The sequence below is a fragment of the Lathyrus oleraceus genome, chromosome 7, assembly GCF_024323335.1.
Source record: "Lathyrus oleraceus cultivar Zhongwan6 chromosome 7, CAAS_Psat_ZW6_1.0, whole genome shotgun sequence".
In the NCBI taxonomy this organism is placed as follows: domain Eukaryota; kingdom Viridiplantae; phylum Streptophyta; class Magnoliopsida; order Fabales; family Fabaceae; genus Lathyrus; species Lathyrus oleraceus.
The window spans coordinates 146,010,022-146,082,110 of NC_066585.1; the positions used below are offsets into that span (position 1 = coordinate 146,010,022).

The 72,089-nt window shown below is 38.1% G+C and overlaps 1 protein-coding gene across 5 annotated transcripts; it reads left to right on the forward strand.

Annotated features, from left to right (window-relative positions):
- The first annotated feature begins 19,154 nt into the window (after positions 1-19,154).
- Positions 19,155-37,731, forward strand: LOC127106925 (pentatricopeptide repeat-containing protein At4g33170). Of its 5 annotated transcripts, none has more exons than XM_051044217.1 (4): positions 19,155-21,122; positions 21,325-21,415; positions 23,308-24,146; positions 37,431-37,731. In XM_051044217.1, exon 1 carries the CDS (start codon positions 19,292-19,294, stop codon positions 21,023-21,025), a length of 1,734 nt encoding a protein of 577 aa, XP_050900174.1. In that variant the 5' UTR covers positions 19,155-19,291; the 3' UTR covers positions 21,026-21,122; positions 21,325-21,415; positions 23,308-24,146; positions 37,431-37,731. The 5 variants fall into 5 exon arrangements, with proteins under 5 accessions (XP_050900174.1, XP_050900173.1, XP_050900176.1 ...); XM_051044216.1 differs by lacking the exon at positions 37,431-37,731 and adding an exon at positions 34,034-34,423; XM_051044219.1 differs by lacking the exon at positions 37,431-37,731 and adding an exon at positions 30,279-30,450.
- Positions 37,732-72,089: the final 34,358 nt, after the last annotated feature.

The window sequence follows — 72,089 nt, forward strand, 5'->3', positions numbered from 1 at the left end:
CTAGGGAGGCCTACATTGAGGTCATTCTTGACTAAAACACATTTCATGACGTTAGTGATATTATCCTATACCTCATACATTATCTTGTCGAGCTTGTCTTAGGGCTTGGTCAGCATATTGGTTATGTTGAACCAGGACCATGTCAAGGCCTTTTGGCCCTTGATTGTTTTCGACAACTCTATTTTCTAGAGGTTAGTCTCTAAAGGAATGTTAGGAACTATAGTCGGTGGCACTGGTGGTGCACCGAAAAAGTAAGCAATCCTACCCATTTGGTGGTTTAATTGTCGATAACTCTTATTCGTGTTTTCTATAAATGGGCTAAACACGTTACCTATATGCTGCGTAATTTTGTGAACCATATCATGGTTGCTTTCATCCATTAATTGTCTCATGACTTGAAGAGAGTTATTAGTCAAATACAACACACCCTGGGGAGGAAAATACCCCATACCTTTTGGTGGTTATCCTAGTTGGCCAAAGTTTCCCATAGTGGGCGATGAAGCCAAATACAGATTAAAGGGCAATGATGTTACCATCGCCTTTTTAAAGTACATTGACGTACTAGGGTGCATGCTTGCCATCATTGCATTTGGCATGCCATACGATTGTTCCTTTTGAGGTAACAAGAAACCTAAATAAGGAGCCCTCTGGTCTCTTAAATTCCGTAATTCCCTAGAAAAGGTTGGTGCAGTTGAATCTTGTGGCGATGAAACTCCTATATCTGGAGGAATGAAATACACCACTACTTGGCTTATAGCAGTGGGCATTTCCTAGACGGAGGTTGGAGCTACAAAACTACCGACACTAGTAACTGTCGGTTGTCCTCTTGGGTTTGGAGTATTATCTTGGGAAGGGGTTTGGTTTTTTCGAGACATTTCGTAAAGTCGCTTACCACTCCTCAAGTGCATACAACACAAAAACCTTACAAATGGAAGACACTACAAAAAAAATGTAAGACGCCTCTTTTCTACAAAGATATTCACACAAAAGGGTCCCACTAGGCGTGCCAATTGATTTACCAATGTTTTGGGTAAACTATTGGTGTAACCCCTAGAGGTCAATACTTTTGGTACTTGTATCGAATTATTTATTAATAATAAAAGGCTTTTTCGTTATTATGTTTGTTTAATAAAGTCCCTAGAATAGCTAGTCCGTTTAATGTATCAAGTGTGACTTGATCATGAGATCACATTAAACATAAGGACACTATTCTTAAAGTATCTGTAGTCGAGCTTTATTGTGAAGTGGGATAACACTAAAGCATTAAGACTATTATGAATATAGACTGATGATCACATCTCATGGATCATGGATAAGGAGTTATCAAGTCTTAAACATAGGTATGAATATTAAGAGTAATATTTATACCGGATTGACCCGCTATGAGAATACTATATAGAATGTTATGCAAAGTGTCATAAATTATTCTCATGGTGATAATGGTGTATACCACTCTTTGACCTGAAAACACTATGGACCCTGGATGTAGAGTCGAGTGCTTTATTGTTGATCAAACATTGTCCGTAACTGGATAACCATAAAGACAGATGATGGGTACTCCACGAAGCATGCTGAGGGACATGAGTGACCTAGATGGAATTTGCTCATCCTGCGTAATAGGATAAATGTCTATGGGCCCAATATTGAACTGGACAAGGATGACACGGTCTATGCCTTGTGTTCAATATAGACATAAGGGCAAAAGGGTAATTATACATATAAGTATTATCATAGAAGGATTTGTCAGATCACATGACATTTTCGTGTCTTGGGTAGCAGTGATGTGTTGCTAGATACCGCTCACTGTTTATTATGTTAAATACATGATTTAATATAATTGTCAATGCCGCGAAAACCTACAAGGTCACACACAAAGGACGGATTGATGAGAGATAGAGTAACTAAGGAACACCGTAAGGTACGGTGCACTTAAGTGAGTTGTAGAACATCGTAAGGTACGGTGTACTTAAGTAGAATATGAAATATGGTAAGGTACCATGGGCTTAAGCGATTTTGGGCATATTATAAGATATGGGCAAAAATACACTTAAGTGGGCTTTTTAGCTTGAAGCCCACACAAGTGGTTCTATAAATAGAACCCTTGTGCAGAAGCATTCATTGCGGTTGCATTATTTTCGTTTTCTCTCTCTCTCTCTCTCTCTCACTCAAAGCCTTCATTCGTACCAACTAGCACTGAGATTGAAGGAATCCGTTCGTGTGAACTGAGTAGAGACGTTGTCATCGTTCAATGTTCGTGATCGCTCCGTGGATCTGCATCAAAGGTTTTGATCGTCACAAGAGATCTGCACCAAAGGTTTCAATCGTCACAAGAGGTAAATATTCTATCATTGATCATGACCATTCGTAAGGATCTCTAAAGGAGAAAATTTTAATTTCCGCTGCGTTTTGGATCGCAATTCTCCTTCAGTGGTATCAGAGCCACTTACGAAACCATGAATCGGATAGCTGTTTATTTTTTGTATTAATATGATTAAAAGACAGAATGAATCAATTAATTAAACGGGTAATTAAATTTGGCATCATGAGTGTACGAGTTGGATGATTGATGTTGACTATGCTTCAGAACCAACATTAGTATGGTGAAGCAGCGATACATCGATCGTCCATAGGTTACGCAATTGAGACCGATCAACTTATATATGATGTAAGTAATCCTAATGCAAAGTACGATATATATGATATACTGTTTTTGTTTCGTTCATTCAAACACTAAATGGTTGTTTTCCTTTGAGCGATCAATGGTCATTTGCTTCGGAATCCGGCATTAGTATGGTGAAGCAATGACCTGTTGATCAATCATACTGAATCAACAACCGAGGTGTGTTTGACGGTCTGAAATTGGTGCATTAGGGTTAGTGACGGCGCAAGGGTTGTGCCGTCAAGAAGTTGTGAATTAAGGGCTTGTTGGAACACATCTGTTGACTGTTTCAAAGCGCTGGTTTTTGGCCGCGTGACGATCGTCATGGACTTGTGACGATCGTAACAAGCTGGACGTGACGGTCGTCACGTGCTTTGTGACGGTCGTCACATTCACAGATCCAGAATTCTAGGCGTTTCTGTTTTTGGCCGCGTGACGTTCGTCATGGGCCTGTGACGGTCGTAACATGCTTGTGACGGTCGTCACACTCACAGAGTCAGAATTCTCGGGGTTCTGTTTTGTGACTGCGCAAGAGTTGTGTCGATGCAAAACGACGCCGATTTCAAATGAATTGTTCATTAAAATTTTCGGCCAGGGCGCTGCCCCTTCAACCCCGCAAGGGGCGCTGCCCCCTTGACCTTCGTCCGCTGAACGGGTCCGCTGACCGGGCAGCGAACCCCCGGCTAACTCTGCGTAGTGTGATCGGTCGCCGAAACTTAATTTGGTTTTAAGTAATTAAAGGAATTAAAATTAATAATAATAATGTGTTTATTATTATTGCCTTGTGGTGATCAGTTATGGCCTTAGTTATCCTTTATCTTGTTTTGGGTTTTAAAATACGACCTGCGTGTCGTGCCTCTCCTTTTAATCTCTTAATGTAACTTCTTTTCTCATCTCAATCCCTCGTATGTAAAACGAGTTTCTTCTGTAATGTAATGTTATGAAGAAAGAGAAGAATTCAATATCAAAGGAGGACAATGTTATAAAGAAAGAGAAGAATTCAATATCAAAGGAGGATAACCTTGAAGATCTTGCTTGGAGAAGCTTAGATCGTTATTAGGTTAGCTTAGGTTCTCTCATTGGCTTGGGAGAACAATTGCGCTAGGGGCCATAACTGTTTCATTATGTATGTTGATGCATGTGTATGTATGTTGATGCATGTGTATGTATGTTGATGCATGTGAATGTATGTTGATGCATGTGAGAGACGATTTATATGATAAATAAGCCGGTGAGATCAGAATAATTGCAATTCCCTCAAATTAAAATATTAAGTTTATGCTTTCCAAGTTTTAGCGCTCATCTAGACTAGTATCAGTTAATGTAGGTTTCGCCTACGCGAGGTGCATGTTCTATATTAGTAAGGTGCAATGGGATAATTGTAATATCCAACTGCTAAAACAATGGGTCAAACTTAACTAAACAAATTATAATAAGATTATATACGTTTAGAAGCAAGAGTTGGAAATGATCCATATGATGGATTGGAATAAGGAGTTATTCACCCAACTGATATTTTCGAGAGTTGTATTAGATACAATTGGAAGGAATTCCTACCTAAATAACCTAGTTTTGTGTAATCCGCCTACGCGGACTTAGAACAAAGTGAAATGTGGATCTCGACCCACTAGAAACTTTTCCAACGGGATTTTCCGAATCAAATGATGAGGGTCATTTGTTTTGAGTAAAATAGTGGGAGCATATTTAATTAAAGGCCTAATTAAATATGTTATTGATACTTATATTTTCATTAATTCTTATGTAGATTACCATGACAACAAACACCTCTAACAACATCTTGCGATCAATCCTTGACAAGGAAAAATTGTCTGGGACAAATTTTCTGGATTGGCACCGAAACCTGAGGATTGTCCTCAAACATGATAAAAAGTTGTATGTCTTGGAGAAACCTGTTCCTGAATAGGAACCTCCTAGTTCTGCACCTAAGGCAGAAAGAGATGCTTATAAGAAACATGTCGATGATGCCAATGAAACTGCTTGTCTCATGCTAGCTACCATGAACTCAGAATTGCAAAAGCAACATGAGAACATGGCAGCATTCAATATGATCGAACACCTGAAGATGCTCTATCAAGAGCAAGCAAGGCATGAAAGGTTTGAAGTTTCAAAAGCCCTTTTTCAAAGCAAGTTAGTTGAGGGAGCCCCTGTAAGTCCCCATGTGCTCAAGATGATTGGGTATGTGGAAAACCTTGAAAGGTTGGGTTTTGCCCTCGGAAAGGAACTTGCGACTGATTTGATCTTGCAATCGTTGCCAGATAGATTCAGTCAATTTGTCCTAAATTTCAATATGAATTACATGGACAAATCGCTTCCTGAACTGCTAGGCATATTAAGAACTGCTGAGTAGAACCTGAAGTCAAAAGGGAAGTCCATTCTGATGATCGGAAATGGAAAGAGACAGAGCAAAAGGCCCATCAAGCAGGGTGATAAAGAGAAAGGCAAGGAAGTTGCCAAACCCAGACCCATTGTTGCTGCTTTGAAGCCTAGTGGAGGCATAGCAAAGGCAGACACCTCCTTCCATTGCGGTAAGATCGGACACTGGAAGAGAAACTGCCCAAAGTACCTGGAAGATACGAAGAATGGAGTAGAGACTTCAACTTCAGGTATTTTTGTTATTGAAATAAATTTGTCTACTTCTGCATCATGGGTATTAGATACTGGATGTGGTTCTCACATTTGTACAAATGTGCAGGGGCTAAAAAGAAGTAGAGATTTGGCAAAAGGTGAAGTTGACCTACAAGTTGGCAATGAAGCAAAGGTTGCTGCTTTAGCCATAGGAACTTATGTATTGACTTTACCTAGTGGTTTAATAATTCAGTTAGAGAACTGTTATTATGTACCTGCAATTAGCAGGAATGTTATTTCCATTTCTTGTTTGGACAAGTTTGGTTTTTCATTTATAATAAAGAACAATTGTTGCTCAATTCATTTGAATGATATATTCTATGATAATGCACAAATGAGCAATGGACTATATGTCCTTGATCTCGAAATGCCTATTTATAACATTAATACTAAAAGGATGAAACCTAACGAGTTAAATCCAACTTACCTTTGCCATTGTCGATTAGGCCACATAAATGAGAAACGCATTTCCAAACTCCACAAAGATGGACTCTTGGACTCTTTTGATTATGAATCCTATGAGACATGCAGATCTTGTTTAATTGGAAAGATGACAAAGTCTCCATTCACAGGAAAAGGTGAAAGAGCTAATGATCTTTTGGCCCTCATACATACTAATGTATGTGGACCACTGAACATACTAGCCAGAGGAGGTTTTCAGTACTTCATCACATTTACTGATGATTTCAGTAGATATAGTTATGTGTATTTAATGAAACACAAATCAAAGTCCTTTGAAAAGTTCAAGGAATTCAAGAATGAAGTACAAAACCAACTAGGTAAGAATATTAAAACTCTTCGATCAGATCGAGGTGGTGAATATTTAAGCCTAGAGTTTGATGACCATCTAAAAGAGTGTGGGATCCTATCCCAACTTACTCCTCCTGGAACACCCCAATGGAATGGTGTATCTGAGAGAAGAAATTGAACCCTGTTAGACATGGTCCGATCCATGATGAGTCACGTCGATCTTCCAAACTCCTTTTGGGGACATGCACTATTGACAACAGCTTACACACTTAACCGTGTTCCATCCAAAAAGGTTGAGAAGACACCATATGAGATATGGAGTGGTAAGAAACCACATATGTCTTACATGAAGATTTAGGGTTGCGAAGTTTATGTGAAACGACAAATTTCAACTAAGCTTGAGCCCAAATCTGACAAATGCTTATTTGTAGGGTATCCTAAAGAAATAAGAGGGTATTATTTCTACAATCCTTTTGAGGGAAAAGTGTTTGTCGCTCGAACTGGAGTTTTCCTAGAAAAAGATTTTATTTCCAAAGGAACCAGTGGGAGGAAAGTAGAGCTTGAAGAAATTCAAGAATCACAAAGCATAAATACACCTATGGAGGAATTAGAGCAGGAAACACAAGTAGTTGCGGAAGAGCAACCTGCTCAAGTAGAACAAGACCAGCGTAGGTGAAGCAGGATACGTCAACTACCTGAGAGATATGGATATCTCATAACTGATCAAGGTGATGTGTTACTCATGGATCAAGATAAGCCTGTGACCTACCAAGAGGCCATAACTGGTCCCGAGTCTGAGAAGTGGCTAGAAGCCATGAAATCTGAAATGGATTCCATGTACACAAACCAGGTTTGGACCTTGGTAGAGCCTCCTGTAGGAGTTAACCCTATAGGATACAAGTGGGTCTTCAAAAAGAAGACTGACATGGAGGGTAAGGTACATACCTATAAGGCAAGACTGGTTGCAAAAGTATATAAACAAATTCATGGGATTGACTATGATGAAACCTTTTCACCAGTTGCAATGCTTAAATCTGTTCGAATTTTACTTGCCATCGCTGCATATCATGATTATGAAATATGGCAGATGGATGTCAAAACTGCTTTCCTTAATGGAAATCTTCTTGAGGATGTGTACATGACACAGCCTGAAGGATTTGACATACCAGAGGAAGCCCAAAAGATATGTAAGTTACAAAGATCAATCTATGGATTGAAGCAAGCTTCCAGAAGCTGGAATCTTCGTTTTGATGAAACAGTAAAACAATATGGATTCATCAAGAACGAAGATGAGCCTCGTGTCTACAAGAAGGTTAGTGGGAGCATGATCGTTTCCTGGTATTATATGTAGATGACATATTACTCATTGGAAATGATATCCCTACCCTACAACAAGTGAATTCTTGGTTGGGGAAATGCTTTTCTATGAAGGACCTAGGTGAAGCAGCCTATATATTAGGAATCAGAATCTATAGAGATAGATCACAAAAACTGCTTGGCCTAAGTCAGAGTACGTACATAGACAAAGTGTTGAGACACTTTAATATGCATGATTCCAAGAAAGGATTCATACCTTTGCAACATGGCATGTGTCTATCAAAAACACAATCCCCTTCAACTAAGGAAGAAAGGGATCACATGAATAAGATTCCATATGCATCTGCAATAGGATCTATCATGTATGCCATGTTATGTACTCGACTAGATGTCTCGTATGCTTTAAGTGCAACGAGTAGGTACCAATCTGACCCTGGTGATGCTCGCTGGATATATGTCAAGAATATCCTTAAGTATTTGAGAAGGACTAAGGACTCATTCTTGATATATGGAGGTCAGGAAGAGTTGGTTGTAATTGGATACACCGATGCTAGCTTCCAGACAGATAAGGATGACTTTAGATCGCAATCTGGTTATGTGTTTTGCTTAAACGGTGGCGCTGTGAGCTGGAAAAGTTCAAAGCAAGATACAGTTGCTGATTCTACAACCGAGGCCGAGTATATTTCTGCCTCAAGTGTAGCAAAGGAAGATGTTTGGATCAAAAAGTTCATTACTGAACTTGGCATAGTTCCTAGCATTGTGGATCCCATTGGTCTCTACTGTGATAACAATGGTGCAATCGCACAAGCCAAGGAGCCTAGATCTCACCAACGATCCAAACACATACTTAGGAGTTATCATCTCATTCGAGAGATAATAGATAGAGGAGATGTGAAAATATGCAGAGTACCTACACTTGACAATATTGCTGACCCACTGACAAAGCCTCTTGCGCAGCAGAAGCATGATGGCCATACTAGATCTATGGGTATTAAGGGTATGCCTGATTGGATCTAGTGCTAGTGGAAAATTGTTGGTGTAAGCCCTAGAGGCCAATACTTTTGGTACTTGTATCGAATTATTTATTAATAATAAAAGGCTTTTTCTTTATTATGTTTGTTTAATAAAGTCCCTAGAATAACTAGTCAGTTTAATGTATCAAGTGTGACTTGATCATGAGATCACATTAAACATAAGGATATTATTCTTAAAGTATCCGTAGTCGAGCTTTATTGTGAAATGTGATAACACTAAAGCATTAAGACTATTATGAATATAGACTGATGATCACATCTCATGGATCATGGATAAGGAGTTATCAAGTCTTAAACATAGGTATGAATATTAAGAGTAATATTTATACCGGATTGACCCGCTATGAGAATACTATATAGAATGTTATGCAAAGTGTCATAAGTTATTCTCATGGTGATAATGGTGTATACCACTCTTCGACCTGAAACCACTATGGACCCTGGATGTAGAGTCGAGTTCTTTATTGCTGATCAAACATTGTCCGTAACTGGATAACCATAAAGACATTTGATGGGTACTCCACGAAGCATGATGAGGGACATGAGTGACCTTGATGGAATTTTCCCATCCTGCGTAACAGGATAAATGTCTATGGGCCCAATATTGAACTGGACAAGGATGACACGGTCTATGCCTTGTGTTCAATATAGACATAAGGGCAAAAGGGTAATTATACACATAAGTATTATCACAGAAGGATTTGTCAGATCACATGACATTTTCGTGTCTTGGGTAGAAGTGATGTGTTGCTAGATACCTCTCACTGTTTATTATGTTAAATACATGATTTAATATAATTTCCAATGCCGCGAAAACCTACAGGGTCACACACAAAGGACGGATTGATGAGAGATAGAATAACTAAGGAACACCGTAAGGTACGATGCACTTAAGTGAGTTGTAGAACATCGTAAGGTACGGTGTACTTAAGTAGAATACGAAATATGGTAAGGTACCATGGGCTTAAGTGATTTTGGGCATATTATAAGATATGGGCCAAAATACACTTAAGTGGGCTTTTTAGCTTGAAGCCCACACAAGTGGTTCTATAAATAGAACCCTTGTGCAGAAGCATTCATTGTGGTTGCATTATTTTCGTTTTCTCTCTCTCTCTCTCTCTCTCTCTCTCTCTCTCACTCAAAGCCTTCATTCGTACCAGCTAGCACTGAGATTGAAGGAATCTGTTCGTGTGGACTGAGTAGAGACGTTGTCATCGTTCAACGTTCGTGATCGCTCCGTGGATCTGCATCAAAGGTTTTGATCGTCACAAGAGATTTGCACCAAAGGTTTCAATCGTCACAAGAGGTAAATATTCTATCACTGATCATGACCATTCGTAAGGATCTCTAAAGGAGAAAATATTAATTTCCGCTGCGTTTTGGATCGCAATTCTCCTTCATAAACAATCACAAATTTGAAAGTATGTGAGATTAACTCGAAAAATATCCAAAGCAAATTGTGCAAATGATTTGTGTGGACACACAAATGTGTGAATTGAATGCAGTCGTCACATGAACGATAACGATGTAGAAAAAGACTTTAAATGAAGTCAGATTGTGATAAATGATAAGGTAAAATTCAATAAATTATATTAAACAAATTAAATGTAAAAGTATATGTTCCGCTTAAGGAAGCAAAAATACTGGACGCGGACATATACATGTTTCTCGCTCAACCGTTTCGCTCTTTGACTCGAGTACTCTAGTGTTATGGAGAGTATGTATGAAATTTTACGACCCTTAATCTCATGTATGAGTTTTCTTTTTATTCTATTTACAAAATAACCGTCAACGACGGTTATGACCACTAATGGAATACTCTATTCACTTCACATCTAACCTTCAAGTTCCCACTAGTGTGTTTACGTGTCATCCATGGCACTCTCTGTTCACAACCCACATTTGAGTTGTAATTGCTTCCCACTTCCTCACGAACCCTCTATGGTAATTGCTCCAACGTGCTGTCGACATCGCCTACCAAGGACTCAAGACTTGTAAGTTTACTAAGTCTTTTATCTTACGTGGTTTAGCCGATTGGTCCTCTTGATGGAATAAAGGTTTTTGTCGACTGTCCTTTTCGAGACTCTGAACATATTTCCCACCGGCCCAGGTCTTGGGGATTTATCCTCGAGAGTCCTCAAAACCACATATCCCAATGCCGACGACCCGGTCGACCCCTCGTCATTGGCTTGTCGGCGCTTTTCTTTCTCACAGTAAATGTCTTTCGATTGACATTCTTTGTTGACTTTATACCACCTGAAAAATCCAAGTGTAACAAGTTGTCAATAGACAACCGAAGAATAATACTACATGAAGATTGTTACAAAACATAATATACACTCAACTAACACAGACCCCCAATAACTCACAGCCTCCAAAACAAATATTTAACTATATTTTACAACACTCTAATACAAGATTATAAGAGAACAAAGAAAGTCAAATAGAAGCTTAAAGTATTTTTGACTGGTGCATCTTTAAATGAAGAACTTGAATCCTATATATAACCTTGAACTTCCTCTTCCTTCATAAAACTAAGAGATGTGAGACTTCTAAGAACTTGTATCCTATATATAGTCTTGGACTCTCTCTTCATTCACAAAACTAAGCGATGTGATACTTCTTCAACATGTATATTTTCAACCAAGCCCAACAATATCCACCTTGATTGAAAATAATACATAAGATTTCATTGTCTTCATCGACAATCATACTCCATCATAAAGAGTATCAATATGTATATTTTCAACCAATATCAATAATCTCCACCTTGATTGAAAATAATATATCAACTTTCATTGTCTTCATCGACAATTATACTCCAGCATAAAAAGTATAGTCAATTGGAGCTACATCACTCCAAGAATATTCACATTGTCTTCACCGACAATCATAGTTTTAAAAACCATCATACTCTCTCATGAAGAATATATTTCACTTGAAGATAAACCACTTCAAGAATTTCACGTTGTCATCACCGAAAATCATACACTTTATCATGAAGAATAAATTTCGCTCAAAGCTAAACCACTCCAAGAATTTCACATGTCAAAACTAAGTTGAAACTTATGGTGTAACTTCCTTGTTGGCAGGAAGCTCTTCAACCATCAACATAATCTTGCACCTTGTGTAATCTCGATTGTATCAATACATCTTTAACTTTAATTTTTCACAAGTCAAAAAAATTTATTCCATCAATTTTCTATAGCCCAAACTGCACAACGGAATTTGTGACTGCAACTCAATAACTCTTTCACAACATCACCCTTCTTTTCTGATGTGGAAGATAAGATAAAACTGCAACCACAAAGTATACTAAGAACACTTATCTCTGAATTGAACCAAAATCTATGATACCAATTATTGGGAAAAAAATAAAGCATAGAGAAAAAAAGGAACACAATCACAACACAAGAACATAACGTGGAAACTCCAAAACAAGAGGAAAAACCACAACCGTTGTCAATAGACAATCAGAGAATAACACTATATGAACATTGTTACAACATATAATATACCCTGAACTACACCAAGCCCTCAGTACACCCACATCCTCCTAAACAAATATTTAACTACATCTCACAACACTCTAATATAAGAGTATAAGAAAACAAAGAAATTCAAAATTTAAATGTTTTTGACTGGCGCATTTTAGAATGAAGAATTTGAATCCTATATATAGCCTTGGACTCCCTATTCCTTCACAAAATTAAGCGATGTGGGATTTCAAAAAATTTGTATCCTATATATAGGCCTAGACGCTCTCTTCATTCACAAAACTAAATGATGCGAGACTTTTTTAACATGTATATTTTCAACCAACCCCAACAATCAAATAACTCTTAGTTTTCAATTTTGAAATCAAATATGAGAGCCAAAATTAAAGCATGATGTTAAGAAGTAACTCAATGAGGGAAATGAGTGTTATAACAAATGAAACTAATTTATTAACAATGTGTGAAACTAAATTGTCACAACATTAAAACAACAAAATTTATAGACACGTGGATAAATCTGTCTCCAAAACAAAAACGACATCATATTACTTGAACACAACATTCAAACACAAATATCTCTATTGATGAAAAAACATGCTAATGGTAATCAAATGACACAAGTTAATCCCTGCCGTTCAAAGTTTCATTATATCAATGAAGTTTATAAAAAGAACTCTCTCAAACAATGCATGAATGATGACTTTGTATGGAAGAAATAGTGGAAAAGTTATCTGAACACATGAATGAAGATTCCAAAAATAAGATTCAAATATTGTTTGACTGAAAAAGTTAAAGACTTAACAAAGCAAATAAATACAACTAATAATGGATTTTTTTACCCAAATACCCCTAATTTTTTTAAAAAAAATCCCAAAATAACCCTGATTTCAAAAAAAAATCTCAATCTACCCCACTTTTAAGAGGAGGCGCCAAACCAATTGGCGTCAGCTTCTAAAGTTAGAGAGGAGACGCCAATTAGATTGGCTACAGCACATGGTGCTGCCTATCTAATTGGCGCCAATGTGTTAGTTTGTAGAGGAGGCGCCAATTGGTCTGACGCCTCAGTGTAAAGTGCAATTTTTTGTGTTATAAATAGAGGTGTTGTATGAATCATTTTTCCATATCTCATTTCATCATTTTGCAAACATGTTTGATGTTTGTCGCCGCTATGGAAAGGTGGTTTATTCGAGAGACAAACCTCCAATGTTGACGCTCTTCTGGAACATCACTAGTTTCGATCAACTAAAGAGGGAGTTGGTTCGTTGGTTAGATGGAAAAATACTATAAGGGGAAAAAATTAGAAGTATTGAGAGACTCAATAATATATTTGGTTGGGTGCGAGTCAAAACTGATAAGGATGCTAGGGAAATGATGTTTGGACGAGATGACATCAGTTTGATTGTTGTAATCAATTATAAATGTTCTGTTTTAAGTTTGCTTATGTTGTAGTGATGTTTGTTATAAACCTTGTTGTAACAAAAATATAATGATATATAAAAATCCAAGGTTACAAAAATTAAAAAGAGATACTATTTTATGATGCAGATGTTGTTTCTAGATTGGGACATTTGTTTTTATTGTGTCCTGGTTGACGACATATACTACATAGTCTTATCATTTTATCAGTCGTATCCATTTCTATTCTAATAAGCGTCCTATTTGGTCGTCCTTTTTTTCTTTCTTCGCATCTCATTGTTGTTCCAAACTATGTCACCTTCATATGGAGGTCAGTATTCCTCCATTGGTAGCACTGAGAAGCTTTTGTTATACACATGACTATAATGGCCTTGTAAACATCAGATAGATGGTTGTAAGCGTCCTAACGAGTATGTGCGCATGCTGCAATAACATGGGAGCAAGGAATACAGAAGGCCTGGAACTTTCCACAGTCGCACCAACTTCTGTTTAATTTGACAGTATAGTATAAATTTGGCCTCCCCTCATTGTGGTCCATTATTTCCTGTACGTTGAAATTTTGCCTATGATGATCAAAGACTGTTACCACGTGTGTGCTAGCTTTGATAATCTTCTCTTTCTTCACTTTCATACAACATTCATTGAATATTTGACCCGACATTAACACTGCACTCTATCTTTCACCCTTGGTTGTGAAGGTAGAAGCCAACCTATAATAGGTTGTTCTGACCAAAGCGGTTATTGGTAGATTTCTAATGCCTTTGAATACGTCGTTCATGCATTCCACAAGGTTTGCTATCATGTGGCCTCATTGACAGCCTCCGTCAAATGGCCCTGTCCACTGCTCTACTGGTATGTTATCCAACTATCTTCCTGCATCTTTATTAGATAGTCTAATTTCATCACGGTAATATTGAAATGACGACTGAGTTAGAGCGTACCCAACATTCACCACTTTTTTGCAAAGGTTCTTATCTTTGATTGGATGCATGAAGTTTTGTGCGATATGTCTAATGCAATAGACATGGGTAGAAAGAGGATCATGCCATTCGTTGTCATAGTTATTGTAAGCACTCTCAATGGCGGCATGTCTATCAGAAATCAAAAAAAGATTGGCTTGTGGAGCCACATGTGTTATGAGATGTCGAAGAAAGAAACCCTAACCACCAGCAATTTCACCTTCAACCAGAGCAAAGGCAATGGGAAAGACATTGGTGTTGCCGTCTTGTGCAACCGCCATAAGCAAAGTACCCTTGTATTTTCCGTATAACCATGTTCCATCAATTTGAATAATAGGTTTGCAGAATGCAAAACCTTTGATGCACAGGTCAAACGCCCAAAAGAGACGGTGAAAGATTCTATTTCCAACAACACAGGTTCCATCTGGCGTAAATGCTGGCAATGTCTCCATAATTGCAACAGTTCCTGGTACGTATGTTTTTAGTGCCCATAAAACCGTGACAATTCTTTGTATGAATCCTCCCAGTTGCCGAATACCTGTTCAACAACCTTTGTCCTCGCAATCCACGCTTTCTTGTAAGATGGAGTATATTTATATCTTGTTCTGATATGAGATATTATTATACTCACCTTCACTGATGGGTCTTTGTTAACAAGCGACAAAATGTCTTGACATATCAATGCAAGGCTTAATTTACGGTGATCTTGTTCAACGTTAGTTGCAATGCAACTGTGAGGTGGGTCTATTGAATCTATCTCCCAAAAGTCACTTTTCTTTTTGTGAGACACAACCAATCGGAACTAACAAAGGATGTTACGATATTCAATGACATACCTTATCGAGTCAGTGCGTTTCACTATGAAATCAGCAGAGTTATTCATTTGAAATTTTTTGATAGCTCGCACACATTCTTCTTTAGTGCGGAACATGTCTCCCACCTTTAACTCGCCTTCTGATCGTGGACACGGGTTATAAAAAACACTGTTGGATGTTTTATCGTCAAGCAGATCCATGTTTGTCATATGTTGAGGCGGATTATATACATGACTTGGAGGTAATGGTGATGGTTGATCATCATCTTCAATGTTGTTGTTCAACATATGATCGACCTGTGTCTCGGTCTCTTCTTCTTCTTCATCAACTATGTTGACTTCTGCTTCTGCTTCTGGGTCGACGTCATCTGAGTATTGTGAATCAAACTCATTAGATTCATCATGATTAGTTATTTGAGATTGATGAGATGGTATACTTGGTTGAAAAGTAATATACAACTCAATACAATTGCAACCAAAATGTTCGTGACTAACAAACATATATTCAACATCTTCATCATCCCGTACCTTTAGCGGGAAAAACTTGCATTGACTGTTCTAAAAAAATTGGATTTTGATACGTGATCTTTGAAATAATACCAGATCCTATGCAGGATTCAATTCGTTTTTTCAGATGCAAGAAATTTGAATTTCTCTTGATTGTAAGTCGGATGATATCGGTGTTTCGAAAATAAAACCCGTATAACTCAGACTCATATGTCTCACCATTGCAGTGAACATTGATACTATATTTCGGTGAAGATGACATTGTAATATTTCCTATGCAGATGAAAATTAATTTCCTGCTGCAGATGAATATGTGTTAATTGTTGGATGTAGATAGTAAGACACTTAAATAGGTAAGTGATGTATCTAACATGCAAGCAAGTCCGAAGTGATGTGTCAAACATGCAAGCAACTTAGACTCATGTGTCAAACATGCAATCAAGATGGAAGTGATGTGTCCAGCATGTAAGCCATAGGGAAGCCATGTGTCACGCATGCAAGCCCTAGCTCCAATCTAATTAGCGCTTACTTGCAATGCTTGCACATGGGCGCCGATCTAATTGGCGACACCATGTCTTGCATGCAGACCTCGTAACCAAGCATGCAAAGCCATGCATGCGCCAGGCTAGGTCAAGATGTGTCATGCATGATCCTGGGGAGACGCCAATTTGATTGGCGCTAGCATGTAGCAAATGCACATGGGCGCCAATTCATTTGGCTAGCACATGCAATCACAATTTTCCAAGCTTCCACACTTTTGCATGTCACACCTTATAAATAGGCAAAAGACTCTCACATTTCTCCCACACCAACACTAACTACTTCCTCAACAACATCAAATATTTCATCTGCAACAACCTCTTTCATCTGGACCAACCTCTTTCATCTCCGACAAGATGTCTCTCCTCACAATGGGCGAATCGCACAGAGGAACAATTGCAAACATAACAACTTATATAAGTGTTTAATTCTTTTGTTATTTGTCTAGAATACCTTTTAATAATATATCAACTTAGTAACGTGTTTTGTTGTTTCTTTTATAGGATGTTTCAAGGTTCCGAACTCGGGTCCACGAATATATACACATGGACCCGATGATTCAACCGTATGTCGAACTCGCCGGTTTTGGACATATAAGCAAAATAATGTCTTGGTCGGTGGATAATAAATTCATTCTTGCGTTATGTGAAATATGGCGTCCCGAGACACACACATTCTGGTTTCCAATCGATGAGTGTACCGTGACGTTAGAAGACGTCTACATGCTATTGGGACTGCCTATCAAAGGTAAAGTTGTAAATGGTAAAATCAATTATGCGAATTCAATTTGCATGAACCTCTTGGATGCTGATTTGTTAGATGATAACTCAAGAGGTCAAGGTATACTCCTTTCACGCCTTAAGGCATACTATAACAACTTACATTTAGATGAGCATTCTACCGAAGAGGCTCGAATAATAAAAACTAGGTGTTACATTATGCTTTTAATTGGTTCTTTTTTATTTCCCGAAGGTAGTGGTTCTAGTATACATGTTATGTATTTACCTTTACTAAGACATGTAGATAGAATAGGAAGTTACAGTAAGGGATTCGCTTGTCTGACCTATCTTTATAGCTCTTTGTGTAAAATTCACACAAAGACACATCTACCTTTTCTGGATGTGCTATTTTGCTCCAAGCATGAGGTTGATCAAGACTACCGTCCCTAGCGCCCGTCAACAACAACCCTTTCACATTCCCGTATGCACAAAAGTAAGTTGTTTAAAATGGTATATATTTACTTACTTTATTGATTATTATCTCTAACTAATATTTTTACCTTTATGGTGCAGATGGTCGGCATATGGTATGAGTTATAACACATGTCATAGACACTGTATTACCCAGTATCGCAATCTCTTGGATCACCTATCGACAGATGTATGGATAATAACCTAATTATTTCGTAATAATTTGTTAATTTCTTCTACCAAATTTATAATCTAACATACGTTCATATTTCAGTTCATTTGACGTCCATACCTAAATTTGGATCATGACCATGAAATCAATGAAGAAGACGCAACCGTATGGACTGCATGCACACCGATCATAAGATTCACCACTGTGGAGATGCACAACAATGATCGTGTGAAATTGCAGTTCGGTATGCTTCAACACATCCCAGACCCCCCAGCAAACCTAGGAGAATGGCATCTATGCAAAGTTAACGACCAATGGAACTTTAACCCGTGGCAAAGTTTCGCTAGATCTGAGTGTCACAAATGGAAGCACGGCTATGACCATGTCTTAACTGACGCTGTGATGCCAACTGAAGAAAAACCAAGTCGTACTTATGTGGCTTGGTACAAATCGGTTGGTTTTGAGTTCATCGCCGAGGATATGTACCTATACGATCCACGTCAGACAATTTACACACCAGACGCCTTAACATCTAACCCCTAACAACATTGTCAGACCGACTACACACAACCTCCTATCCGTCAAACTTTTCGTTCCACAAACACACAAACATACAACCCTAACATGCCATACACCCAACCACAATACCAAGAGCATACCCCGTACCACCATCAACAACTAGATCATAAACCAGAGACCTAACATTGCTTCGCACCCAACACATCACTCTACCAAAGCTGCCTTAGCCAAAACACTCAATGATCATTTAACAACAACCGTCCCTCCTCCTACCATAGCCAAGAAACCCAAACATCTCAAAACTGAAACCTTCAACAACCCTATCTCTACCAAACACCACAACAATCTTTCCAACCTTTCCTCGATGCATCATTCACACCAATGTCTCTCTTCAATCGTCCCGGTCGCCCACCAACAACTCAAACACAACCCAACTACTCTGACATGGGTCATGAACTCAGCTATGACGATACACCTTCGATGCATACACAAGACTACGCTGATTTGTCTGACTATCTCAACATGCAATCTCCTGCAATTGGTAGTGATGTTCCTGGGCCCTCAGATGCTCAAACACCCGGGGTGAATCCTCAACGTGGGTTAGAGCCACGGGTTCGGGTAGCTAGGGGATGTGGGATCAGAGGTCGGTTAGGTGATCCCGGTCATCAACATTAGTCTTTTTTGTGTAAACGGGAATTAATACCAATATGAATTGGTCTGATTTCGACTTTATGTATCATATAAACTATTTTTGAAAAAAAATTATAAAACACACAGAGATGTTAATCCAATTGGCTCCTCCCTTTAACCTTTACACATGGGTGCCAATTGGATTGGCAGCACCATGTGCCATAACCAATCCAATTGGCGTCTCCTCTCTAAGTTTAAAAGGAGATGCCAATTAGATTGACGCCTCCTCTTAAAAGTGAGATAGATTGAGAATTTTTTTAAAGTCAAGATTATTTTGGATTTTTTTCTTTCAAAATCTGGGATATTTTAATAAAAAATGCCTAATAATGATGATGAGAAAAGTAAAGAATATATATATATATATAATATATATATATATATATATATATATATATATATATATATATATATATATAAAGTGTACTTTGAAACCATAGTTTGCCGAACAGTAGAAAAATTGTGTGCAAGGTTGACACAAGATCTCAACGCATGCATTTCACCGCTTGGGAAGTGCGAGTGCGAGGATCATAATTCATCATCTTCTTTAACTAGTTGTGAGCTAGTAACATTGTAAATCAGTGATGGCTTACTATGATAACCAAGGATCAACCCATTCGAGCTTCAGTCTCAACAACAACAGTTCCGATCCCCGTGCAACTCACGCTCGGGTCCTCAAATCCACCGTCACAGACATTGCAGTATTCAACAACCTCATAACGCAGTATTTCAAATCCAACCTCTCATCCTATGCTCTCTCCCTCTTCAACCGAATCCCCTCTCCTAACGTCGTCACATGGACCGCACTCATCACCGCACATTCCAACACTCTCCATTCCCTCCACCACTTCCTCTCCATGCTTCGCCATTCCACCCTCCCTAACCACCGCACCGTCGCCTCCCTTTTTGCCACCTGCGCCTCCCTCTACACCCTTTCGTTTGGCCTTTCTCTACACGCGCTCTCCCTCAAACTAGCACTCTCTCACCACCCTTTTCCCGCTTCATCTCTCCTCACTTTTTACTCCAAATGCCGACTTCCCAGTCACGCACTCAAAGTGTTCGACGAAACTCCCCACAGAGATAATGTATCTTACTCCGCTATCATTGTTGCTCTCGCTCAGAATTTTTGCTTTTCAGACGCTCTTTTTCACTTTGCTGACATGAGATGTCAGGGTTTTGATTCTACAGTACACAGCGTTTCTGGGGCTCTACGTGCTGCTGCTCAGCTTGCTGCACTGGAGCAGTGTAGGATTATTCATGCGCATGCTGTTGTTGCTGGCCTTGATTTGAATGTTGTGGTTGGCACTTCTCTTGTTCACGGGTATGGTAAGACGGGTCTTGTGAACGATGCAAGACAGGTTTTTGAGGATAATATATATTGTATGAATGTTGTGGGTTGGAATGCAATGTTGGCTGGTTATGCACAACAAGGAGATTGTCAATCTACTCTTGAGTTGTTTGATTCTATGAAAACATACGGATTTGTGCCTGATGAGTATAGTTTTTTGGCGATTCTAACGTCCCTATATAATGCTGGGATGTTTATGCAGATTGATGTGTGGTTGAATAGGATGAAAGTGGATTATGGTTTGGAACCAACTCTTGAGCATTATACATGTTTGGTGGGGGGAGTGGCCCGTGTTGGACAATTGGAGCGTGCAGAGAGGATAGCATCAACAATGCCTTTTGAGCCAGATGCCGCAGTTTGGCGAGCTTTGCTATCTGCTTGTGCATACCATGGTGCGGTTGATAAAGCTCGGGTTATGGCTAGGAAGGTATTGGAACTAGAGCCTCACGATGATTCTGCTTTTGTTATTGTTGCTAATATGTTATCGGCTGCTGGAAGGTGGGATGATGTTGCGGAGTTGAGGAAAATGATGAAAGATAGGAGGGTGAAGAAGATAGGAGGGAGGAGCTGGATTGAGGTGCAGGGGAAAGTTCATGTTTTTGTGGCAGGGGATTGGAAGCACGAGAGGTCAGTGGAGATTTATCACAAGTTGGAAGAGTTGATGGGGGATATTGAGAAGTTAGGATACGTTCCAGTTTGGGATGAGTTGTTGCATAATGTTGGGGAAGAAAAGAGCAAAGAAGCTCTTTGGTATCACAGCGAGAAGTTGGCGGTTGCATTTGGAGTATTGTGTGGATCTATACCACCTGGTAAGGCATTAAGGATTGTGAAGAATTTGAGGATTTGTAAAGATTGTCACGAGGCTTTTAAGTATATGACTAGAGTTTTAGATAGGGAAATTATTGTGAGGGATGTCAACAGATACCACAGATTTGTTAATGGTGATTGTACTTGTAGAGACATATGGTAATATATATTACTAATGAATAATGACAGTAAACATGTTTGAGGCCCATTTCCCATGACAAATGATGCTGGAGAAACAGAACTATTTTTATGTCACAATTGTAAGTCTTGTTTGTGTTGTTGTTTCTATCATTTGCTTTTTTTTGTTCACCTTTGACCAATTTTTAGTTAAAATAAATTAAAGATATATCATCACAATCACCTTTTCTAGTGATAGTCTTGTAAGTGAACAGTGAATTTGAAAACTTCAGTTTATAAATCTCTTGCAATTGCTAACAAGGAGGTGCATGGAATTATTTACAGGAGGTTCAAATAAGGAGCATAGGCGGCAGTGTGGCACTATGCCCAAACTACCCGAGGACTGATGGTCATACAACATTCTCAAACTGATAAGGTGACTGAGTAATTTAGTGCCTATCTTAATTATTACTTGTCCGATGCATGGTATAAAATGCTTGTTCTATTTCTTAATTGAATAATATCTTGAATTTGAGAGGGTGTTTGGAAAATCTTACTCAGAGTTATCTTATGACTTAAAACATTTTTGTAAATGGTTGGAAAAGTTTATCAAAATAGTTTGTGACATGCTTGTAAGCTATTTCAGTTTATTTTAGAAACAACTTTTACAAAGTTTGTGTGAAGTTACTCTCATTCTTTACTTTATTTTAAAAACAGTTTATACATAAATACTACCTACACAATAAGCTCTCATATAAAATAAGTGCTCAATTAAATTGTTAACCCAAATGTTTCCCCAAAAATACAGAAAAACAATGTAATAAAGCAGGTTCTTTGAACTTTGAAGTCACTTAAATATTTGAATTACTCTACCCAACCGTAGTCATGACAGGAGATATTTACTGCATGATTCTAGGCAAATATACCTATAATGTCAGGGATCCGAACTTAGGAATATCCACTTTTGGAGGAACTTTACCTAACCTCCAGTCTTGGTCTGAGGGTTAATGCCATAATTGTGTCTGTTAAGATATTTGGTCATAGATCCTATAACGGACGCCCTTGAGTATTTTAGTTATAGAGGTGACTTTATGCTTCTATTTAAATGTTATTTTGTAAAATAATGTAGGTCATGCTGTATCGGTGTACAATATTTGTAACTTTTTTGGTGCTTCTTTATAAGCATTTTTTTAAACATATTGAAATGACGGAATGAGAAACGTAAGTTTAATTCGGTGGTGGTTTTGCATCCGTTGATCCATTTCCAGACTTCATTTGGTCATGTTAGGCTTAAGGGACCATTACTGTTTCAACAGTCACAATTTATGTAATGTATAATTTATTCTCCAACACTTAACAAATTAAAGAGCCCAATTTTTAAGGAAGCTAGTCAAGGAACATGATTTGGTAGAATTATATAAACAAAATGTCCATCATAGTTTCATGGTTAATATTAAATGTTTTGATCATTAGTCTTTTAGTTACTTACTTGTTATCATAGTTTTTTAGTTTGTTGTGTTTCCTTTTCTGTTATCCAATTCCTTAGCAGCCTACTATACCAATTATAAAAGCCAATTGGTTTTATATTTCTTGTTCTCTTTTTCAATTCCTTATCTCATTATACTAACTATTATAAAAGGCAATTGATATTAATAAATAAACTCGAGTCATCATCTCTCTCTCTCTCTTTAATATGGTATATCAAAGAGCATTTATATCTTTAAGAGCTAACTCCATCTCTCTCTTTGATATGGTATGTCAGAGAGCATTTATATCTTTAACAACTAACTCCACCTAACAATTAACACATTATTATTGTACTCTCTCACTATCTCTTTCTGGGTATATAACAACATATATGATATTTTCTTGAGTTATAATGTTTATTGCATCTTTGACAGCTTTCAATTTGAAGATACAATAATTTGTTTAGTTTTCATCTTCTTTCAATTTGGTCTCAGCCATTTTCTTAGTAAATATATGTCTCTTCTCCGCCTTTATCTATTATTTGCTCCCCTCCGTTTTGATTGCACGTCTGTTTTCGCCAAACACTTAACTATTCTAAATGCAAATTTGGCAATTCGATTAGTGAATAATCACATGCCACTGCAGCGAACAACTTGCAGTTAGGTAAAAAATGATGAAATATTTATTATAGTAATATATAGTTTGATTTGTCAAATTTGTACAGTTGCGTGATATCAAATACTGGTCACACATCAATTTATATCTAATTTCAGTTATCAACTAAAAAAGTCCATCCTATATTATACCTTTTTTATTCTATTTTAATTTTAAATAACACCAGATTTCTTTCTTTTTTTCCAGTTCTCATCACTTGAAATACTGCATTAAGCGTGCATCAAATGCAGAGGGATATTCAGGGAGAGTGCAATGGATAAAGATTACATGTTGCTGTTAGTTCCATAGTTCCAAATGGGAACTACTTAGAACTTTTCAGGCGCATAGGTTGATTAGACTGCCAAAGTGAAATCATGCCTTCATCTGGCTGTTAGATTACATTCAAGGATGTGGAGTTTTCAACGCTTACCTCGTCAGGGGAGCAGGAAGGGAAATCCTTCTCTCATCTGTGATATAGTTGTTCAGTTTTCTTTCTTAAGAGACTTCATCATCGCCTTTATTCCCATTTCCCAAGCACATTAAATCACTCTCATCCATAGTGACCGCCAATACTCTATCTTTTATTGAAACATTACCACTTTGGCCCCATAATATGGAAATTTCAGAATGAGAAGATTCAACCAAAATGGCCCTATTCTGATTTAGGTTTGCTGTAATCACAGTTTGGTTATCATTTCCTACAATTAAGTTTCGAATACCACAATCCAGAGCAAAAAGGAATTCCACCCCAAATGCCCATAGCTTCCGCAACCTTAGCATCTATGTTGCCCTTCGAGCTTTTTGTTGTAATGGCTATGACAGATCCTTTATCATCTCTCATAATGAAAACCAAATCCCCTGGAAGCATTCATTTGAAATCGTTCCACCTGTGTCGTGCCTTGAAAATGAAGGAGGAAGGGGCTTCTAGCACGGAGGAGAAGATGGGTTCTACAAGCTACTAGAAAGAAAATTTGAATAAGAAAAGCCACTACTGTGATAGAATTCCCAAAGAACTGGGATAGCTTGCTTTGTAGTCTTCTCAACAGGTATGATAGTGTTTTCAAAGATGCTTTTATTTCTGGCAAGCCAAAATCTCATGTGATTGTAGCTAGAATTTTGCTTCTTTCCTTGACCTGTTAGAAATCATCTTAGATAACAAATCTAATAAATTTTTGTCTACCATTTTAGAGACCTTAAGCCGATAAAGAGACAATACCAATTTTGTTTGGTTAAAATGTAGTTCTTGAATGTGTGGTTTTGTTATGTTCCTTTGTCTTAGATCGTGTTAACACAGTCCTAAACGTAGTAGAAACTTAGCTTCGACCTATAGTGAAGGTAGAAGCGGGCTCTCGTCCTTGACAAAGCCTCTTCTTAAATTCACAAATACTTTTTTGATAGTAATTATTGATGAATTTTATTGCTAATATGAATGGCGTTAAATAGACTTACAGTAGAATAAGAATCCCTGATTAAATTAGGTCAATAACTACTTTTCCTTAAAATTACTATCATTTAAATTTAAATGATAACAATCCTAGTCAACAGGTAGATTATGTTTTAACCTAAATCTTATCCTAAAAATAATGAAATTTAAATTTAAACATTCTAAATACTAACTTATTAAAAATAAATAAAATAATAAATCCTAATTAGCATAATTAGAGGTCGATATCATTACTTCCCCTCTCGATATTGAGATTGTCCTCAAGCTCAAAATTTAGGATAAGTCTCACAAAATTGATCGAAAGGTTCCCATGTTTTATCGTCTGGAGTATATCCTTCCCACTGAATTAGCAATTCTCTAATTCCTCTATTTATTCTATTGCAAAAAGCTGCTTTGGGGATAGGTAATGCCTTGCCATGGAACACTTGGGGTATGTTCGCCTTCTGGTTTCGTGAGCACTACAGTTTGCGTTCAAATGCTCTAGCTATATTCATAGAAACTCTGAAATTTTGTTGTTGTTGAAGTTCAATGTCTATCCGCAATTCATTAATCATCCTAACACTAAATAAGTCCACTTGTTGTTTAGGCTTAAGATCATGGGTTCTAGTAGGCAATTACTGAAATTGACGTTGATAATCATCCACAAATCCAGTTTGCTTGAGGTTGGCGAGTTCTCGCAATGGATTATTGCTCATAGGTGGTCTGAACGGTATATGACAACTTTCTTTTAAACGTTTCCACCCCATTATGGGTTCTTCTTCTTCTTCTTCTTCCATTTGATCAAATCATAGTTGCGATTCTCCTATCAAATGAAACACAACAAATTCTACCTTGTCTCCTTCAACAATTCTTTGGTTTATAAAAAATCTGTCACATCGCCTCAGCCACCCTAATGGGTCCTCTGTCCCATTATAAGTGGGAATTCAATTTTAGAATAGCGCAAAATCATGCCTTCCCCCATTTGCGAGTTGTTTTTGTCTCTGAGAGCGTTATTGTTGTCACTATTATTTCTTCCATCTTCTAAGTTGTCTTTTCTTGAATAATTATTCGCTCCTTGAACTACGATGGATAGGTTAGCAATTTGCTCTTCTAGTGTAAGTTGCCTGGCTGTCATCTGCTCTTATAGAGGAGTCTGCCTTGTTGTCATGTGTGCGATGGATTCCTTCAGAGCTAATACTAAATTCGCGTCACCCATTGGCTATAAATACCAAATTGTTATGATCCTTTGTCTTGGGTCGTGTTAACACAGTCCTAGACGCGATAGAAGCTTTGCTTTGACCTATAGTGAAGGTAGAAGCGGGCTCGTCCTTGACAAAGCATCTTCTTAAATTCACAAATTCTTTTTTGATAATATGAGACTTTTTGCACGCATGCTTGCTACGACCCGTAGGTCGTGCTACGGGTGGCCGTAGCAGGCCACTGTCTCTGATGATTCTGTCCAGGCCTCCTACTACGGGCCGTAGCAGGCCATTGTCTTTTGTGAAATCTGGGCTTCTGTCCTAGACCTTCCACTACGACCCGTAGCAGGTGTTACGAGTGTCCGTAATGTGCCCCTGTTTGGATGAGTTATTTCATCTGATTCAGAACTCCATGCTATGGTCTGTAGTCGGTGCTACGGGTGGCCGTAGCAGGCCTATTGGAACATGGGAACATTTTTACAATTCTTTGCGCTTCTCCTTGGTTTCTACATCTGACAGTACTTGACTACCTGTTTGAACCTGAAACACAGAAAAGACACACAACCAAAGCGTAAAATGCGAAAAATTGAAATGACACTTAAAAATAATGAAACAGTTAAATTAAGTATCGATAAAAGAAATTGACTAAAAAGTGTCGGTGTAAGCCCTAAAGGCCAATACTTTTGGTACTTGTATCGAATTATTTATTAATAATAAAAGTTTTTTTTCTTTATTATGTTTGTTTAATAAAGTTCCTAGAATAGGTAGTCCGTTTAATGTATCAAGTGTGACTTAATCATGAGATCCCATTAAACATAAGGACATTATTCTTAAAGTATCCGTAGTCGAGCTTTGTTGTGAAGCGGGATAACATTAAAGTATTAAGACTATTATGTATATAGACTGATGATCACATCTCATGGATCATGGACAAGGAGTTATCAAGTCTTAAACGTAAGTATGAATATTAAGAGTAATATTTATACTGGATGTATCCGTTATGAGAATACCATATTGAATGTTATGCAAAGTGTCATAAGTTATTCTCATGGTGATAATGATGTATATCATCCTTTGACCTGAAACAACTATGGACCCTAGATGTAGAGTCGAGTGTCTTATTGCTGATCAAATATTATCCGTAACTGGATGATCATAAAGACAGTTGATGGGTACTCCACGAAACATGCTGATTGACATAAGTGACCTAGATGGAATTTGCCCTTTTTGCGTAACAGGATAAATGTCTACGGGCCCAATATTGAATTGGACAAGGATGACACAGTTTATGCCTTGTGTTCAATATAGACATAAGGGCAAAAGAGTAATTGTATATATAAGTATTATCACAAAAGGATTTGTCAGATCACATGACATTTTCGTGTCTTGGGTAGTAGTGATGTGTTGCTAGATACCGCTCTCTGTTTATTATGTTAAATACGTGATTTAATATAATTACCAATGTCGCGAGAACCTACAGGGTCACACACAAAAGGACCGATTGATGAGAGATAGAGTAAATAAGGAACACCGTAAAGTACGGTGTACTTAAGTGAATTGTAGAATATCGTAAGGTACGGCGCACTTAAGTAGAATACAAAATATGGTAAGGTACCATATGCTTAAGTGATTTTGGTATATCATAAGATATGGGCCAAATACACTTAAGTGAATTTTTTAGCTTACAACCCACACAAGTGATTCTATAAATATAACCCTTATGTAGAAGCATTTGTTCATATGAAATTTCGTTTCTCTCTCTCACACTCAAAGCCTTCATTCATAGCAGCTATCACTAAGATTGAAGGAATCCGTTCGTGTGGACTGAGTAGAGGCGCTGTCACCATTCAACGTTTGTGATCACTCCTTAGATCTGCATTAAAGGTTTCAATCGCCACAAGAGGTAACAATTCTATTACTGATCATGCTCATTCTTAAGGATCACTAAAGGAGAAATTTTAAATTTCGTTGTATTTTGGATCGCAATTCTCCTTCAGTGGTATCATAGCCACTTACGAAACCATGCATCTGATAACTGTTTATTTTCTGTATTATCTGTAATAATACAATTAAAAAACAGAATGAATCAAAGACTAAACGAGTAATTAAATTTGACATCATATGTGTACGATTTGGATGATTGATGTTGACTATGCTTCGGAATACGGGGTTAGTAAGGTGAAACAACGATACATCGATTGCCCATAGGTTACACAATTGAGATCGATCAAATTATATATATGATATAAGTAATTCTGATGCAAAATACGGTATATATGATATATTGTTTCTGTTTCGTTCATTCAAACACTTAATGGTTGTTTTCCTTTGAGCGATCAATGGTCATTTGCTTCTTGATCCGACATTAGTATGGTGAAGCAATGACGTGTTGATCAATCATACTGAATTAACGATCGAGGTGTGTTTGACGGTATGAAATTGCTGCATTAGGGTTCATGACGGTACAATGATTATGTTGTCAAAGAGTTATGCGATTAAGGTTGTGACTGCGCAAGAGTTGTGCTTTAAAGTATCAAGTGTTGATGCGAAAAACGACGTCGATTTCAAATGAATTGTTCATTAAAATTTTGCGTCGGGCAACGGAACCCCCGACTAACTCTACGTAGTGTGACCGGTCCCCGAAATTTAATTTGGTTTATTTAATTAACAAAATTTAAATTAATAATAATAATGTGTTTATTATTATTGTCTTGTGGTGATCGGTTATGACCTTAGTTTTCCTTTATTTTGTTTTGGAATTTTAAAATATGATATGCGTGTCGTGCCTATGTTTTAATCTCTTAATGTAACTTCTTTTCTCATCTCACTCCCTCGTATGTAAAATGAGTTTCTTTTATGTAATGTAATGGTATGAAGAAAGAGAAGAATACAATATCGAAGGAGGACAATCTTGAAGATTTTGCTTGGAGAAACTTAGATCGTTATTAGGTTAGCTTAGGTTCTCTCATTGGCTTGAGAGAACAATTGCGCTAGGGGCCATAACTGTTTCATTTTGTATGTATGTTGATGCATGTGAATGTATGTTGATGCATCTGAGAGATGATTTATATGATATATAAGCCGGTGAGATTAGAATAATTGCAAATTCCCTCAAATTAAATATTAAGTTTATGCTTTCTAAGTTTTAGCACTCATAAAGACTAGTATCGAATAATGTAGGTTTCGCCTACGCGAGGTGCATATTCTATATTAGTAAGCTGCGATTGGATAATTGTAATATCCAATTGTTAAAACAATGGGTCAAACTTAATTAAACAAATTATAATAAGATTATATATGTTTAGAAGCAAGATTTGGAAATGATCCATGTGATGGATTGAAATAAGGAGTTATTCACTCAACTAAAATATTCGAGAGTTGTATTAGATACAATTGGAAGAAGTTCCTATCTAAATAACTTAATTTTGTGTAATCCGCCTACGCGGACTTAAAACAAAGTGAAATGTGGATCCTGATCCACTAAAAAATCTTCCAACGGGATTTTCCGAATCAAATGGTGAGGGTCATTTGTTTTGAATAAAATAGTGGGAGCATATTTAATTAAATGTCTAATTAAATATGTTATCGATACTTATATTTTCATTTAGATTACCATGACAACAAACACCTCTAACAACATTTTTCGATCAATCCTTGATAAAGGAAAATTGTTTGGGATAAATTTTCTAGATTGACACCGAAATCTGAGGATTATCCTCAAACATGATAAAAAGCTACATGTCTTGGAGAAACCTGTTCCTGAAGAGGAACCTTTTAGTTCTGCACCTAAGGGAGAAAAAGATGCTTATAAGAAGCATGTCGATGATACCAATGAAACTGCTTGCCTCATGCTAGCCACCATGAACTCAGAGTTGCAAAAACAACATGAGAATATGACAGCGTTCGATATGATCGAACACCTTAATATGCTCTATCAAAAGTAACCAAGGCATGAAAGGTTTGAAGTTTCAAAAGTCCTTTTTCAAGGCAAGTTAGCTGAGGGAGTCCCTATAGGTCCCCATGTGCTCAAGATGATTGGATATGTGGAGAACCTTGAGAGGTTGGGCTTTCCCCTCGGAAAGGAACTTGTGACTGATATGATCTTGCAATCGTTGCCAAATAGATTCCGTCAATTTGTCCTTAATTTCTATATGAATGATATGAACAAATCTCTTTCTGAACTGCTAGCCATGTTAAGAATTGCTGAGCAGAATCTGAAGTCAAAAGGGAAGTCCATTTTGATGATCGGAAATGGAAAGAGACAGAACAAAAGATCCACCAAGCAAAGTGATAAAGGGAAAGGCAAGGAAGTTGTCAAACCCAAACCCATTGCTTCTGCTTTGAAGCCTAGTGGAGGCATAGCAAAGGAAGGCACCTGCTTCCATTGCGGTAAGACCAGACACTAGAAGAGAAACTGCTCAAAGTACCTGGAAGATAAGAAGAATGAAGTAGAGACTTTAACTTCATGTATTTTTGTTATTGAAATTAATTTATCTATTTCTGCATCATGGATATTAGATATTGGATGCGGTTCTCACATTTGTACCAATGTGTAGGGGCTAAAAAGGAGTAGAAATTTGGCAAAAGGTGAAGTTGACCTACGAGTTGACAATGGAGCAAAGGTTGTTGCTTTAGCTGTAGGAACTCATGTATTGACTTTACCTAGTGGTTTAATAATTTAGTTAGAGAACTATTATTATGTACCTGCAATTAGTAGGAATATTATTTTCGTTTCTTGTTTAGACAAGTTTGATTTTTCATTTATAATAAAGAACAATTGTTGCTCCATTTATTTGAATGATATATTCTATGCTACTACACAAATGAACAATGAACTATATGCACAAATGAACAATGAACTATATGTCCTTGATCTTGAAATGCCTATTTATAACATTAATACTAAAATGATGAAATCTAATGAGTTAAATCCAACTTACCTTTGACATTGTCGATTATGCCACATAAATGAGAAACGCATTTCCAAATTCCATAAAGATGGACTCTTGGACTCTTTTGATTATGAATCATATGAGACATGCAAATCTTGTTTAATTGGAAAGATGACAAAGTCTCAATTCACAGAAAAATGTGAAAGAGCTAATGATCTTTTGGCCCTCATACATACTGATGTATGTGGACCATTGAACATACTAGCCAGAGGAGGTTTTCAGTACTTCATCACATTTACTGATGATTTCAGTAGATATGGTTATGTGTATTTAATGAAACACAAATCATAGTCCTTTGAAAAGTTCAAGGAATTCAAGAATGAAGTAAAAAACGAAATAGGTAAGAATATTAAAACTCTTTGATCAGATCAAGGTGGTGAGTATTTAAGCCTAGAGTTTGATGACCATCTGAAAGAGTGTGGGATCATATCCCAAGTTATGCCTCCTGGAACACCCCAATGGAACAATGTATATGAGAGAAGAAATTGAACCTTGTTAGACATGGTCCGATCCATGATGAGTCACGCCGATCTTCCAAACTCCTTTTGGGGACATGCACTATTGACAGCAGCTTACACATTTAACCGTGTTCCATCCAAAAAGGTTGAGAAGACACCATATGAGATATGGAGTGGTAAGAAACCACATATGTCTTACATGAAGATTTGGGATTGCGAATTTTATGTGAAATGACAAATTTCAACTAAGCTTGAGCCCAAATCTGACAAATGCTTATTTGTGGGATATCCTAAAGAAACAAGAGGGTATTACTTCTACAATCCTTTTGAGGGCAAAATGTTTTTCGCTCGAACTGGAGTTTTCCTAGAAAAGGATTTTATTTCCAAAGGAATCAGTGGGAGGAAAGTAGAGTTTGAAGAAATTCAAGAATCACAAAGCATTGATGCACCTATGGAGGAATTAGAGCATGAAACACAAGTAGTTGTGGAAGAGCAACCTGCTCAAGTAGAACAAGACCAACGTATGTCAAGCAGGATACATCACCTACCTGAGAGATATGGATATCTCATAACTGATCAAGGTGATGTATTACTCATGGATCAAGATGATCCCGTGACCTACCAAGAGGCCATAACTGGTGCCGAGTATGAGAAGTGGCTAGAAGCCATGAAATCTGAAATGGATTCCATGTACACAAACCATGTTTGGACCTTGGTAAAGCCTCCTGTAGGAGTTAACCCTATAGGATGCAAGTGGGTCTTCAAAAAGAAGACTGACATGGATGGTAAGGTACATACCTATAAGGCAAGACTAGTTGCAAAAGGCTATAAACAAATTCATGGGGTTGACAATGATGAAACTTTTTCACTAGTTGCAATGCTTAAATCTGTTCGGATTTTACTTGCTATCGCTGCATATCGTGATTATGAAATATGGCAGATGGATGTCAAAACTGCTTTCCTTAATGGGAATCTTCTTGAGGATGTGTGCATGACACAACCTGAAGGATTTGACATAACAGAAGAAACCCAAAAGTTATGTAAGTTACAAAGATCAATATATGGATTGAAGCAAGCTTCCAGAAGCTGGAATCTTTGTTTTGATGAAACAGTAAAATAATATGGATTCATCAAGAATGAAGATGAGCCTTGTGTCTACAAGAAGGTTAGTGGGAACATGATCGTCTTCCTGGTATTATATGTAAATGACATATTACTCATTGGAAACGATGTCCCTACCCTACAATAAGTAAAGTCTTGGTTGGGGAAATACTTTTCTATGAAGGACCTAGGTGAAGCAACCTATATATTAGGAATCAGGATCTATAGAGATAGATCACAAAAACTGCTTGGCCTAAGTCAGAGTACATACATAGACAAAGTGCTGAGACGCTTTAATATGCATGATTTCAAGAAAAGATTCATACCTATGCAACATGGCACGTGTCTATCAAAAAAACAATCCCCTTCAACTAAAGAAGAAAGGGATCGCATGAATAAGATTCCATATGCATCTGTAATAGGATCTCTCATGTATGCCATGTTATGTACTCGACTAGATGTCTCGTATGCTTTAAGTGCAACGAGTAGGTACCAATCTGATCCCGATGATGCTCATTGGGTAGTTGTCAAGAATATCCTTAAGTATTTGAGAAGGACTAAGGACTCATTCTTGATATATGGAGGTCATGAAGAGCTTGCTGTAATTGGATACACCAACGCTAGCTTCCAGACAGATAAGGATGACTTTAGATCGCAATCTGGTTATGTGTTTTGCTTAAACGGTGGCGCTGTGAGTAGGAAAAAATCAAAGCAAGATACAGTTGTTGATTCTACAACCGAGGTCGAGTATATTGCTGCCTCAAGTGCAACAAAGAAAGCTGTTTGGATCAAAAAGTTCATTAGTGAACTTGGCATAGTTCCTAGCATTATGGATCCCGTTGATCTCTATTGTGATAACAATGGTGCTATCGCACAAGCTAAGGAGCCTAAATCTCACCAACGATCCAAACACATACTTAGGTGTTATCACCTTATCCGAGAGATAATAGATCGAGGAGATGTGAAAATATGCAGAGTACCTACACTTGACAATATTGCTGACCCACTGACAAAGCCTCTTGCGCAGCAGAAGCATGATGGCCATACTAGATCTATGGGCATTAGGGGTATGCCTGATTGGCTCTAGTGCTAGTGTTAGATTGTTGACATAAGCCTTAGAGGCCAATACTTTTGGTACTTGTATCGAATTATTTATTAATAATAAAAGGATTTTTCTTTATTATGTTTGTTTAATAAAGTCCATAGAATAGCTAGTTCGTTTAATGTAGCAAGTGTGACTTAATCATGAGATCCCATTAAACATAAGGACATTATTCCTAAAGTATCCGTAGTCGAGATTTGTTGTGAAGTGGGATAACATTAAAGTATTAAGACTATTATGTATATAGACTGATGATCACATCTCATGGATCATAGATGAGGAGTTATCAAGTCTTAAACATAAGTATGAATATTAAGAGTAATATTTATACTGGATTGATCCGCTATGAGAATACTATATAGAATGTTATGCAAAGTGTCATAAGTTATTCTCATGGTGATAATGGTATATACCACCCTTTGACCTGAAACCACTATGGACCCTAGATGTAGAGTCGAGTGCCTTATTGCTGATCAAACATTGTCCGTAACTGGATGACCATAAAGACAGTTGATGGGTACTCCACGAAGTATGCTAAGGGACATGAGTGACCTAGTGATCAGTGCATTTTGATGCACGTTCTTTCATGTTTGTACTCAAGCATTTCTTCGGTTTGCTTTGATTATTTTTATGTTTTAATGTGTTTTCATAATTTATGTTATTTTTGCACTTATTTAATTTTCGTATTTAATTTTCAGCATTAGCAACTTTCGCGAGAAAAATCATATCTTGAGCTAGGAGTATCGGATTGAGACGTGCTACCAGTCGATGGAAAGTTAAGAAAAAGATCTACAACTTTTGTTCAGAAGTCGAGAGCTGAATCAGACTGTAGCAGGGCCAGAAAAGTCGTTGAAGTTGCAGCATTAGTTTTAATTAAGTTTTGGGTCATTAGTTTTGGGTTTGGGTTATGTTTTCGATCCAGTTGGGTTGTAAACCAAATTCCTTGTTGTCCATATACCTAGCAGCCGCATAACATGGGGAAAAAACGAAAAAATCACTATTAACGAAATACTTGAAAGCTTTGGCAAGAATTCTCATGAAGAACTAATCGATCCAAACAATTTGCTGTATTCGGGTTCCGATACCTTGAGATTTTAGTAATTCTTATTCAAGTTTTTTATTCCTTTCAATATTAATATATGTATTTTGTTTGCTTAATCCGATTTACATATGCTATATTGATTTAATCCGATTGATTGTGTGATCCTAACTATAGTCACGATTTCGTTTGCTTAATTCGTTATCGAGTCCGTTTAATTCATGTTTGCTTAATTCATGAAACTTAATCCCGTTTGCTTAATTAGGATAATAGGAACATACAACTTATACTATCAATTGCGCTTGTCAGTTGATATTATAATCGAATAGGAATAGTTAATCTACGGTTGGAATTATGATAGTCGATGATAGGCAAAAACCGAATCAGTAAATTGTTGATATAGCTTATTTCAATAATCACTTATTTTAATCTTTTTTTCTAATTGAATCCTAAACCAACCAAAACCCCATTAATCGTTACTATCATTGGTTAATTCATTCAAGAATCCTTGTGAGAACGATAATTCGAGTCAATTTGTCGCTAACTACGTTTTGTCAAAAATACTCGTTTTTGATCCGCGCGCGACAGGGGATCAAGGAAAGAGAGATATTAGATGTTTTTAGAAAAGTTGCTGTAAATATTCCGCTTCTTGATGTAATTAAACAAGTTCCTAAGTATGCAAAGTTTCTGAAGGATTTGTGTACAAATAAGAGGAGGATTAAAGGAAGTGAGAGAGTTAACTTGGGAAGAAATATTTTTGCTTTTATTCAGCCAAAGCCTCCATCTGAAAAAGTTACAGGCGAGAAAAATGTTTCAGCCATCACTCAGCTCTTACCACAAAAGCAGAAGGATCCGGGAACTTTTACTGTCCCTTGTACCATCGGGGATAGTAAATTCGAGAATTGCATGCTTGATTTGGGAGCGGACATTAATGTTATGCCTACTTCTATTTATAATAACCTTAATCTTGGCCCTTTGCAGCATACATGTTTAATCATTCAATTGGCGAATAGGAGCAACGCTCGACCCGCCGGGGTAATTGAAGATGTCCTTGTCCAAGTTAACGATTTAATTTTTCCTGCAGATTTTTACATTCTGGACATGGAAGGAGAGGCTAAGACAAGCAGAGCTCCCATCATTTTAGGCAGACCGTTCATGAAAACGGCGAAGACAAAAATTGATGTTGGCGATGGAACCATGTCCATGGAATTTGGTGACATTGTCACAAAATTTAACATTTTCGATGCCATGAAACAACCCTTGGAAGAACATTCTGTTTTTCAAATAGATTTGATTTCTGAAATTGTTGATGATACTTGTAGTGATTTGTTTGCATCTGATTTTCCATCATTGTTTGGTTTTGATGATGTTTATTCTTGTGATATTTGTACTGAAACTAAAATTTGCTCTGTTTGTGCTGAAATTGAGGCTGCCTTGCAAGTTGATATTCTTACTGCAGATGAGGTTGCAAATAAAGTTGTTCATGTAGATAAAGCTCTTGACATCCCGACTGCCCCAAACACGCCTTCTATTGAGCAACCACCTTCCCTCGAGCTGAAGCAACTTCCTGAAAATATGAAATATGCTTATTTAGAGATGAATGAAAAACTACCGGCTATAATTTCTTCTAACCTTGATTTCGATCAAGAAAATAAGCTTTTGCAGGTTTTAAGGAAGCATAAAAAGGCATTTGGTTGGACATTGGCTGACATTCCAGATCAGATCACCTTCACGTGTCCATTTGACACTTTTACTTTTAGAAGATTCTTTGATCCTGGAATAAAAGGCGAAGATACTAATAAAAATTTCAAGTTCAATGGACATTACCCAAAGCTATTACATGACAGCCCCACTTTGGAAGAAGAAAATGTAGAATATATCTCTTTGCGAAAGGCTGCTTATGTGATCACCTATTCTCCTTGACTACTCGGGTGTGTTCTTTCCTCTCTCTTCTCTCTCTTATTTTATGTTTGTTTCTTTCATTGAGGACAATGCATATTTTAAGTGTAGGGGAGGGAATACTTTATTTTCTTTGTTTTTGTTCTTTGTTTTGTTTTGTTTTTGTTTTCTTTCTAAAAAAAAATAAAAAAAAATTGCATTTTTGTTGAAAGTTTTAGGCTATAGAATAATTTGAGATTAGTTTGCGGAGACTTGGGAAAAATTCACAAGATCGGTATTGTTTTAACACTGTAAGTCTCCTGCATATGGAAATTGATTCGAATTCTTATTATGTTTTAGCCCTAAATTCTCATTCTCTGACAGCTCTTGAGTAGTTTATTTCAGCAGTCAGCACCATCTCACACACACTCTACGCAGGGAAGCCGATGAATATAAGTGAGTGTTCCGAAAAAGAAAAAGAAAAGAGAAAAAATAAAGGAATGCACCTTGTAAGTTTGGTAACCCTCACCCGGTCACTTAACCCAACGGATGTAGAACCTTCAAAGAAAAAAAAATTGTCAGTTGGTTCAGCGGTTTCTGGTGCTGAACTTGGTAGGGCGGATTACAGTCCGATCCCCCGCAACTACAACTGAATAAGCAAAGGGTTATGCCACTTAAGTACCAGAACCCTGTGTAGAAAAGGATCAGAGTCACTAACCGGTCGCCTTGCTATGAGTGTGTGGAGATAACGGGCTTAATGTGATTGCGCCTGAATGAAAAAGAGCCAAAGAAGGATGAGTAAGTTAGGCTTTAATATAATAACATGATTCGAGTTGATTTGTGTATTCAGGAGGTTTATGTCTGCACAACGGTGGATTAGTGTTCTTACAATGTCCTTAGTGTGCAAGATTAGTACCCATCGAAGCAAACTTAACCGAAGATGACTTGTAGCCTAGAATGAGTAACCGTTGATGTGTCGTGTTTTGTTTTGTTTTTCATTTTGCTCGGAGTGTAAAAGTTCAAGTGTGGGGGAATTTGATCAGTGCATTTTGATGCACGTTCTTTCATGTTTGTACTCAAGCATTTCTTCGGTTTGCTTTGATTATTTTTATGTTTTAATGTGTTTTCATAATTTATGTTATATTTGCACTTATTTAATTTTCGTATTTAATTTTCAGCATTAGCAACTTTCGCGAGAAAAATCATATCTTGAGCTAGGAGTATCGGATTGAGACGTGCTACCAGTCGATGGAAAGATAAGAAAAAGATCTACAACTTTTGTTCAGAAGTCGAGAGCTGAATCAGACTGTAGCAGGGCCAGAAAAGTCGTTGAAGTTGCAGCATTAGTTTTAATTAAGTTTTGGGTAATTAGTTTTGGGTTTGGGTTATGTTTTCGATCCAGTTGGGTTGTAAACCAAATTCCTTGTTGTCCATATACCTAGCAGCCGCATAACATGGGGAAAAAAACGAAAAAATCACTATTCACGAAATACTTGAAAGCTTTGGCAAGAATTCTCATGAAGAACTAATCGATCCAAACAATTTGCTGTATTCGGGTTCCGATACCTTGAGATTTTAGTAATTCTTATTCAAGTTTTTTATTCCTTTCAATATTAATATATGTATTTTGTTTGCTTAATCCGACTTACATATGCTATATTGATTTAATCCGATTGATTGTGTGATCCTAACTATAGTCACGATTTCGTTTGCTTAATTCGTTATCGAGTCCGTTTAATTCATGTTTGCTTAATTCATGAAACTTAATCCCGTTTGCTTAATTCGGATAATAGGAACATACAACTTATACTATCAATTGCGCTTGTCAGTTGATATTATAATCGAATAGGAATAGTTAATCTACGGTTGGAATTATGATAGTCGATGATAGGCAAAAACCGAATCAGTAAATTGTTGCTATAGCTTATTTCAATAATCACTTATTTTAATCTTTTTTTTAATTGAATCCTAAACCAACCAAAACCCCATTAATCGTTACTATCATTGGTTAATTCATTCAAGAATCCTTGTGAGAACGATAATCCGAGTCAATTTGTCGCTAACTACGTTTTGTCAAAAATACTCGTTTTTGATCCGCGCGCGACAGGGGATCACCTAGATGGAATTTGCCCATCCTGCGTAACAGGATAAATGTCTACAGACCCAATATTGAACTGGACAAGGATCACACAGTCTATGCCTTGTGTTTAATATAGACATAAGGTCAAAAGGGTAATGGTACACATAAGTATTATCACAAAAGGATTTGTCATATCACCTTTTATTATCATTTCTTGGGTAGCAGTGATGTGTTGCTAGATACCGCTCACTGTTTATTATGTTAAATACGTGATTTAATATAATTATCTATGTCGCGAGAATCTACAGGGTCACACACAAAAGGAAGGATTGATGAGAGATAGAGTAACTAAGGAACACCGTAAGGTACGGTGCACTTAAGTGAATTGTAGAACATCGTAAGGTACGATGCACTTAAGTAGAATACAAAATATGGTAAGGTATCACGTGCTTAAGTGATTTTGGTATATCATAAGATAACACTTAAGTGGGCTTTTTAGCTTATAGCCCACACAAGTGGTTCTATAAATAGAACCCTTGTGTAGAAGCATTTATTCATATGAAATTTCGTTTCTCTCTCTCTCTCTCTCTCTCTCTCTCACTCAAAGCCTTCATTCGTAGCAGCTAGCACTGAGATTGAAGGAATTCGTTTGTGTGGACTGAGTAGAGGCGTTGTCACCATTCAACGTTCGTGATCACTCCTTAGATTTGCATCAAAGGTTTCAATCGCCACAAGAGGTAACGATTCTATCACTGATCATGCCCATTCGTAAGGATCACTAAAGGAGAAATTTTAAATTTCGCTGGTTTTTGGATTGCAATTCTCCTTCTAAAAGACCACCAACTAAGAACAAAGTCTTATAGTTTACCTGGATTTTTGTCGAATAAGTGACATAACATATAACATAAATGGTGACTGATCACAATCCCAAACTTATCTCATTGCTTGTCCTCAAGCAATTTTCAAGACAAAATTGAACATCATGCCACCCCCCAAAATAGTTGAAGATTCAACTTTTACCACAATACTACTGAGATTTTTCACAACTTGCTCATTCTTCTTCTTTCAGGGTCCCCTACTTTCCGCATTTATTTGTTTCGCCACACTTCCACATAGAAGTACTACTTAACTTGTTAACTTGTTTCACACGCTCACCCAAACTCTCGGGGATAAAGTATTTGCAGTCACAATTTTAGAGTAAGCAATACTGACTCATAAGCTTGAATGAATTCTCCTTTCATCTCACATGCACACTACACACACTTTCGAGGTCTTCAGCTTATAACAGGGCCTAGTTTAAGGTGGGATATGAAAGGAATATAAACGATTTTTGGGTTCAGAGTCGATGTTATTATTCTTTTAATTGTGTTTATTCTAAAATACCATTGACATTTTCTTTTTTTTCCAGCTCAGTTACTCAGTTCTTTTTGTTTTTGATTTTGTATCCAACTGAGTCTTTTCATTTGGTGAGTGCTTTTCTTTGTTCCACCAGACTCTCTTTTCCTTTCTTTTTTTTTAATAAATTTTTCGATCATCGTTTTTCTTATATTTTATTGCACTCACCTTATTCAGCTTCTTAAGAGGCTACCCCAAACTTAAAATGAAACACAACTTAAAGAACACAACAATTTCTCTGAACAAGATATGGAAGTGTTTGAGCCAAAGGTTAAATTAATGTGGTGATATATACAAACAAAGGGATACAAACTTAAATTGGGTGAACAAAGGATAATAATTAATATGGTTGGCTTTAAAGGTTCAGAGTTAAAAGAAACAACTTGCCTTAGTGTGTGTAATAATGTCGTGATATTCGAAGAGAACTTATGCAAACTCTGAGTGATAGAGACATACCTGAATTATCTCTCATGATGAATCTCTGTTTGGTCTTTTTTATTCTCACCATGTTGGGTAAAGCTAACAAAATCCATAATACCTCTACTGTGATGCAACTTCCCTCTTAATTTGGGATGTACAGGGTTCCTCTGTTGGTCGAGCTCAAGAAAGTTGCATCTGATCATCTTCAGCAGTATCAACATTTTCAGGGGCAATTCCCCGACAATAATCAAGCATCTATTATTACTAACATTCGTCACTTATTTAAGCATTGAAATCCAACAACTGTATTACTTGAAACACTTAATCAAAAGACAAGGAATGAAAACAACCAAAATAGTAAAAAGACAATAGTAAAAAGAAAATAATAAACCTCCCCCAAACCTGAACTAAACATTGGCCTCAATGTTTTAGAACACGAGAGAGAGATGGGTGACTCAGAGTGCCCTTATTGAGGAGGTGGAGGGAAATACAACATCAATTGCTGCATCGTGATATCCTCCAACTCCTTGCCGAATCTGCTCAACTCCTTGTCATTTTTGCTCGACTCTCAAGTCTCCGAGCTCAGCTTGCATCCACATCCACTGGTCATGATCCATAGAGAATGACCCGGTACCTTGTTGGGTTGACTCTTGACTTGGAGGTACAAACTGTGGCTGGAAAGTGGCATTTTCCTCCATAGTGTCACTTGCAACAAAATCATCCATATTGTGGCCGTCCTCTTCTTGGGGGACGACACTCGCATATAACAAGTTAGAACGATCAATAATACTTACTCTGCAAGGGGCAGGTAGTTCAAGAACAAACCGGCCACGACTCATTAGTGAGTAACTGTTATTCGTAACAACAATCAGCCATTGGTGAATGAGGGATTCCATATCAATTTTTGCTTTACCTGGAACAGAAGTGTCAGAGGACAAATTGAGGCCATATCCGAGATGTTCTGCAATTTGGGTAATCATACCCCCACGGAAATGCCCCTGGTGGGTGCACGAGCAACTGTTCCCAAATAATTAGTTGCGAATGCAGCAATATTAATTATCTCATTATTTGCCATCACATGTAGAAAAAATAATTCCCTTGAGTGGCCACCCCGATATTATCGCCCCGGCCAAAAAGAGTGTATGCAAGGCTCTTCTGGGCGTACTAGAAGCATGGGTTTTGAATCACCGACACCTTGGTGATTGCGGAATCGTACCTTGGACTACCTGTAATTTCAAACAAAAAATGTTTCACCGGAAAGTCATTCGGAACATCTCCGGGCCTGTAAATGGGCAGTTTTAGGATGTTTTCGAGTTCCTCAACAGATAATTCATGATTCTCATTAAAAAGGTGAAATTTGAGGGTACCAAGCCATTTTCAGACCATTTTCTCTACAACTGAAAATCAAGAGTGCTCAGAAAAATTCAAGAGTAATGCGCTCAAAAGTTGGCGCTTCAAAATGCATAAACTCTAATAATCCTATCACATGAAACATTCTATCAACCTCGGATTTCAAACCTAAATTAGTTAGGGTTCGTTCACATATATACCTTTTACGCCTTGCGAGCACCGAATATCTTTTTGCTTGACCCCCGTCCTCAAAGACAATGTTGTGTAGGTTAAATGTGCGGGTACTGCGCTTCCTTGTTCTTGACGATTCTGCTACAGTAGAATGCCATCATCGCCATCTTTTATTTACATAATATTTATTATCATCCAAAATTCAATTTAATTTAAATGCAAATTCAAAACAAAATAAATAATCATTTTGAACCAAACTCGATTCTATTCATCTCATGATCAATTGCTAACTTTTGAGTCTAATTCAAGAATGTTACTACAAGCTCACAATTTCACCTCTAATTCAAATTGAAATAACCAAAACAAATTAACCAAATTGAAATGAATAAACTAAATTTTCATTGAATTTGGTTTTGATTACAAAATTGGTACATAAAAAGAGAATAAAAAATTACATTTGCACATGGTGCAACAAACCAATACACGATTCACTCCTACTCCCCACAAAATCAGGGAGCAAATTCTCCAAATCGTCACACAAACAACTCATAATTCTCTCATTCTTATCCTAAACTAAATCCTCACATAAACAACTCATCATCTCACACGGATTCAACAAATATCTCACTCAAAATATCTTGATTCACAAACTTGAATCAAGCCTCGTACACTTACACCTAAACCTAATTCAATGACTATAAAACCTAATCTAAACCACACTACTCAACAACCATAAATTGAACCTGAAAATTCAGAGCCACATTTTCCTTCAAAGCTCCAAATTCGCAGCAATCTTCAAAACCTTTCGACTAAAGCTCATCTCCTATAAGCCATTAGAGCTTCACATTGAAGCTCTAATAAGGCTGGGCTCAGCATTCGTCCCTATCCATCACAACATCTCAATATCAACGCAACAGAAGAAGAAAGGAGAGAGACATTCAGAAGCAGAGGGCAATAAAAGACAAAAAGCAAAAAGAAAAAAGCAGAGAGGAGCACGAGCATACATTGGTCTTCACATCCGGGAATGACTGGATTGGTAGCCATTTTACCCTTTTTTTCGTGCTTGAATTGTGTTGAATCATGTAATACATGCTTGAAAATATGTAGAATCGAACACTTGATTGCTAAATTTTGAGATTTTGGGGTTTAGGGTTTTGGTTCCGATCACTTGATTTGCTACGTTTTTGTGTTAATCTTGAAAATTTAAGGGAAAATTCATGCTTAGGAGATTTTTTACTTAGGGTTTATGTTGAGAAGTTTCAGATTTAAGTGGGTTTTGGGAAGTCTGGGTTGAACCCTCGAGAACATTTTTCATGTTGTATGTTCTTGAATATATATATATATATATATATATATATATATATATATATATATATAAGTCTTCCACAATCTACGGTATAGATGATTAAGTCTTAGAAATTTTCATGTCCAAGGTAAATAGTATTTTTTCCATTTTCTAATTGGTGGAAGCATGTATCATATTCACATATAAGACACACTTTATGTCCCTTGACGTTGTACCCATAAAAATAATCGTATGTATAAAAGTAATTGATTGTGCAAAATAACATGACACGCAACTTAAAGTTATCACTTGTATACACATCACCAACATCAATGCCTTCCTCCCACAAAAGTCTTAAATCTTAAATTAATGGCGTTAAATAGACATTTATGACGTTCTCTGGTTGTTTTGGACCCAAAATCGTCATTAATAACATCATCTATTTGCGCTTCATGCACAACCACAAAGTTAGGTTGTAAATCAATAATAGAACAAATCATGAAGTATGGTTAATATTCATATTATCAAACGAGTTCATTCTATCAGTTGAAAGTCAAAGCCTAAGATTCCTTGGCCCAAGAGAAAAATCTTGGAACAACGAATCAATTTTCTTCCATTACAATTAATCAACTACATGAAAAAAAAATTCATCACATATTATTCTATCTACATTCCATATAGTATTCTTTGTGTCATTTATATTAGCAAACAGTCTCTTTAACCTTTAAATTATCGGTAGGTACTGTAGCGGTGTATTCGTCACTATATGATCTATTGATTAAATCATAAGCAAAGTATACAATAAACATAGAGTCGCCACCGCACTTTTATTTATCCAAAGGATTGGCTAAAAAGCGAACAAAAGCCTAAGAAGTTTTACACGTAGAAAACCAATGAAAAGATCAGAGATCGGGTAAGGGGTAAATTACGCAATGGGAAGGTGTTAGGCACCCATCACGTCCTAGGTACTCCTAGGGAACCTTTTTCACAATTGTTGTATAAGAAAAATATTTATTTGTTTTTGACATATTGTGCAAACATGAATGGGATGATGAGAAAAGAATGTACATGTTAATTATTTTTGTGTTCGAACGGATGAACCCGTTGCCTACGTACCTTCCATCAAAGGTAAGGATCAAAACGCCGTAGTTCGGCTAAAAACTTCCAAAAGTTAGTGGATTCAATTTTAAAACACAAGCTCAAAGGTCTTACGTTACCCACGGGAGAAAACTCAACCTTAAGAAACAACAAGTCCACCATGTGAGAAAAGCTTCGACTTGCTAGAGAGGGGTTAACCCTATAATAAGCAAGGAAGACTTACAATTCAATCAACTAAGGACAAAATAGGTGAGATTAATATCAACCAACTAGGGTAAATCAAACCTATAGCTAATGTATGAAAACTTAACAAACATGGACGAAGTCACAAAATCATTTGAATGGGTGAGGTTATTTGATTTGGATTATTTACAAAAAGTCAAAGTATGATTAAAGTCAATTCAAAATAGAGTATTTACAAAAAAATGAAGTTTGGAAAATCATGGACTTAAGGTCCAAGTTTCTAATTTGAAAAGAAGGTGAGAATGTTTGCACAACATGTATATACAAGTTTGAAAAGTCAACAATGTGAAAAGGATTTGAAACAAAAGGGTATGGATGATGGAGTGTAAAACTTCCTAGGGGTCCACCTCTTGAAATCATATAGAAGATGATTCAAGTGTGTCCTTCGGAATAAAGGACAAAGCAAGTTAGTAAAATAAAAGATACGGTGATACCGGATGCCAACAATGGTCTTACTCCAATCTCACACAAAGGCGGATACCGGATACCAATAAATGGATTTACACCAATCTCCTAAAATAAAGCAATGATACCGGATGCCAATAAATGGTCTTACTCCAATCTCATAAAGGTAACACAAAAACAAAACATGGAAGTCAACTGCCAATCTATCTGGACTTAGGTTAACCTCCACATATGATCATAGGAAGACAAATGCCAAAATACATGGACTTACAATGAATCCTCACATACAACAACAAGCTCAATCAAAGAGCAAAGAGGATATGAGTGACCAATGAAGTGGTCTTACACTCTATCCCTTCCATGTCATAGGAACAAAAGCCAACCAATATGGACTTACAATTGTCCTCAATGGGAAAACATCAATGTCACAAGGACAAAAGAAATGATCATGCACTAATGGCAAACAAAGATGATAAATGCACAATGGCAATCAATGATAGTAAATGCACAATGGCAAATCAAGTAATCATGTATAAATGAATCAAGTAATCAATCACATAAATTCAAGTAGCACACACTATAACCATTCAATGAGGCTCAAGCAAAAGGGTGAGGCATTAAAGCCAACTGTAATAGGGTTCAAGTTGCTCTTAACCTTGCCATTGAGGGGCTAAGGTGAAGCAGATGAAAGGATATGAGGGGTGTGCCTCATCACTCTTATCTCTGGTCAGAGGGAGTATTGAATATCAGAAGGTGTGGGAGTTCAGAAAGATGGAACTCTCTCCACGAATTAGACTCGATAGATCTTGGGTTTGGATCTCAATGCTACAACCATGTAATGGGAGCAAGGAGAAGACTCACAGAATAGTGGGAGATAGGCTACATATCTCTTATATCCACCAATTGCCTCAAATGAGGACTTTTCCTGCTTGGGACAAACATAAACAATCACAAACATTGCCTCTTAAGGAGGACTTCAGACAGTTGCCTGGCTAAATAACAAGCCAGGTCTTCCAGACTACATGAAGAAGAAGGTGCTATACCTCAATGCAAATGCTATACAAGCAAAGCAATGCAAGTTCTTAAGAGAACTGAGCAACTAAGGGTACCTGAAATCAATCAAATATAATCAGCATCCCAACATAAACAAAACAACAACATAAGAATCAACAACCAATGTACAATCAAACAATAATGTGCATAGCACCAAGTCCAAGTGAACCAAGCACCCTACAACACAAACAAATTAGTTCACATGAAACAACTCAAATATGAATCAACCTCCTTAAGGCATTAGCTTTTTAACCTGAAAAGTCAAAGTCAAGCTCAAACATAAGTAACAAGACCACTAGGCCAAGCCTAGGGTCCAAAGGATGGAAAAAAATGTAAACAGCAAGTGGATCATGATCAAAGTCAAGATAATTCAAATAAGAAAAGATCCCCATTGGTCTCATATCCAAACTATGCACTAATTTCATTTTAGGCACAAATTAATACAAAATGAGCAAAGTTGAACCACATATGAACAACCAGAATGATTTCAATCAAAAAAATATCAAAACAGCTCAATAAATCCCACAAAAATTATATCCTAAACAGAAGACATTCAATGAGTTACATGTCAATTTTCATGCCATTTGGACAAAAGGAACTATGTCAATTAAATCAACATGTTAAGGCATGCAAAAACACAACCAAACCAAGTCACCAAATGAGTATCAACTTCAATCAATTGTATAACAGTGAAAACAAATTAGAAATGAGTGGGACCAAAGCCAAATTAAAGATATACATGTTAGGAAGCACTCCATCAATTTTCATATTCATGGGATAAGGGATGAGCATTTAACAACACATGTACAACTGTCACACAAGAAGCAATCCAAAAATGCTAAGCAGCAATCAAAAATCCAAATCAATTAGAAAATGGATCAATTAAATCCACAAAAATTCAGGGTGAAACCTAACATATACATTGTATCTCATGCAAAAAATCAGGGCCATAGGCCTAGGGGAAGCATGGAAAAATAATTCATGAACTCAGCATAGCATAGTGTGACACATATTATCACACTCAAAAAGAATATGTCATATCTAATAGACCAGAGGTCCAAAAATTACAAATGATATACCAAAATCTCCAGAAATGTGTCAAGAATCACCATATGAAATTTCATTAAATTTGGAGCTAGCATGAATATTTGGTGATCAAAATGGTAAAACATATGAATATTGCGCACATGTCAAAAATCAATATGCCATTCTAAAATTCTACCAGGCACAACTTACACTACTATGCCTAAAAAAAAGTAGATAAAATTTGGAAACTAACAAAAAAAATCCCACCTAATTTGGACTAATATTGAATTTTTTATGAATTTTTTAAGTTTGTAATATTTATTGGAATAATCATTTAATGTTAATACGAATTAATTTGTTTAAGCTACAGCAGGTGGCATTTCTATAAATATCCAAAACGCATGTGCAGTACTTCATTCACTACGTGGCGCTTCGCGGTTGGCCGGAACAGGTGGGAAACAGCATTTTGAATGCGCGGCCAAGGCTACCGGATTGAACACGGGATCTCCAGCTTTTTGAAGCTTCTTCATCGCTGTTCTTCGTCCTTCAACGGCAAATGCGGTTTCGAGCTTTTCTTCACCAAATCGCACGAGCCTTATACCGTTTTCTTCGTCTCTCAACGTAGGTTGCAAATATGTCCACGAAATCGTCTAAAGATTAACGTACAAAAAGATCTAATCGAAAGAAGTTTCACACACAAATATTCGGATCAACATATCTAGCTCAATACTTAACGGAATCGCGCGATTCAAACATCAAATTAACCTACATTCCACGAACTATCTAAGCCATATCTTGATTTCACGAATTAAAGATTTCGAAAAATCACCTTCTTGAAGTGCAGCCGTGAAATTCTCGTGTTATTGGCCTTGATTCTTGAAAACAGATCGTGATTGATGATTATGAAGATGAATGATGATGATTTCGCAGCTCAACGATGCACGAATCAGTGGAAAATCGTAACTGCCATGTGAGAGCAAGCTTGTAGCAGCTGGAGTTTTGGACGGTTTTTGCTTCAATTTGCTACAAACAGAACTCTAATATCACCTGCAAATGAAGATTCAACCAAGGATTCGCAGAAACAATAGTGAATTATTGAAGAATTGATGAAAAAGTGTATGTGGAAATTGGAGAAAAAGTGAGAGAATTTGAGAGTTTTTTTGGATGAATCTGAAAAAATGATTATCCCCTTTGAATTCAGTTAGGATTAAGCTTTTATATGTCAAGTTAATCCACTCTCTAATCATGATTAGCACAAAAATGATAATTAGCAAAATGAGCACATGTAAGCAATTTGGCATTTTTGCCCTTGGAGAGCTATGACCAATGGAATGGTGATTTTTCAATTTGAACAAGTCACAAATTTCATTTAGAAGCTATTGGAATTGGTCCCATGCCAAAATTCCATGTACTTTGAGTTTTGGACCATTTTGCCCTTGCATTTTAATTAGTTCACTTCAAAAATGACCTTTTTATGTGAAGGTTTTTGGCAAAATGTGATGATGGATTATGAAAGTACATATCAAATGTGGTTTGCCCAAAGAAGAACCATCCAATTTGGACATTCCATGTGCAAGTTATGCCACTTTGAATTCGGGCATTTTTGGAAAATGAATGGATCATATCTTGCTAACCACACATGGGAATTTCAAGTTCTTGGACTTTTTGGAATGGTGAGAACAAGATCTTCAACTCTCATGTTGGACAAAATTTGATTTGAAGCTTGTATGATGAAGTAATTTTGGGGAGAAAAACTTTCCATTTTTGGCAGGTGAGAATTACAGGTCATTTCCATTTTGGGAAGCTTTTTGTCTGACTTCAAATCCTTCAACCTTGATCTTTGAAATGCCAAATGAGACTTGTATGGACATGAATGAGGTCTTTCTAACCATCTCACACCTTCCAATCCCTGATTAAATGCACAGTTGACCACAGTTGACTTTTGTTGACTTTTCTAGGGTTTTGGATGACTGGGCCATGTTCTGATGAATTCCAAGCCTCTTTCACATGAGATCTTGATCCAAAATGATATCACAAGTTATATGAACTTTTGATGAATGATCATGGTGCCCAAATTCTTCAAGAATGGTCACCATCTAGCTCAATGGCTGACTTTGACTGTTTTGACTGATGATTGCTTCAGCTGCAAGAACAAGGTTAGACGACAATATTTTTGTACATTTGGTTAGTAAATATATGAAAAGAAAAGATATACAAATGCAATACATGCTTGGTGATCAAGAACCACACTCACAAGGTATCCCACCCACTAGGAGGGAAGCTAGGGTATGCAATGATCCTTGAGGCCATGATATGATATGTTATGGGCCATGAGGGATCTTAGGGCCAAAATTGGGGTCTTACAGATGCCCCTATTTAAGGTCATTCTAGCCGGAGAAGTGAAGTTTAGAAATCTTCATCTCGACGCGGTAGAATGGACTTAAATAATAGTAATGAGACAAATTTTGGTCCCTAAGAGACCTCATGATGCAGATGTATGCATGCAAAAGCAAATTCTGTGGGGAATATATGATTCACACAGAAGAAAAGACGACCCATCGGAGTAATTCACTCACCAGGTACAGAGACTCTAACAGGACTCTTATGGGGATAATACAGAAAAAGAATGCGTGAGCAGGACACGACTTTGAGTTGGGGAAGACAAAAGTCAGACGTAGCATGAATAATACACGACTCTGATTGGGATAGCAGAAGTCAGACTGGAGACCTCACCGGGGAAGTAAAGGACTCAAACCGGGGATAGAAGCAATTCCAAAGGAAAACACCCTCGTTGGAAAGACTCAAGCTGACTCGCAAAATGCATATACTGGGAAGAACACCAATACAGCAACACAAATAGAAACACAGCTCCGCTGGGGAAATCTAGAAAAGACTTTCCAGGGGAAGCCAAAGGATGAGATGTTACCGGTATAAGGGTAACAAATCGGGAAGAATGAACATCTAAGACCGGTATAAGGGTGAGAGATATCAATCAACCAAACATCTGAGAAAGACCTGAAAAAGGTATATAAACTCAGGAAATCTGACTCCACAGGGGACCAAGGTCATAATAGGGAGTAGAAAGGAAGGAACACCAGGGATACCGAGGTATATAATAGGTGACCGACCGAAACGTGAATTGGTACATATGCCAAAACACTCATCATCCAAAAGGAGGGCTTGAAAAAGCAAATCGAACTTACAGGATGGACATTCGAATCCACTACGGGAAGACGAATCTTACTCAAATGGGGACACAAACCCAAAGAGTGCATGAGATATAATATCCATTACCGGCAGACCGTGGATAAGAATACTCGCATGAGACATATTATCTATTACCGTCAGAACGTAGATAATAAACTCGCATGGTAAGAAACACCAGAGATACCGAGGTATATAATAGGTGATCTACCGAAAACGTGGATTGGTATATATGCCAAAACACACATCCGAAACATGACTGGTTAAAGGATGAATATTCGATTCTACAAAGAATACGAATCTTGCTCAGTTGGGGAAAATCAACAAAGGATTCCAACTAAAGAGCGCATGAGAAATATTATTCATTACCGGCAGACCGTGAACAATATACTCGAAAGGAAAAGACACCAGAGATACCGAAGTATATAATAGGTGACTAACCAAAAAGAGAGACAATCGATACCAAGCATCCGGGTAAACGAAAGACGACTCAAAGGATAAATTGCAAGCATCCGGCAATTATCCGACAACAAGAATATTCGACTCCGCGGAGGGAAATAACGAATCTTACTCGACTAGGGAAACACAAAGGCTTCAACTGAAGAGTGCATGAGATATATTATTCATTACCGTCAGAACGTGAATAATACACTCGTATGGAAGATTATCCACAACCGGTTACTGGGTTAATAAAGGATAAATCGACCGAAAAGAAAGGCATCGGGATACCAAAATAGGTATATAAAGATGACCAATCAATCAAGTAACAATCATTACCAAGCAAACGGGTAAATGAAAGACGATCCGCTGGGGGTAAATTGCAAGCATCCGGCAATTATCCGCAGGGACTGGCTGGGGGATATATTGAGAATCAATCAATAATCCGGGGAACAAATCACTAGCAAACGGTGAAAAGACCCACTGGCGACTTCAAAAGGGATAACATTGCAAGCATACGGCAATGATCCAGAAGATTACTTGCTGGGGATACAAGTGCTTACTCAAGAGCAACTACCCGAAGCAGGGAGGAATATCAACATCGAACATTGAATGAAGATAACCACAAAGAGATTGGGGTTTATATCTACCGAATACGGGGTAGAATACCGAAACTCAACTGGGGATAAAAATCACCACAGGGAGATACCAACTCTGTTAGGGACGAAACCACAACAATAGAAAATTCACCAATAGTCAGATCGAACCACAAAGTGTTACCTCTGCTAGGGGGAAAGAGATAGGACTCACAACTACCGAATACGGGGTAGAAGCCATACTCTGGTGGGAATAACCACGAATTAGGGTTTACATCTACCGAATACGGGGTAGAAAACCAAAAACTCTGCGTGGGGATAGAATAAATCACGAATCCGCACGAGACACCAAAAATGAGGTTTATAACAAACCACAAACTCTGTTGGAGAGTAAGAAAATAGGATTTACGACCACCCACTACTAGGCAGAAAACCAACAACTCTTGCCGAGGAGTAAAAGGTATATAACCACCAGTTCCGTCAAAAGGGCAAGGAAACCTAGGACTTACAACTACCGGTATAAGGGTAGGAGCCAATCGACTCTTGCTGAGGAAAAAGGTATATAACCACAAATCCCGCCAAGAGGAAAAGGAACAATAGGACTTACAACTACCGGTATCAGGGTAGAGGCCCGAAAACTCCGCTGGGGAACAACCCACTAGGAAGCACAAGATATTTGACAAAACGCCAATTCGGGAATATTCCGAAAAGACAGACTGAATCAATACACGTCCTACAAGGGTATAACTCAATAGGAGCATCCATCCCAATATATATGTTGGGAGGAAACGGAAGAAACCATCATCCACGAGGAAGTATCTCAGTGGGGGACTGCAGAATGAAAGACAGACTTTTTCTGCTTACGGGGCTGACTCTGTATTGAGAGATTTAAAACCCGACATCCGCTTGGGAAGATCTTTTAGAGAGATCTATGAAACCCATAGCAGGAGACAAACAAACAAGAGATATATGGCAAACAATGCAACATGAATATCTGAATGTTTCATGAATATGCATGAATATGTGTTTTTATGTTTGATGAATGCTGACAAAACAGACATATCTAACACAACAGCCCAGGAATCAAACGCCCGGTATTATACTTCCAGGGGAAAAACCAGCTGGAAAGCCAATCTACGGAGATCCACATGCTATAAAGCAAAGATCTGCGGGTACTGCTGGGGAGCAGCGGATCGGAGATATCAGGATACACCAAATCTCTGAGTAATGGATCAGCGAAAGTCCCATTTAGGACACAGAAAGTCACAACGGGCGAACAGCCACCAAGACGAATCTGTTGGGAACAAGAGAAATTCTCAAAACATATGCAGGGGATCTCAGCATCAACTGAGAAACAACAGTCATAGCAACTCCAAACAAATCCGGGGAACAACCCACTGCAGGAGGACAACACCATCCAAGTAGAATATAACTGCATAAGCAACTCTACTGGGGAACACTGTCAGCTACTCATTCGGGGAACGACCCACTGAAGGAGAAAACATCACGCAAGTAGATTCTGCAACAAACCGTTCTACTTGGGGAGAAAATGCATTTGAAGGATCACATCAGTAGATTCTGCAATATAAACCACTCTACTGAGGATCAAAAGTAATCAGGAAATCAATCCAATCTCTGGATGACAGAGCCGTCAACCGACCGCATCGGGGATTGAAGGAGGTTCAACAGGCAATATTGCCACAACAACCGTTCTGCAGACAATGCTGGCGAGATATGGATGAAAATACCGGGATATCAACCTATTCAACCACGGAGTAGGAAAATAAATCCTGCTCTGCTGAGGAGAACCAATACTCTGATAGAGAGAAATCAACAACTCTACTGGCAACTGCACTGGAGAGGGTAACAACGACCTGCTCGCGACTACGATGGGGATATCAATAACCACTCTACTCGCGACCGTGCTGAGGGGATAGGTAAAATACGGGGATAGCAACCCACTGACTGAATCTTCCAAAAATAACATCCATGCTGGAGAGAAACTGCTGCTGGAGAAAACTGAGTCTTCAACAACATTTTGCTTGCGATTATGCTGGGGAACAACCCCACCAACAGCTTTACTTGAGGAACAACCCCAACAAAGATCTGGAGAAAGGGACACAACCAAACCAGGAATATGAACAAACGTCTTACCTGTTGGGAATCATACCACCCTTGGGAGAGCACTGAGACATCCTCAGGTATCCTTTCAACATTGTTAATATTCACTTTGTTTAAAACAACAATTTTGAAAAATTTGATTTGTTTAAAACAATGATATTTTATCAATTAAAACATGCAAAACGTTTGTTGAATTGAAACAAATAAGAGTGCAAATAATTGGATAAAAAGCTCAAATTTATTTGATGGAATGGTGGTCTGCAAATGGCAAGACTCCATAGATCTGTACAAATTTGAAATCAGTGATATATATTGGAAGAGGGCTACATTGAACATAATGATCCTTTCTCTACCAATTTGAATCTCGATGTATTCGAAGCTTCAGTTGACGACGAATCGAGAATCTTCTGACGAAAAGACAGTCGGTGACCAGAAAGTCTTGTCAGGATGCAGTTACTCGCCAAATCCCTAATTTTTGCCTAGATTTCCCCAGGGTGAGGTACTCAATCTAGCGGGATGCAAATATACTTTTTTTTTCAAGTCTCTAACTTTTGCCTGGATCACCCTTGCGGGTTCTCCACCGAGACGCTAATTTTTGCCTAAGCCGCCCTTTCGGGTTTTCAACTTAGCGAGCTATTCTGTTCTTCATTTGCATATACTTTTTCTTTTTCTAGGAAAAGTATTTCTTAACTGCATCTGAATTCACAGGACGAGTGAAATCCTCCCCATCCATTGTTGTAAGCATCAAAGCTCCGCCTGAAAAGGCTCTCTTAACAACATATGGACCCTCGTAGTTTGGAGTCCACTTGCCCCTGGAATCGGGCACGAAAGGCAAAACTTTCTTGAGCACAAGGTCACCTTCTCGGAACACACGAGGCTTGACCTTCTTATCGAATGCTTTCTTCATTCTCTGCTGATATAACTGACCATGACACATGGCAGTCAATCTCTTCTCTTCGATCAAATTCAACTGGTCGTAATGACTCTGAATCCATTCAGCATCAGTCAACTTGGCTTCCATCAAGACTCTCATTGATGGGATCTCCACCTCTACTGGGAGAACAGCTTCCATGTCGTAAACAAGAGAAAAAGGGGTTGCCCCTGTTGAAGTGCGTACAGACGTACGATATCCATGCAAAGCAAATGGCAGCATCTCATGCCAATCTTTGTACGTAACTGTCATCTTCTGGATAATCTTCTTGATATTCTTATTAGCAGCTTCAACAGCCCCATTCATCTTAGGCCTGTAGGGAGAAGAATTATGGTGGGCAATCTTGAATTCAGCGCACAACTCATCCATCATCTTATTATTCAGATTGGATCCATTATCAATAATGATCCTCTCTGGCACACCATAACGGCAAATCAGCTGGTTCTTGATAAACCTCACAACCACCTGTCTGGTCACATTCGCATACGAAGCGGCTTCAACCCATTTGGTGAAGTAATCAATTGCTACGAGAATAAACCTGTGTCCGTTGGACGCTTTCGGTTCAATCATGCCGATCATGTCGATTCCCCACATAGAGAAAGGCCATGGTGATGAAATCACATTCAGAAGGGTCGGAGGAATATGAATCTTATCCGCATAAATCTGGCACTTGTGACATTTCTTCACATATTTGCAACAGTCAGACTCCATTGTCAGCCAATAGTAGCCCGCTCTCAATATCTTCTTAGCCATGGCATGTCCATTGGAATGAGTACCAAATGAACCCTCATGGACCTCAGTCATCAACAGGTTTGCTTCGTGTCTATCCACGCATCTGAGCAAAACCATGTCAAAATTTCTTTTATACAGCACTTCACCACTGAGGTAGAAACTGCCTGACAACCTTCTCAAAGTTTTCCTATCTTTCACAGATGCCCCGGGCGGGTAGACCTGGTTCTGGAGGAAATTCTTGATATCAAAATACCAAGGCTTGTCATCATTCACTTCTTCAATTGCAAATATGTGAGCTGGTCTATCCAAGCGCATCACAGCAATATTGGGCACTTCATTCCAATACTTCACAACAATCATGGAAGCAAGCGTAGCAAGAGCATCTGCCATCCGATTATCCTCTCGAGGAATATGATGAAAGTCAACTTCTGTGAAGAAAGTTGAAATCCTTCTCGCATAATCTCTGTACGGAATGAGACTTGGCTGATTCGTCTCCCATTCACCCTTAATCTGATTAACAACTAGGGCCGAATCACCATACACATCAAGATGTTTGATTCTCAAATCAATACATTCTTCAAGTCCCATAATACAGGCCTTGTATTCTGCCATATTGTTCGTGCATTTGAAAGTTAGCCTTGCTGTAAACGGAATATGGGTACCTTGAGGAGTGACTATCACTGCCCCAATTCCATTTCCATACTGATTAACAGCGCCATCAAACACCATCGTCCATCTGGAACCAGGTTCCGGACCTTCATCAAGTGTAGGCTCATCACAATCTTTCATCTTCAAATACAGAATTTCCTCATCAGGGAAGTCATACTGAACAGACTGACGATCTTCAATCGGCTGGTGCGCTAAATGGTCAGCCAAGATACTACCTTTGATAGCCTTCTGAGCTCGATACTCAATATCATACTCAGACAACAACATCTGCCAACGGGCAATCCTCCCAGTTAAAGCAGGCTTCTCGAAGATATACTTAATTGGATCCATTCTGGATATCAACCAAGTTGTATGATTTATCATGTACTGGCGCAAACGCTTAGCAGCCCAAGCTAAAGCACAACACGTCTTCTCAAGCATAGAGTACCGAGACTCACAATCAGTAAACTTCTTACTGAGGTAGTAGATAGCAAATTCCTTCTTCCCTGATTCATCTTGTTGACCGAGTACACAACCCATCGAGTCTTCAAGAACTGTTAAGTACATAATCAGAGGTCTTCCTTCCAGAGGCGGAGACAAGATCGGAGGTTCAAACAGATATTCTTTGATACTGTCGAAAGCTTTCTGGCAATCCTCGGTCCAATCATGAGACTGATCTTTCCGAAGGAGCTTGAATATCGGCGCACATGTGGCAGTCATGTGGGATATAAATCTGGAAATGTTATTCAAGCGGCCAAGAAAACCTCGGACTTGCTTCTCAGTTTTGGGCGCAAGCATCTCCTGTATTGCTTTGACCTTGGCAGGATCAACTTCAATGCCTCTTTCGCTTACCACAAAACCCAACAACTTTCCGGAACGGACTCCAAATGTACATTTGTTCGGATTCAGGCGAAGTCTAAACTTCCTCAGACGCTGAAAAAGCTTCAACAAATGCTCAACATGCTCAACTTCCGTTCTGGACTTAGCAATCATATCATCAACATAGACCTCTATCTCCTTGTGCATCATATCATGAAACAAGGTAGTCATAGCTCGTTGATACGTGGCTCCGGCGTTCTTCAAACCGAAGGGCATCACTCGATAACAGAATGTTCCCCAAGGTGTGATGAATGTTGTCTTCTCCATATCCTCTGGTGCCATCTTAATTTGATTATATCCGGAAAATCCGTCCATAAAGGAAAAGACTTTGAATTTAGCTGTATTGTCTACCAACATATCAATGTGTGGTAGAGGAAAATCATCTTTTGGACTAGCTTTATTCAAATCTCTATAATCAACGCACATACGGACTTTTCCGTCCTTCTTAGGAACAGGCACAATATTGGCCACCCATTGAGGATATGTAGAAGTCACCAGAAACCCCGCATCAATTTGCTTCTGAACTTCCTCTTTGATCTTCACTGCCATATCTGGATGAGTTCTTCTGAGCTTCTGCTTCACAGGCACGCACTCAGGCTTCAAAGGCAGGAAATGTTGCACAATATCTGTATCTAAACCCGGCATGTCTTCATACGACCAAGCGAAGATATCTGAATATTCTCGTAGCAAACTGATCAAATCTTTCTTGACAGACTCTTCAAGAAGAGCCCCAATCTTCACCAGGCGAACACAATCCTCAGACCCCAAGTTGACTGTTTCCAAGTCTTCAAGGTGCGGCTGAATGATCTTCTTCTCGTGCTCAAGGAGACGGGTAATCTCATCAGGAATTCCTTCAACATCATCTTCCTCTGCCTCGTATACAGGGGATTCAAAATTGGGAGATGGCGTTGGATCATTATGTTCAATGGGTTTTAGAATCAACCTGCATAATGATTTTGGTTAATGAAAAACTTTTAGAATTTAAACAAGCAAATCATTATGCAGATGAAAAATGTTTGCTTTTATTCTTGTTTTTATGGGTTTTTTGTGATCACTGATTTCATGCAAAAGCGAAAAGTGAAAACAAAGGAAAAACAAATGTCTAACAATGCATTAATTGAATGAAAACATCATTGTATATATGAGCCAAACAATGTCATCACTTCTCCTTTTGGCATGGGAGAAGGGTTTTAAACAAAGTGAGCATATTTACTCTGATCTATGGATAACTGTAGGAACATCCACAGCGACCCAATTGTGGCAGACGCCACCAGGAATAACAAAATTGCTCGAGTCCTCTGCATCCTCTTCCAGAATAGCAGCAGCTTCCTCTTCAGGCTGATCATCATGGATGAATCCTCCACTCGTGAACAGACCTTGCTCATTATATGCCCCAGAACAGTAGCCAATGCCAGCCCGAGATCTATTATCTTCCAACTCAATCACCTTCCCTAAACCAGCAACTGCACAACATTCAATGGCCAGCTTTGCATCACGGTAGGAAGCGAATGAAGGAGACTTCTTCTCAATCGGTTCGTCAATAGATAAAGCTTGGAACGGAGTTCCAACTTCATCCTCTGCGTCAATATATGAGAAGGAAGACAGATGGCTAACCAGGAGAGCCTTTTCTCCCCCCACCACAACCAGTTTCTTGTTTTTCACAAACTTCAGCTTCTGGTGTAGGGTGGATGTCACGACGCCAGCTTCGTGAATCCATGGTCTGCCTAGGAGACAGCTATATGATGGGTGGATATCCATTACTTGGAAGGTAACCTGGAAATCACTTGGTCCTATCTTGATAGGGAGATCAACTTCCCCAATTACGGTCTTGCGCGACCCATCAAATGCCTTCACAACGACCCCACTCTGCCTCATAGGAGGACCTTGATATGACAATCTGGAGAGTGTGGATTTTGGCAACACATTAAGAGATGATCCTGTGTCCACCAGCACGTTGGACATAGCATCAGATTTGCAGTTCAAAGATATGTGTAAAGCCATGTTGTGGTCTCTTCCCTCCTCAGGGAGATCAGCGTCACTGAAACTCAAAGTGTTGCAAGCGGTGATGTTTGCAACGATACTGTCAAATTGTTCAACAGTGACGTCGTGATCAACGTACGCCAAATCCAAGACTTTCTGCAGAGCCTCTCTATGGGGTTCTGAATGCAACAGCAAGGATAATATGGAGATTTTGGATGGCGTTTGTAGAAGCTGGTCTACAACGTTATACTCGCTCTTCTTGATGAGCCTCAGCATCTCATCAGATTCTTCAATCGAAACGCCACTCGGGCCAGCTGAAGAAGTAGGAGTCTTTTGTATTGAGGAGGGTCTGGCAACATCAAGTGCCGGATTCTGAATGTTCACTGCAGTCCCAACCGGACGCTCAGTGGATTCAGAAGCAACAGCCTTAGGAGGCGCAGAGAAAACACGACCACTCCGGGTCAGGCCGCTCACATCGGCAATATTAGTCACAACAGTCGAAGGCAAAGGCACTTCGATCCCATCTTGCATAGCAACAGGGTTGTACCTGAAAGGTACAGCTTTATCAGAGGAATACGGTACGGGACCGGCAGGTTTGATCACAAGGGAAGGAGAAGTCTTCGGCTTGCTGCTATCATAGCGAATAACAACAGGCTCTGGTAACTTGAACACTGGCGATATAACATTAACTTCAGGTTCGTCTTCATCGACATTGCGATTCTGCAAAATCTCAATGGTACCTTCGTCGAGCAATTCTTGCAGCTCCCTTCGTACCTGATTGCACCCTAAGCGGTTTACTGAACAGATACGACACTTATCGTGGTCGTGCTCCATATGGTTGTATTGACACAACAAGCGATGTAGCTCCACCAACGATCGTCGAATATGACTCACATATTTGACTTTATATTTCCCAGGGCATCCTTGGACCATATTCACATATTTCCCATGCGAAGGCAATGGGTTCTTGGTGACATTTGGGCCCGAATCTTCGAAGCTCAAAATTCCACATCTCATAAGGTCTTGCACCTTAGTTTTGAGTGGATAGCAATTTTCGACATTATGGCCAGGGGCACCGGAATGGTAAATGCAGTGTTGATCCGGTTTGTACCACCACTGTGGATTTGCAGGAATAGCATGAGGGTCCCTGGGAGTTACCAATTTCCTCTCCAACAAGGAGGGATAAAGCTCTGCGTATGACATGGGGATAGGATCGAAGCTGATCTTTTTCCGGTCATAACTCAAATTAGCCTGATTGGTTGTGCTCCCACGAGGCTGGTAAGCCTGTTGCTGTGGGCGTTGCTGTTGCTGATACTGAGGTTGCTGATACTGTTGCTGAAATTGCTGAGGCTGAGCATGGTCTTTGAAGACTGGCGCAATATGGGCCACCTGATGCTGATGACCGGCACGTCGTGCTGGTCTTCTCTGAACTGGAGGTTTCCTTGATTTATGGGACTGCACAGCATGTGCTTCCCCATCTTTCTTCTTAGCAAATGAGCCGTACCTCTTGCTAGAAGAGCCTTCATCCTTGGCCAAACGTCCTTCACGGACACCCTCTTCAAGTCTCATCCCCATATTCACCATCTCGGTGAAGTCTGAGGGAGCACTAGCTACCATTCGCTCATAATAAAATGAGCTAAGAGTTTTCAGGAAAATCTTAGTCATTTCTTTCTCCTCGAGCGGTGGAGTGATCTGAGCTGCAAGCTCTCGCCACCTCTGGGCATACTCCTTGAAAGTTTCTTTATCCTTCTACGACATAGACCTGAGTTGATCTCTGTCAGGCGCCATATCGACGTTATATTTATATTGTTTGACGAAAGCTTCGCCAAGGTCATTGAAGGATCTAATGTTGGCACTGTCCAGACTCATATACCAACGGAGCGCAGCACCAGACAAGCTGTCTTGGAAGTAGTGGATCAAGAGTTGATCATTGTCGGTCTGTGTTGACATCTTCCTGGCATACATGACCAGGTGTGCAAGAGGACAGGTATTCCCTTTGTATTTTTCAAAGTCAGGAACTTTGAACTTGATCGGTATTTTCACACCGGGAACCAGGCAGAGTTCGGTAGCAGACTTGCCGAATAGGTCTTTACCGCGGAGGGTCTTCAATTCCTTCCTCAGCTCAAGGAATTGGTCGTTCATAGTATCCATTTTCTCATTAACGTCCGGGCCCTCAGATGGCTCGGAATGATAGATGGGGTCCTCTGCCCTTGGCATGGCATGCACAACAGGAGGAATAGCAGTAAGGACCGGGCTAGATGCCGGCATGTGAGCAAACGTTGGAGCTGGGATATCAGGCATGAAACCTGGAGGCATACCCCACGGGAACCCGGCTGGCATAGCATTGAGCATATAAGGAACACTGGCGGCAGGCACAGCGGAAGTGGCAACTTCAGAGATCACAGTCCTCTGGACAGGAGTTGCAGGCGGTAGAGCAGGCTGATTCTGAGCAGCGAGAAGTTGCTCCATCAGAGCGCCAAGTCTGGCGACTTCATCCCTCAGTTCACGGTTCTCTTGCTCTAGCTGATCCATTACTCTTGCAGAATTGGCTCGGGTGTAATACCGGTGAGTCAGCTTGTCTTCAAAATAAATGAAGAACACAGAGTTAGGACAAGGAGACCAGAAACAAGGGTACCTGCTTATGCAACATGATGCATGAAATGCTTGTGCAGATGCTTTGTTTTATTTTCAAGGAAACCTTTAGGGTATTATTTGCAATATTTTGAGTATTTAAGCATTTGGAATTTCACATGGAAAATATCTCATTCAATATATTGGACAAAGAAGTACAGCATTTTTTATTATTACAAAGAGAAAAGGAAAACAACATCCTATGGACCCCTATTAGCTCGGGATGCTGGAAGACGAGAAGTGCACAGCTTCTTAATCTCTCTCTCATAAGCTGCTTCCATATCTGCTTTCTCCTTAGCAAGCTGATCATACCTCCTCTTCCAGAACTTAGAAGGCTGAGGAAGCAGAGAAGTCCATGTATCGTTCGGATCATCAATCACTCGATGCTCGAGAAACTCAATCAGAGCATCTTTCTCCTTAAGCTGCTGCAATAATTCCTCTCTTTCGCGGATCCAAGCACGCGAAAGATCTTCCTCTCTCAACTCCTCTACACGTTGGATAGGGAGGGTTGAAGGCCCAGCCACATCCAAAGGTGTAGGTCTCGGATGATCGTATGGCATCAGATAAGTGGCAGCTCTCTGTCTGACCCAGGAGGTATAAGGCTCCAAAGCAATACAATTCTTCGGGCCTAACTCGTTCCTACTCTTCCTGCGAATACTGCGCCAAGCGCGGATGAATCTGGCTTTCAGGCCTTGGGGATCTTTACCCTCCTGGAAGAATACACCTTCTAACAGAATGTTATGAGGTTTATCCTTTAGGGGGAACCCAAGCTGACGACGTGCAAGTATAGGATTGTAGCTGATCCCACCACATGTACCAAGAAGAGGCACATTCGGGAATTCACCACAATAGTCAATGATCTGAACAGTATCATACACGCGATCGTACCAAGAGATATCATCATTAGTGAGAGACATGAGCCTCTGCGACCACCGTAGACATCCCTTGTTCTCCTTGAAGGCAACAGTCTGCGGCAAGTGCGAAATAAACCACTTGTACAGCAAAGGTAGACAACAGACAATAACTCCACCACCCTTCATATTCCTCAGATGCAGAAAGAAATAGGCGTCGCCCAACAAAGTCGGAACTGGATTAAGAACTGAGAAGATCCTAATAGCATTCATGTCCACGAACTTGTCAAAGTTGGGAAACAGCACTAAACCATAGATGAGTAATACAAACAGAGCTTCAAAGGCATCCTCACTCCTGGCCTCTCCATAGAAGGTAGCTTGAGCGACAAGGAACTCGGAAGAAAAACCCTGAATTCCACCTTTGATGGTCAGATTAGCCCTAATCAGATCTTCATCTATATGCAACAGATTAGCAATCTCTCGAGCAGATGGGATACTCTCTAGGCCACTGAACGGCACTTGATCCAGAATAGGAATCCCAATGAGGTGGGAATACTCCTCCAAGGTAGGCAATAACTGGAAGTCCGGAAAGGAGAAGCAGTGATACAACGGATCATAGAACTGAGCAAGAGTGCTCATCAAACCCTCATCAACCTGAGTAGTGAGCAGAGGCAGGAGCTTCCCATAGCGAGCTTTGAAACCCAAGGGATCTAATACATAAGATGTCAGATTCCTTAACTCCTTTACATCAGGCTGTCTGAAACTGTACTTCTTTGTATGCCTTTTTGGTCTTTCCATGTCTGAAAATTTTGCAAATAAACCCTTTTAAGTTCCTTGAAAATTTTCTCTTTTTCTGATGACATGAAATGCAGATGAATGCATGAATGTATGAATGCAACAATCACACTCAAGGATCAAGCAAAGCACACCAAACAAAGGTCATGGGAAAGCTCATTGTATCCCTAATATCAATCATCCATTTTGGTGGATTCAGGTTTTCACCTTGTCAACACCCAAGTTCCATTGATATTAACGGTACGTGAACCGGCTCTGACATCCCTAATATCAACCATCCTTCTTGGTGGACTTAGGTTTTACACCTCATCAACACCCAGGTTCCATTGATATTAGCGGTGTCTGAACGACTCAACCATGAATCACGGGTTTGCTGAGAGCCACGAGCATGGGGCCTTGGTTAAGAACCACCCAAAGGGAGTGTACTAGGGTTTAAACCTGCCAGACATGTTCTATCAGAGGTTCCCATAATCATCGTCCCATCTCTCGGATATTATCGGAGGAACGAATACTCGTATTCCAAAAATATTCTCAAGAGAGACTCTTATGAGTGTAGTATCGCGTAACAATCGCATCAGATCTGACATCTGAACGACCTCCGCACTACATCCTAAAAATAGGCCAAGATGGGTTTGGTAAACTAAGGTCCTTGGCTTCTAAGGCACATGATTGAAAGAATAATGGCTAACCACAAATAACTTGTGTGACATTATTAATCCAACATGACCTCCACCAAGTGAATGGGCTCGCAAGTCAACTGGCTAAGGAATACTCCACACCAATCGACAAGACTATGCCATTCTCCTATCCTAGAGTGCACTCGAGTTCGGGTATAGAACTCATCTCACAGAGATCACCAAAGCAAACAGCAATTGTATATCAAGCAATTCAAACATTACAATCAATACAGTTATCCCAAATTGTACAAAAATATGTCAAATAACAAATAACAATATATCACAACAAGGGTGAAAAGTAGGCAATACCACCAAGGAAATTGTATCTCCCCAGCAGAGTCGCCACTTTTCTGTAGCGGTGTATTCGTCACTATATGATCTATTGATTAAATCATAAGCAAAGTATACAATAAACATAGAGTCGCCACCGCACTTTTATTTATCCAAAGGATTGGCTAAAAAGCGAACAAAAGCCTAAGAAGTTTTACACGTAGAAAACCAATGAAAAGATCAGAGATCGGGTAAGGGGTAAATTACGCAATGGGAAGGTGTTAGGCACCCATCACGTCCTAGGTACTCCTAGGGAACCTTTTTCACAATTGTTGTATAAGAAAAATATTTATTTGTTTTTGACATATTGTGCAAACATGAATGGGATGATGAGAAAAGAATGTACATGTTAATTATTTTTGTGTTCGAACGGATGAACCCGTTGCCTACGTACCTTCCATCAAAGGTAAGGATCAAAACGCCGTAGTTCGGCTAAAAACTTCCAAAAGTTAGTGGATTCAATTTTAAAACACAAGCTCAAAGGTCTTACGTTACCCACGGGAGAAAACTCAACCTTAAGAAACAACAAGTCCACCATGTGAGAAAAGCTTCGACTTGCTAGAGAGGGGTTAACCCTATAATAAGCAAGGAAGACTTACAATTCAATCAACTAAGGACAAAATAGGTGAGATTAATATCAACCAACTAGGGTAAATCAAACCTATAGCTAATGTATGAAAACTTAACAAACATGGACGAAGTCACAAAATCATTTGAATGGGTGAGGTTATTTGATTTGGATTATTTACAAAAAGTCAAAGTATGATTAAAGTCAATTCAAAATAGAGTATTTACAAAAAAATGAAGTTTGGAAAATCATGGACTTAAGGTCCAAGTTTCTAATTTGAAAAGAAGGTGAGAATGTTTGCACAACATGTATATACAAGTTTGAAAAGTCAACAATGTGAAAAGGATTTGAAACAAAAAGGGTATGGATGATGGAGTGTAAAACTTCCTAGGGGTCCACCTCTTGAAATCATATAGAAGATGATTCAAGTGTGTCCTTCGGAATAAAGGACAAAGCAAGTTAGTAAAATAAAAGATACGGTGATACCGGATGCCAACAATGGTCTTACTCCAATCTCACACAAAGGCGGATACCGGATACCAATAAATGGATTTACACCAATCTCCTAAAATAAAGCAATGATACCGGATGCCAATAAATGGTCTTACTCCAATCTCATAAAGGTAACACAAAAACAAAACATGGAAGTCAACTGCCAATCTATCTGGACTTAGGTTAACCTCCACATATGATCATAGGAAGACAAATGCCAAAATACATGGACTTACAATGAATCCTCACATACAACAACAAGCTCAATCAAAGAGCAAAGAGGATATGAGTGACCAATGAAGTGGTCTTACACTCTATCCCTTCCATGTCATAGGAACAAAAGCCAACCAATATGGACTTACAATTGTCCTCAATGGGAAAACATCAATGTCACAAGGACAAAAGAAATGATCATGCACTAATGGCAAACAAAGATGATAAATGCACAATGGCAATCAATGATAGTAAATGCACAATGGCAAATCAAGTAATCATGTATAAATGAATCAAGTAATCAATCACATAAATTCAAGTAGCACACACTATAACCATTCAATGAGGCTCAAGCAAAAGGGTGAGGCATTAAAGCCAACTGTAATAGGGTTCAAGTTGCTCTTAACCTTGCCATTGAGGGGCTAAGGTGAAGCAGATGAAAGGATATGAGGGGTGTGCCTCATCACTCTTATCTCTGGTCAGAGGGAGTATTGAATATCAGAAGGTGTGGGAGTTCAGAAAGATGGAACTCTCTCCACGAATTAGACTCGATAGATCTTGGGTTTGGATCTCAATGCTACAACCATGTAATGGGAGCAAGGAGAAGACTCACAGAATAGTGGGAGATAGGCTACATATCTCTTATATCCACCAATTGCCTCAAATGAGGACTTTTCCTGCTTGGGACAAACATAAACAATCACAAACATTGCCTCTTAAGGAGGACTTCAGACAGTTGCCTGGCTAAATAACAAGCCAGGTCTTCCAGACTACATGAAGAAGAAGGTGCTATACCTCAATGCAAATGCTATACAAGCAAAGCAATGCAAGTTCTTAAGAGAACTGAGCAACTAAGGGTACCTGAAATCAATCAAATATAATCAGCATCCCAACATAAACAAAACAACAACATAAGAATCAACAACCAATGTACAATCAAACAATAATGTGCATAGCACCAAGTCCAAGTGAACCAAGCACCCTACAACACAAACAAATTAGTTCACATGAAACAACTCAAATATGAATCAACCTCCTTAAGGCATTAGCTTTTTAACCTGAAAAGTCAAAGTCAAGCTCAAACATAAGTAACAAGACCACTAGGCCAAGCCTAGGGTCCAAAGGATGAAAAAAAATGTAAACAGCAAGTGGATCATGATCAAAGTCAAGATAATTCAAATAAGAAAAGATCCCCATTGGTCTCATATCCAAACTATGCACTAATTTCATTTTAGGCACAAATTAATACAAAATGAGCAAAGTTGAACCACATATGAACAACCAGAATGATTTCAATCAAAAAAATATCAAAACAGCTCAATAAATCCCACAAAAATTATATCCTAAACAGAAGACATTCAATGAGTTACATGTCAATTTTCATGCCATTTGGACAAAAGGAACTATGTCAATTAAATCAACATGTTAAGGCATGCAAAAACACAACCAAACCAAGTCACCAAATGAGTATCAACTTCAATCAATTGTATAACAGTGAAAACAAATTAGAAATGAGTGGGACCAAAGCCAAATTAAAGATATACATGTTAGGAAGCACTCCATCAATTTTCATATTCATGGGATAAGGGATGAGCATTTAACAACACATGTACAACTGTCACACAAGAAGCAATCCAAAAATGCTAAGCAGCAATCAAAAATCCAAATCAATTAGAAAATGGATCAATTAAATCCACAAAAATTCAGGGTGAAACCTAACATATACATTGTATCTCATGCAAAAAATCAGGGCCATAGGCCTAGGGGAAGCATGGAAAAATAATTCATGAACTCAGCATAGCATAGTGTGACACATATTATCACACTCAAAAAGAATATGTCATATCTAATAGACCAGAGGTCCAAAAATTACAAATGATATACCAAAATCTCCAGAAATGTGTCAAGAATCACCATATCAAATTTCATTAAATTTGGAGCTAGCATGAATATTTGGTGATCAAAATGGTAAAACATATGAATATTGCGCACATGTCAAAAATCAATATGTCATTCTAAAATTCTACCAGGCACAACTTACACTACTATGCCTAAAAAAAAGTAGATAAAATTTGGAAACTAACAAAAAAAATCCCACCTAATTTGGACTAATATTGAATTTTTTATGAATTTTTTAAGTTTGTAATATTTATTGGAATAATCATTTAATGTTAATACGAATTAATTTGTTTAAGCTACAGCAGGTGGCATTTCTATAAATATCCAAAACGCATGTGCAGTACTTCATTCACTACGTGGCGCTTCGCGGTTGGCCGGAACAGGTGGGAAACAGCATTTTGAATGCGCGGCCAAGGCTACCGGATTGAACACGGGATCTCCAGCTTTTTGAAGCTTCTTCATCGCTGTTCTTCGTCCTTCAACGGCAAATGCGGTTTCGAGCTTTTCTTCACCAAATCGCACGAGCCTTATACCGTTTTCTTCGTCTCTCAACGTAGGTTGCAAATATGTCCACGAAATCGTCTAAAGATTAACGTACAAAAAGATCTAATCGAAAGAAGTTTCACACACAAATATTCGGATCAACATATCTAGCTCAATACTTAACGGAATCGCGCGATTCAAACATCAAATTAACCTACATTCCACGAACTATCTAAGCCATATCTTGATTTCACGAATTAAAGATTTCGAAAAATCACCTTCTTGAAGTGCAGCCGTGAAATTCTCGTGTTATTGGCCTTGATTCTTGAAAACAGATCGTGATTGATGATTATGAAGATGAATGATGATGATTTCGCAGCTCAACGATGCACGAATCAGTGGAAAATCGTAACTGCCATGTGAGAGCAAGCTTGTAGCAGCTGGAGTTTTGGACGGTTTTTGCTTCAATTTGCTACAAACAGAACTCTAATATCACCTGCAAATGAAGATTCAACCAAGGATTCGCAGAAACAATAGTGAATTATTGAAGAATTGATGAAAAAGTGTATGTGGAAATTGGAGAAAAAGTGAGAGAATTTGAGAGTTTTTTTGGATGAATCTGAAAAAATGATTATCCCCTTTGAATTCAGTTAGGATTAAGCTTTTATATGTCAAGTTAATCCACTCTCTAATCATGATTAGCACAAAAATGATAATTAGCAAAATGAGCACATGTAAGCAATTTGGCATTTTTGCCCTTGGAGAGCTATGACCAATGGAATGGTGATTTTTCAATTTGAACAAGTCACAAATTTCATTTAGAAGCTATTGGAATTGGTCCCATGCCAAAATTCCATGTACTTTGAGTTTTGGACCATTTTGCCCTTGCATTTTAATTAGTTCACTTCAAAAATGACCTTTTTATGTGAAGGTTTTTGGCAAAATGTGATGATGGATTATGAAAGTACATATCAAATGTGGTTTGCCCAAAGAAGAACCATCCAATTTGGACATTCCATGTGCAAGTTATGCCACTTTGAATTCGGGCATTTTTGGAAAATGAATGGATCATATCTTGCTAACCACACATGGGAATTTCAAGTTCTTGGACTTTTTGGAATGGTGAGAACAAGATCTTCAACTCTCATGTTGGACAAAATTTGATTTGAAGCTTGTATGATGAAGTAATTTTGGGGAGAAAAACTTTCCATTTTTGGTAGGTGAGAATTACAGGTCATTTCCATTTTGGGAAGCTTTTTGTCTGACTTCAAATCCTTCAACCTTGATCTTTGAAATGCCAAATGAGACTTGTATGGACATGAATAAGGTCTTTCTAACCATCTCACACCTTCCAATCCCTGATTAAATGCACAGTTGACCACAGTTGACTTTTGTTGACTTTTCTAGGGTTTTGGATGACTGGGCCATGTTCTGATGAATTCCAAGCCTCTTTCACATGAGATCTTGATCCAAAATGATATCACAAGTTATATGAACTTTTGATGAATGATCATGGTGCCCAAATTCTTCAAGAATGGTCACCATCTAGCTCAATGGCTGACTTTGACTGTTTTGACTGATGATTGCTTCAGCTGCAAGAACAAGGTTAGACGACAATATTTTTGTACATTTGGTTAGTAAATATATGAAAAGAAAAGATATACAAATGCAATACATGCTTGGTGATCAAGAACCACACTCACAAGGTATCCCACCCACTAGGAGGGAAGCTAGGGTATGCAATGATCCTTGAGGCCATGATATGATATGTTATGGGCCATGAGGGATCTTAGGGCCAAAATTGGGGTCTTACAGGTACCATATCACCTTGTAAGGAAGACCCTTTCTAGTTACACCATCATCATCTTCAACATCATTGTCCTTCTTCTTGTAGTATGACTTCCCACACCTTGGGAACTCCTTCAAGTTTTCATATTCTTTCCTATATATTATGCAATCATTACGACATGCATGTATTTTGACATAGTCCAAACCCATTAGACACAATATCCTCTTGGTCTCATAACTACAGTTCGATAACGTGTTACCTTTTTAAAACATTTATTGCAACAATTCAAGCAATTTAGTGAAACTTCTATCTATCCACCCACCTCTTTGCTTAAGATTTAATAGTCTTAACACAATTGACAATCTTGTAAATTTTTTGCATCTCGGATATAAATACTTTTCCATGTCTTTTTGCAAAGCATGTTCCACCTGATCTTTCTTAAAAACGTCTACTCTAATATCACAAATCATATCTTATAGAGTATCATTCATAAATTCATCAACTTCAACTCTATGTGACGCATGTCTTTTTTGTCACTTCACCATGTCATACCCATTTCGTGTAATTTTGAATAATTCCCTCACAACCTGAAACATTGAATATAATATCCCTTGGATCTTTTTGCGTATTTCGTCATTTTTTACAAGGATGCCGAAAAATCCCATTATCATTGAAAAGATTTTTTTTTCCGCGAATTCAAGAAATTGAATCACTCAATTCTCATACTCTTTATTTAATATATTATATTTCATCCAACTACGATCCATAATCATATACAACTTCTGGAAATAAAATAAAAATAGCACACAACCAACAAAAATGAAAATTCTACCTCAATAAAACAACAATAACAACAACTAAAAATACTTGAAAAATAACACTACATTATACCTTAAGTATCAAAAACCATTACAATAACAACAATAATAACAACGACGACATCAACAACAACATCAATGACGTCAACAACAACAACATCATCAACAACAACAATAAAAACAACCATAACAACAACAACAATCATGGAGAAATTTTTACATACCGGAAATGTGCTAAGAGACTTAAAGAAAAGTGTTTGTTTGAGGTTCAAGCTTCCTTCCTCCTTGGAGAAGATGAAGAATGATGTTTCAGTTTGTTAGGTGGAGAATAATGACATTCCTTTCGTTCGCTGGAGAAGAATAACGTTCCTTTCATTCGCTAGGACGCAAAAAGTGAATGAGACTTAACATTATGATGAAGACATAAAATATTGTTTAGAATTTTCATCTTGATTTTGAGAAAAATCGAGGGAACATATTCGAGGTAAAAACTGAGTTCAATTTAATTAAATAAAATATTATTTAGAGTTTTTATCTCGATTTTCTAAAAAACTAAGAGATAAGTTGATTTATAAAATAAAGGCGCCTTTTTGGTTCTAAAGAAAACATAAAATTGTAGGAGCTGGGAATTGAAGTTCAAACACTAAGCAACATTTTATGTTTGTTTTGCGTAAAATTGAGGTATGCGATTTGATTTTTTAATAAATAAATAAATAAATGGAACGTTCCAGGTAATTTGGCCTCGATTTTTCAACGGTTGAGGTGAAAGTTCTGTCATGAAATATATTAGTTATAGTAGTGGATAGACAGTGGCGGAACTGAGGGGGGACGTGGGAAGGCCACGACCACCCCTCAACTTTTTATTTTTTTTTAAATTCATATATATTAAATTACTAAAACATCCTTATTTTAAATTAAAATTAATTTTTATTTTTTTCTTTTTCATTCAAAGTTAGGTTAAAGTACAGATAAGGTAAAAAGCTCATACCTTTCCTTTCTTTCTCATATGGGTTTGCTACCGGCACCGGAATCGGAACAGATTAAAGTGATCGGCATCTAACAGGTAAAAAACTTTATTCATTCTTCTTTTATAAAAAGTAACAAATTAAAGTGATTGCTTGATTTGTGTTTTTGAGATTTTTAGGGTTCTTCTTTCTTGATGTGTTAAAATAATCTATATGAGATTTATTAAGCCAATTCATAACACTGTAATTTACAAATATAGTTATACACTGTAATAAGGTTTATTTAATCATTGTTGCTGCTAATTTCTAATAGTGAAGTTACCGGTATTTGAAAATGGATTAAAGTTGATTAATTAAGTTTATTAATTTTTTTCTCTTTTAATTTTTATGTTCTCTAAATTGATTTTTGGATCTGATATGATATTATAGGAAGAGTAAAGATGAATAATAGGAAAATTGTTTTTTTTTAAAGGAAAGCATGTGAAATTGAAAGAGAAGAGAGAGATGAAGAAATTATAATCCCGACATCCGAATCTGAAACAGTTCTTGAGAATCCAACAATTGAAGAGCATCATGGTTTTGAAAATTCTTTGGAACGCGATCCTGGAAAGTGTCCTCCTATTTGGAAATATCCACCAAATCAAGTGGATGCAATACGAAGAGCTTATCTAAAATGGGGTCCATATCAAATTCATTTAGAAAACTATCCTTTGTCCGGTAACGAGGATCATCCGAGAAGGTTTCAACATACTTGGTTTATTATATTTCCATCATGGTTAGAATATTCACCATCTGAAGATGCCGCATATTGCTTACCATGTTACCTTTTTAGCAAAAAATTAAGTGAATGTTCCGGATCACTTGTCTTTATTTCTATGGGTTTTAGAAATTGGAAGAAAGTTAGGAATGGAAAACATTGTTCATTTCTTAAACACTTAGGGAAGGATCCTTGCTCACCACACAACAATGCAATGAAAGCTTGTCAAGACTTGTTGAATCAAGATGATCATATTAGAAATGTTATTCAAGTGCAAAGTTCAAGACAAAGAACGAATAATCGGTTATGACTTAAGACTTCAATTGACATTGTTCGTTGGTTAACACTACAAGCTTGTGCTTTTAGGGGTCACAACGAAAGTAACAAATCAAGAAATCAAGGTAACTTTCTTGAGTTATTGAAACTTTTAGCATCCTACAATGATGAAGTTGCAAAAGTTGTGTTGGAAAATGCTCCACAAAATTGCAAGTATACTTCACATCAAATTCAAAAA

Bases quoted from the DNA above. Each gene is read 5' to 3' on its own strand.
- LOC127106925 (XM_051044217.1), top strand. From the start codon at position 19,292: ATGGCTTACTATGATAACCAAGGATCAACCCATTCGAGCTTCAGTCTC.